Here is a 72,089-nt window from a genome sequence, read left to right on the forward strand (position 1 = left end):
ATACACTGACCGTTGCCTTCTTTTCCCCTTCAATGCCGTCAGCCAAGAACCCTCACTTCAACTGTGCATCCCTTAGCTATGGGAGGGGGACTCCTGGAGCCCAATTTCTGTCCTGATGATGGGCCAGAGCCGTGTCAAAAAACGCACTGGTTGCACCTCCTCTATGCCTTCCAGAGGACAGGCACTCTGGTTCACTGGAGGCCCGAGGGTCTGGGAATGACCACCAGTCAACTATGTCCTGATTCCTCAAAGGTGTTCAGTACTTTCAAACTGCAGATAGAGCCTGGGTGGTCAAATTACTTCTTTCACCACAAAAAGCAAACTCGTGGTCATACGCTGTTTCAAGTGAAAAGCATATTTTGCGTATATGCAGAAAGGAGGCGCAGGGCGGGGTGCCCCACGCCGCCGACCCCCGGCCCAGCTCTCCAGCTGCCAAGGAGCTGGAGCTGCGACTGACCCAGGAATGACTGCAGACGCCAGAAGGAACAGAGGGCTGGGCGGCACACAGGCTGTGCTAGGAGGCGGGACCGCGCATCTATTTGAAAAGCTCCCGGCGCATGCCGGATTGGCTAAGCTCGCTTGCCGTGGGGTGGGCGGAGCCAGTTGTGCGCCGGGCCTCGGGCCCGCCCAGCGGCAGCCGGAAGTGCTTCAGACCCTGCGCTGTTGGCAGCGGCCGGGTGAGTGGTCCGATTGGTACGTGGAGTGAAGCTGCTGGGCTGCTGCTCTTCTTGCCGCTGCCAGGCTCAGGGACGCTGGTCCACCCCCACCCTCCGCGCTCCCCTTGGCCTCGATGTTCTCACCTTACGGGCGGCTCTTTGCAGAAGCACGAGCTCCTCGCCCCGCTCCTCTTAGTTATCCCGCGCCCCCCCTCGTCTTTCTCCCGGTCCGCAGCGGTCTCCAGGGTTCTTGGACGGTCGGAGCTATGGCGTCCCGACATGCGGCGGGCCGTTGTTTCCCTACTCATCAGGACCCGGCCCTTGGAGGGCGACGACCCCCATCCCAGCTGGAAATTCCACTTTGGCTTCTAACCTCTCCCCGCCTGATGTTCCTGACGTCGTTCTGGACTTCTTTGATTGGTAAGCGGGGTCGCCAGGCTGCCATGAGCTGGGAGGGCGGTGGGTGAGTGTGCGACCTCTTAGAAGGAGACGGCTGGAGCAGACGTGGGCATGGGCTTTTGAACGGCTGCCCACGCGCGCTGCCTGCTGGCCAGTCCCAAGAGGAATTGGTGGTGGGGCTGGGCACGTCCAGCTGCGATGGAGCGCCCTTGTTTCAGGCCCTGTGTTGCCGCGGTACCAAATAGCGCTGAAATGGCGGGGGTCGGGGAGCTACCGCCCCAGGGTCCACCCCTCCATCTCCAGGGACTGAGTTCTCCTCAGCCAGGTATACTGACCCCTGGGTGTGAGTGCGCGGGGAGGGGGTGATGGTGCGGTGAGGGCCAAAGTTAGTATTCCGCCGTGCTGAGTTGACGGCTGGTGAAACTGGGAGGGCCTCGAGCGGCCTAATCCCAGATTCCGCTGCCCACTCTGCTCCGCCAGATAGGGTCCTCTAGCAACAGCCCTTGTTATTAAATGCACCGGATGCATTCCTGCTTATTATCCCTGAATAGTGTTTCCTTGTCAGCCAGCAGAACGATTCAAACAAGCCAATCACATCCTTGCTTAGGCACCAGGGTGTACCTCACCCTCTTAGTACTGCAAAGCCCGCTTCCCACAGACCCTTCTGGTTCACGCTGTTCCAGAATGCAACCCCAACATGTCCTGCATGGCCTGCGATGTCCTCCTCTCCTGGGCTCCCCAGGAGGTGGGTCAGTGGGCCTCTGAACCTGTCCCCATAACCACCCAGAAGGTCTGGACCACTCATGATTAGATGGAGATAAAACCCACAGCTGTAAATTTGCACTGCTAGAATTCTAAAATATTCTGACGGAATTTGTACAGAGAGAAAAGACAAAATAATGATAATAATAATTCCATGCAGTGCAAGTGGCAGCACCATAGCAGAAGATGGCTTCAGTCCACCCACCTCTGGCTTGGGGGCCCAGCCATTTTCTGCTGTGCCACTCTATTGCGTATGCCTCTGTTGCAGTAGAAATCCTGATCATCCTAATGATAGGGAAAAGCAACCATGGCACTTTTGTGATGCAGTGATGAAATTAAACGCAACTTAAACCAGAGTCCTTAAAACTTATTAAGCAACCATTGCCATAGGGGAGGCCACTAACCCTAATGAAACTGATCTGATGCTCTCTGAAGGAAGAAATCTATAAATATGAGCAGATTAGAGAGGACACTGCCCTCACACACACACAGACACACACACACACACACACACACACACACACACAAAGTATATCCAGTGACAAACAAACAAGCAAAAAGAATCAGGGAGAAAGAAATCAGAAAACTTGAATACAGAGGGAGGAAACAATTTAAATTGGTACAAAGGTCCACAGTTTAATCCAGTTGGAAATGTAGAATTCGCTAAAAGAATTTATAGCCTGGTGAGACCTTTGTCCTTGGCAGACAGCTGTCTTCTCACTGTGTCTTCATATGGCTTTTTCTTTGTTCAGTGTGGGGAGAGAGAGAGCTCTGTGGCTTCTGTTCCTCTTCTTATAAGGATAACCCCCTATTGGATTAGAGCTCCAAGCTTATGACCTTGCTTAACCTTGAAGGTCATACCTCCAAATATAGTCACATTGAGGGTTAGGGCTTCAACATACCAATTTCAGGGGAACAGAAATCAGTGCATAACATCTTTTTTTTTTTTTTCCTTTTGGCTGTGTTGGGTGTTCGTTGCTGTGCACGGGCTTTCTCTAGTTGCAATGAATGGGGGCTCCTCTTCGTTGAGGTACACGGGCTTCTCACCGCAGTGGCTTCTCTTGTTGTGGGGCACGGGCTCTAGGTGCACGGGCTTCAGTAGTTCTGGCCCGCGGGCTCAGTAGTTGTGGTTCGCGGGCTCTAGAACTCAGGCTCAGTAGTTGTGGCACACAGGCTTTGTTGCTCCACGGCATGTGGCATCTTCCCAGACCAGGGCTCGAATCCGTGTCCCCTGCATTGGCAGACGGGTTTTTAACCACTGCATCACCAGGGAAGCCCCATTCCATAACATTTTTTTTCTTTTTTTAATAACATGTTTATGGGAGTTTAATTGCTTTACACTGGTGTGTTACTTTCTGCTTTATAACAAAGTGAATCAGCTATACATATACATATATCCCCATATCTCTTCCCTCTTGTGTCTCCCTCCCTCCCACCCTCCCTATCCCACCCCTCCAGGTGGTCACAAAGCACCAAGCTGATCTCCCTGTGCTCTGCGGCTCCTTCCCAGTAGCTTTCGGTTTTACATTTGGTAGTGTATATAAGTCCATGCCACTGTCTCATTTTGTCCCAGCTTACCCTTCCCCCTCCCCGTGTCCTCAAGTCCATTCTCTGTTAGGTGTGCATCTTTATTCCCGTCCTGCCCCTAGGTTCTTTATGACCATTTTGGGTTTTTTTTGTTTTTGAGATTCCATATATATGTGTTAGCATTACGGTATTTGTTTTTCTCTTTCTGACTTACTTCACTCTCTGTGACAGACTCTAGGTCCACCCACCTGACTAGAAATAAGTCAATTTGTTTTCTTTTTATGGCTGATAATATTCCATTGTATATATATGCCACATCTTCTTTATCTATTCATCTGTCGATGGACGCTTAGGTTTCTTCCATGTCCTGGCTATTGTAAATAGAGCTGCAGTGAACATTGTGGTACATGACTCTTTTTGAGTTATGGGTTTCTCAGGGTATATGCCCAGTAGTGGCATTGCTGGATCTTTTGGTAGTTCTATTTTTAGCTCCTTAAGGAACCTCCATACTGTTCTCCATAGTGGCTGTATCAATTTACATTCCCACCAACAGTGCAGGAGGCTTCCCTTTTCTCCACACCCTCTCCAGCATTTATTGTTTGTAGATTTTTTGATGATGGCCATTCTGTCAGTCCCTAACATCTTGATCTATGTTTTGGGTATCTGTGAGGCAAGTGATTCCCAGAGTTCTTTACCTCCAAGGGGACAACATTTAGGCAATGACCCAAGAGTTTATAAAAATGTGAAGATGGGCCCATTTGTTAGCCGGGGCATCGAGTACTAAAATGACTGAAGTTTGGTCAATTGTGCTGACTCTTTGGTCCTGTCCTTTATCATAGGCATCTTGGTTAAGGGATCGAAAGCAGTAATATGGATGATGGTGACCATACCATATGTAGTGTACAATGCCCAATATTGCCCACTCAGTTGTTTCCAAGGGGCTCCGCAGGGAGCCAAGAAGTCTGGGAGAGGGGTGTCTCCTTCTACCACTATCTCATCTGGCAAGGGACTAAGGACAGCTGACGCCATGCCCTCTTGCAAGAAAGATATGCCAGAAAGCTATCTGGTATCAAGGAGGCCTCAGTAACCATGCTGAGGTTTTGGGGTGCTGGTTCCATGATCTAAGGCATCCTGGGCACCTGGGTACAGAGGGTCACAGGCCCAGGGTCTGTGAGAACCTCTATTTTGAGGATGGCCCGGTATGTGGCTGACAGTTGACACTCTAATGGTTTATAATACAAGGCCAAGAAGGGCAGTTTCTTGCCTCAGTACCCCGTGGGCAACTTACAGCCATCATGTGTGGTCCAGAGATGCCATGGGGCATGAACAGAGGTTACGAAAGCCTCAACAATGAAGGAGCCTCTGGAGACACTACTGGGAGTGTCCAGTGATTTAGACTTGGACAGATTCTAGAGTTTTTTGTTGGAAGACGCCTTTAGCATTTCGTTAATATACATTCTTTTAGTATATTCTGGATTTCTAATTGGATTAAGTTATAAACAGAAACAGACATAAAACGATTTTATATATTGATTGGTTGATGGAAGTGTTGTAACCAGAGGCTCGCAGGAACCTAACCCTGTATTTCCCCTAGGAGCAGTGGTTTAGTAGTCACTGATTCATTACTTGTGGTGACTTTGTAGGACATATAGTGAACACACACACACATTGCAGGGACTGATGTTCCTTGGTCAACGTGTGAGAGTACATTAGGATGACAGTGATGCTCAGGGCCTGGTTCCCATTCCCATGCCCTCTGGGAGGAAAGAGCCCTGCTGAAGGTCTCAGGTATGTTGGGTGAGCACATCAGAGAGCTTTGGAAAGCCCAGCTGTCTGCAGGGCTCTGGCTGACTACTTGCGTATACTCAGCCAAGACACCTCCAGGCTGGAAATACATGATTAGTGAGAGAAACGCCAGCTCCCAGAATGAATGTCTTTGAGAAGACAGCCTTGAGGCCTAAGAGTGTGAAATGACTTTGTTGGGCGAGGGCCAGAAGGTTCTCTCTCTGTGTCAAGCCATATGCCCAGTCCTAAAAACAGAGGTGTACAAGAGCAAGGTTGACATGGGTATGACAAGAAAATGCCCAGGTGGGGAAACGTGACTTTGTGCAAGAGGCCGTAGACTTGTTAGCTCAGCTCAGGAGGGCACTGAGGGTGGAAGAGTACTTTTCCTGGGGCACTCAGCTGCCCCTGGAAGGACAGCCACCGACCTGGAGAGCTGTGTCCATTGCTGATTACAAACTGGGGCTCTTTAGGGGGTTGAGGTAATGCATTTTTCTGAGGGCTGCCCCCTGCCTGCTTCCTCTCCTCTCCACTTCCCAGAATGCCTGCTCCCGCTCCCGCAGCCCCTCATCCTGCTTGGTAACGTGGACGCAGTCTTTGTGCCCCATCCTCTGGATAAAAGCTGGGGCGGGGGAGGAGGAGTCTGCCTCACTGCGAGCTTCTGGCTGACTCACCGTGGGGAGAGAAGAAGGGGGTGGGGGAGAGAACGTGTAACCATACGACTATACATGTCTGCATGTGTGCAGGAGAAGGGAAAGCCCTGGAAAGGTGACAGCTGTGCTATTCTCTGCTGCTTGTCCTCTGGGAAACACTGTGGCCTTTACTGATGACCAGTGACTTCTCTGTTTCAGCAAAAACTATGCAAATGAAAGTGGTTCAGAAAGTTTTGGACAGGATGCTGATGGGATATGGTATCCATCTGAATCCACATATTGGAGGTAAACCACTTACAGATGTTGAGGGCTTTTTGTTTTTTTTGGTGAAGTATAGTTGATTTACAGTGTTGTGTTAATTTTGGGCACACAGCAAAGTGATTCAGATTTTATATATATATATATATATATATACATGTATGTATATATCTCCTTTTTCAAATTGTTTTCCATGATGGTTTATCACAGGATATTGAATATAGTTCCCTGTTCTATACAGTAGCACCTTGTTGTTTATCCGTTGTATATATAACAGTTTGCATGTGCTAGTCCCCAACTCCCAATCCTTCCCTCCCCTACACCAAGCCCCCCACCACCTTAGCAACCCCAATTCTGTTCTCAATGTGTGTAAGGCTGTTCCTCTTTTGTAGATAAATTCATTTGTAGACACCTGAGGTTTTTCTGTTGAGGAGAGCTGCAACACAGGAAGGCAGCCCACCATGTAAGCTTACCAGTGGCGCTCTCCCAGGCTCTACACTTTTGCCTCTTGAGATCCCACCTTCCTGACTTGCAGAGACCTGCAGTCGGGGTACTCCTGGGCTCCCAACCTCCAGGCCTTTAGCTCTGACCCTGGAATTTCTCCCACTTCTCTGGCTTCACATGCACGAGGCCTTCTGCTTGCTCCACACTGCCTTGAGAAGGTCCCACACGTGAAGTACACTCCCTGGTGTGAGTGGAGGAGCACTACCCCCAGAAATGGGCGTGCAGGCCAGAGGGCGCTATGGTGCTCAAGGTAGAATTTTCTGCTCCATCTGTCAGGCTCTATGGGGAGGGCAGTTGAGCACACCTTCTGTGCACCCTGGGTACTCACCATATAGAGTTTCTTCAAAACTGAGCACATGATCTCTGTCTAGTTTACGTCACCTACCCCGGACCCAGGTGCTTGCCCCTCTGTCCCCCAAGCCTTCAACTCCCAGCAGGTTGTATTTGTTTTACCTCCAGAAAACATCCCAAGTCTCTTCTTATCTCTCTGTTGATCATGAGCCACCCCCAGATCAGGCCTTGGGCATCTTCCTACTGAATTTCTGCAACAACTTCCCAGCCTCTCGTCGCCCTAATATTAGTGTTGCTCCCTCTAGTCCATTCAGCACACTGCAGTCAGCATGGTCTTTATAAATCAAGCCTGATTATGTCAGCAACATCTGATGACTTCAGCTGTCCAATGAAACCCAAACCCTTTAGCCTAGCATTCAGATTTCTAGAGCAGAGGTGAGAACTGGCAAAGAAAGAGAAATAGAAACCACCACGAAGCCAATGAGTCAGTTTCTTTCTGTATTCCCTCCTAGCCTTCCCCTTAGAAAGGGCAGCTAGCCTGGGCCACACAGCTTGAAGTGACAGGAAACCTACCCTAAGCCCACAGGACAGGAGTAGCATTCTTTGGCCCAGGGGACACCCAGGAAGCCTAAGCCAATGACAGAGAAAAGGAAGGGTACATTAATTAGAGGTTCTATGGGAGGTTGAACTAGATACCAACTCTGAGGAGCTAATGAACGCTCATAGTTCATATTTGTGGAAATGAATACAAGTCTTCTGAATATGCGGTGCCTCCACCCTAAAGAGCACACGGCTGTGAGGATTTGGCACTTGGGGGTAGACCAGTGAGGGCACCATTTGCCCTGGGAGCTACCTGGAAATCCAAGGCCATTGCCCTGGGCCCTGAGCTTTGGAGGTGGGTCCCCTGACTGTTGCTTTCCCTTTGCTGCATTGTTCCCTCCAGCGAGTGAGGGGATAAGGTGTAGCGCGCATGTTCCAAGGTGAGTGTGTGTGTACCTAGGGGCTGGGAGGCTGGGGTGGAGAAGGCAGAAAGCAAGCTCCTTCAGTAGCCTTACGTTAGAAGGACAGCAGTGGCTCTAGGTGGGGACCTTAGGGAGGAGAGCGAGGGCTAGAGGGCTGGGTATAGGGGAATTCAGGTGTTAGAGCACAGCCCCTGCCCCCTGTATGATATCGTTTGGGTCAATGGGCCCAAACACTGGTCGGTGTCAGGGAGTAGCTGCCTCCTTTCCTCCTTTCCATGTTCTCCTATATCTCAGCAGAGACTTAACAACCACAATTTAAAAACACCAAGCACATTCTCCCATTGTTTAAGCAAGATAGCATCTCAGCAGGCATCCAGGGCCAGAAGGAGGGAGCAGGGGCGAGGGTCAAGCTCTGGGGATCCTCAGGTGTGGATAATCTGCATTATCTCTGAGGCACCTCATCACCCTCTTTCAGACTCTGATCTATTTACACCTGCTGCCTAAGGTGGGAGGGGCTGGGTTACATTACTTTTTTGGAATGCAAACCTGGGACATATGAGAAAAAGGAGGTCCCTCGATAGATTTGGGCAAATATTCGATGAAGAGGGGAGTGCAAGAACAACTTTAGACTTTCTTTATACAGAAGGGGGCACTGCAGGTGCTAAGTCTGGGGATGTCGTGTTTGTGTGTGTGTGTGTGCGAGTGTGTGCACACGTGCGTGTGAGTGTGTGTACTTGGGGAGCAGGGAGGACAGTAGGTGGGGTAGTTGCTCTCTGAATGGAGTGTGTGGCAGGGCTGGGGGAAGCGGAGAACAAAGCCAAACACGTTGGGGCAAGGTGTGTGTCCTAGGAGGTAACTTCCCTGCCTGGCCTGCAACTGCAGCATGCTCTGGAGAGGAAGGAAGCTCAGCCCAGGGGGGCAGGAGAAGAGGAAGGTGAGCATCTGCCAGGGGCCCATAGGTACCACGGGAGCAAGGTTAAAGTTGCTGGGGGTGTCTCGCTGGGAGGAAAGAGCACCTGGATAGAGATTTGCAATTTGATTCTGGAAGAGAGTGAGACTCTAGCAATCAGGGAGTGAACATACCGGATTACATTTTGAATTGCTTTAATTGAAGGAAGAAAGAGGCAGCAGGAGAATGAGAGCTGACACTGGACAGAGTTGAGTAGAGACGTCAGGACAGAGAGGATGAGGGATGAGGGTAAAGAACAGTGAGGACAGGAAGGAGAACACTGCCTAGAGATAAGTGGTAGTCTCAAGAGCACTCAAAACCCATTCGAACCATTGCCTGCTCCACGGGCAGGTTGAGCCCGAGCCCATCCCCAGGTCTGTAAGGTTATCAGCGGCATGCAGGATCCAGGCGGTGGCACCTACCCTAGGAGAGTCACCTGCCATCACACCTGTTCCTCTTCTCAAGCAGGTCTTCAGGGAGAATGGGCCAAGGGCTTCAGAGTTTAGGGACCCCTAGATCTCCCTGTGAGGCCTCCCACTAGATTGAGTCGAACCTCTCTTTGTGTGTGAGGTGGAGGAGAGCCTCAGGGGTTAACCTGTTCTTCCTCTTCCCCCACAAGTTCGCAAGCAGAAGCCTTGGGAACTTTGTCCTGTTCAGGTTCAAAAAGGAGCTTTATTTTCCCTTAGAAGGAAGGGGCAGTGAGAAGAGGAGGAGGAGGAGCCAGGGAAAGCTAGCAAATCGGCTTCCCTCCGGGCAAGAGAACTGGAAGCCACAGTGTTGTGTAAAGCAGCTGCCTGAGGGCTTCGCCCAGCCCAGCACCTCCTATGACACAGGCACTCCCATGTCGTGGAGTGAAGGAATAAATGAGACATTTTTTATTCTTCCTCCCTTCGCCTTTCCTTTGAACCCTGAACCTGTGATAGACACTAGGGAGACAGACGTTGGAGCAGTGAAGTTCAAAGAGGAAGGGAAGTGGTTACCCGCACAACTTTTCTTGCCTTCCTGAGCTCATCAGAGAGGACAGTGATAGGTTATGGAGCTGAGGTCATCACTGCAAAGATGGGATTTAGTCACCTTATCTGGAGGCTTCTTGTCTTAGTTCTGGCCACTATAGCAAATATCCCATAGACTGAGTGGCAACAACAGACATTTATTTCTTATCCTTCTCGAGGCTGGGAAGTCCAAAACCAAGGTGCTGGGCATTTTGGTTTCCGGTGAGAGCGCTCTTCCTGGCTTGCTGATGACTGCCTTCTGGCTGTGTGCTCACATTGTGGAAAGAGAGAGAGTTCTGGCATCTCTTCCTCTTCTTGTAAGGGCACTAATCCCATCATGGGGAGCCCCATCACACTGTTAGGCTTTCAACATGGATTTTGGAGGGTACACAAACATGCAGTCCATAACACTTGTTTTTTTAAATTTATTTTAGGTTTTTGCTGTGTTGGATCTTCGTTGGCTGCGCGTGGGCTGTCTGCAGTTGCGGCGAACAGGGGATACTCTCCGTTGAGGTGCGCGGGCTTCTCATTGCAGTGGCTTCTCTTGTTGCGGAGCCCGGGCACTAGGTGCATGGGCTTCGGTAGTTGTGGCACACGGATTCAGTTGTTGTGGCTCGTGGGCTCTAGATCACAGGCTCAGTAGTTGTGGCGCACGGGATTAGTTGCTCCACGGCATGTGGGACCTTCCCGGACCAGTGCTCAAACCTGTGTCCCCTGCATTGACAGGTGGATTCTTAACCACTGCACCACCAGGGAAGCCCAGTCCGTAACACTTTGAATTTTCCTTTTAGAAGCGTATGGATACTTTAGCTAAGTTCTCACGCTGATCACTGCTAGCACATAAGGCGGCCCCTCTGGGCAGATAAGTAGAACAAGTTTCCCTTCTTCTGGGCTGCATTTCGGTGCCTGGACCCATGGCTTGATGAGGGGAATGTGGACTGCATTTCAGCTCCCGTTTGCTCTTTTAGCTGGGAGCCCTTGGACAGGGCTCTGTGCTGGCCCTTTAGGGTCCTCAGGATTCCACGAAAAGGGATGGAGTTGCCTGAGTGGCACTGAATGGTCTAGAATGAGAAGTACGACCCTGGGATTGGTGGAGTCCCTGGCTCCCCAGCCCTGCTGGGTTTTGTTAACTGTCTTACACAGCTTCCAATCTCTAAAGGTATGTGAGTGGTGCAAAAGGTTGTAATAAAGGACTGTGTTTATAGGATCCCTTGTCCCTACATAGCACATTGCTGGGCTTGTTCAGAGTAACCCTAAATGCTGGAGTCTGGGATTTGCCCTAACACAGAAACCCATTTACTTCTCAGTTGTCATTCAGACAATTATTCCCAGTAGAACTTTGCTTTCTGAAGCATTAGGCTTGGAGTAACACATTTCTCTCTTTGCAGCTCAGCTTCTGGGCAGTTATTCTTCAAGGAAGCCAGCAGGTTGAATCACAAGAGTCATACATGTTTCTATAGCAGCAGTGTGATGTAATACACAGAGAATAATATGGCCTAGCTGTAGAGTTGGTTAAAGACAGCTTTGAGCCAATAGAAAATAAAAACTTCTTTGTGCACAGTGCCTTACAGTTCACTATATGGACCTGGGGTTCTGAAAAAAAAGAAACACACTCAAACGCATGCTCACACATTCACTCACACTTACACATTAAATCTGTAACGCATATAAGCATTCTCACATATTCACTTACACAAACACTCACGTGCTGACCCATTCACGCACAAATATATTTACACATGCTCTTAACATTTTCCCATCAACATGTTCACACACGTGGACATACAAACACATTTTTCACACAGGAACATGCTGGGGCATTCACACGTAGCCTCATACACTCGCATTCAATCACACGTGAACACGCTCGCACACGGACGTACCTGCATATCTACTGAAACAAATGTGCTAAAACGCATACACACTCACAGATCACTGACATGTGAACAGGTTCACACGTTCACACAAATGAACATGTTCACATGTACGTGCATATTAACTCAGTCACACACAAGAACGTGCTCACACCCTGACAGACACAATATCATCCACTCACAAACTCATAGTCACTCGCACACAGACATGCTCACATACACTCATACTCACACATCCACTCACACACATGAACACACTGATGCTGTCTCACACACATAAAGTCATACATGCATTCACAATTGCACATGAACATACACCTATCGACTCACAGTCATTCCCACATGAACACACTCACGCATTCAGTCACCCATAGGAGCACATTCTCACATTCCTTCACACGAATGAGCACACTCACATTAACATGCGTATATGCGCAGACATGCTCACACATTCACTCACACGTAGATGCACTCATGTCCAATCACAGGACACTCACACAGTCATGCAAACTAAGATGTTAACATTGTCACCAACGTGAACGTGTTCTCACACACAAAACTGCTCCTCCATTTACTCACACACGAACATGTTCATATGTTAATCCTCACATGAATACAGTCACATAGTCACATTCATGAATGTAGACATATTAAAACACATTTCAGTACAATCACACAGATACTAACATGTTCATTCACACCGATACCCATATTCACACATTCACTGAATGAACATATTCACACTTTAACATACTCAAACACAGAAAAACCTTACACACTTATTGACACAAAGGAAAATGTTCACATAAATGCACATCCTTATATTCGATCACACACACAAAGCTGCTCAGACACTCATGAGCACAAGAAGACATTAACATGATCACACAAACATATTGACATATTCACTCACATGAACTTGCTCACAGATTAATTCGCATATACAGACACACCCCACATACACTTACAACTTCACTTAAAATTATACATCGTGCTCACATACATAAACTTGCTTACACATTCAGTTGCACACAGGAAAAATAATTATACATCAATACCTTCACACACACCAGCTTGTTCATACATTAATTAGTACATGTGAACATGCTCCCTTACATGCACATGCTCACACACCTAGATATGAATGAACACACAAATTCATTTAAACACACACAAAAACTTTCACACTTGCACATTAACATGCCCAAAACACAAATGTGTTCAAACTTTCATTTACATATGTTCATGCTCAAACAGACAAGTATACTCAGACATTCACCCACACATGAACATACTTAAACATTAACATTCCCAGACACACAAACGTGCTCACATTATCTCACTAAGAAGTGGACACTCCCACTTTCACTCACGTTCGCACATAAACACACACACACGTTCTCATGGACTTACATACGGACATGACTGCACACTCACACACTCACTCCCTACCTCCACTCACACACATTCACACATGGACATGCTTTCACATTTATTTAAAAAATAACATGCACACACACACACATCACTCATGCATGAACAAGTTCACACACATGAACACGTTCACATATTCACACAGCCTACGTGGTCATAAACACACATGCTCTCACGTTTATTTAAAAAACAGCATTCATGCACACCCCAAAAACACTCATGCACAGACATGGACACGATCACACTTTCACATATAGACAGGATCATATTCACTCACACAATCTCTCACACGCAAACTCACATACACACACACACTCACAGTTGCACATAGACATGCTCACATTATCACTTCCACACAAATGAACTCACTTTTAATCACAAACATAATCGCATTGACTCACAGAAAACACACACATGAACATACCCCTACAGAAAAGTATGTTTACATATTCATTAATGCACACATGTTCCTGTATTCACTTACACTTGCATTTTAATAATATTCACCCGTATATATGTGTGTGTGTATATATATATAAATATATTTATATGCTCCTGCATTTACTGACATAAACATTTTTGCACATTTACTCAGACACAAATGTACAAAAAGACAAATACAAAGCATGCATTCACTCACGTTCATGAACATACCTGATATGCTTCCACATTCATTCAAACACGGGAACATGATCACATGTATATACTTACACAGTCATTTGCACACAAACATGAACATGTTCACATATGCACACAGTGAACCTGCTCATAAACTCACAGGTACCCTCATTAACACAGTCATGTTCATGCATCTGATCAACATTCACACATACACATACACTCATGCATTGACTCAGAAATAGATGCACACATTAACAAGCTCACAAAAATGAATACGGTTACACATTCACTCACAGATGAACATGCTACCGTCACGCACATACCTACAAATTCGCTCATACACGTGAACACACAGAAACACAAACACACATTACCACACTGACGTGTGAACAGGCTCCATTCACTCTTACAGACATGATCACATACATCCACAAGTTACACATTCACTCATATGAACATGCTCACAGACTTACTCCCATTCCTAGATAGACTGACACATGCACACATTCGTTCCAATACAAATATACTCAATTTAACATGGTTATGCACTCATTCACCCACCTGAATATGCCTCACGTATACTGTGTCACTCATACATTTACTTACGTGCGTCAGCCTACTCATCCTTAAGATGTTCACACCCTCACATGCACAAACACTCAGTCGCACACACAAACACGGTTGCAAATTCCTTCACCCACATAGACATCCTTACATATAATCATTTGCACACACACATGAACATGCTCACATATACAAGTGTGATCACTATTCACTCACATCCACAGCATATTCTTCACATGAACAAATTCACTGAGATATAAGAAATGCTCACATACTTGCACACAGCCAAAAATTCTCTAACATTGGAGCATATTCACTGACTCACGAGCATACTCACAAATTTACTCATGTGCATAGACACACTCATATATGATCATACCCACATTCACTCACACAAAATCCTCACATGTCCACTAACCTGTGAACATGTTTACAAATTCATTCACATACAGACATTCATATATGCTGACAAGAGTACACTCAGTTTCACTTATACGTGCACAGGAACATGCTCACAAACAGCAACACTTTGATGCAGTCACTTGAACACAGATTTTCTCCAGTCATCACAAAGCTCACACCTTCACACACAGATACACTCAAACTCACAAGCATATTCTCATGTATTCATGAACATGCACTCACACATTAACAAGCTTACACAAATGAACAGTTACACGTTCACTCACTCATGAAAACGTGCTTACACATGCATTCCCTCAAACTTGCTCCCACATTCACTCACACACACTCATATATGCTCACAGTTGCGTACTCACATTTCCCCACACACAGCACATTGACAAACAGCATCATACTCATACTCTGACAAGTGCATATGCTCACACTTACCATGAAGTTCACACATTTTACTCACACACATAGGGATGCTCAGGTATACCCCCCCCACACACCTGCACATTAACTCACAGAAATCTACTCCACTTTCACATGCTCACAAACACACACTCACACACAGAGACACACACGCACGAGTATGCTAACATCCATGCACATGCTCACGAATTCACTCATACATATGAAAAGTCCCATTTACTTCAACACACAAACTCATATTTTAAAAGGCTCCCACGTTCGCTCTCACACCTGTGCTTATATACATGCGCAAGGTCCCATTCACTTGCACACATGCTCACACACTCCTTTGCTTACAATAACTGCTCACATTTCACTAGAATGTGCTGACACATTGAGTCACAGTCACTTACATACTTACACTCATTCCCTCACATACAGAGCTACATGCTCCCAACTAGGAATGTGCTCACCCTCACCAAGAGCCTCACACATTCACTCACATACACTCACACATTCATTCATTCAAATACACTAATGTAGTTGACCCTTGAACGACACAGGGGTTAGGGGTGCTGACCCTCCACGTGCAGTTGAATACGTATAACGTATAGTCCGCCCTGTGTACATGAGGTTCCTCCGAATCCAGGGTTCTGCATCTGCCGATTCAACTAATCGCATATCGTGTAGTACAGTAGTATTTGCCATTGAAAACATCTGCATATACGTGGATCTGCGCTATTCAATCCCCTGTTGTTTAAGGGTCAGATGTGTTTCTAAAATGTCAAACGGGAATTCCCTGGCGGTGTAGTGGTTAGGACTCAGCACTTTCACTGCCGTGGTCTGGGGTCAGTCCCTGGACGGGGAACTGACATCCTGCAAGCCGTGCAGCATGGCCCCCCCCAAAAGAATATCAGGCAAATAAACATGCTTACATTTTCACTCACACCCACAAACATGCTCATATCCATGCACATGGTCACCTGTTCTCTCATGCATATGAAGATGCACAAACATTTACTTAATCACACAAATAAATTCCTATGAACACACTCATACTGTGCTTGAAAAGGCTCACCCATTCATTCTCCAACACGGACATTGTTGTGTAAAGGAGCCAAAGTTGGCCTCTCTTTCCTTCTGCACAGCAGGCTGGAACCCATTAGCTCAAAAGCCCGGCCACACCAAACTCAATTTTTACACATTCATTTGCTTTGAATATATTCCAAGTAAGTAGATTTTAATCCATTCAGAGCTTGCGTGCTTTGTATGCCATGCGAAACTGCAGCCAACACCTGTTAGCTATAGATAAGATAAAGCCTGTAGTTATAAAAGACCCCACAGCACTGCTGCCCTCTGGTACTCTCCGACCCAGAGGCTTCCCATCATGCTACTGAGTGGTGTCACCTAAACACACTAGTCCTCTCTCTGAACCTGCTCTTCCCTGGCATTTCCCTTGCTTTTCTTTCCTGAGTGGTACTCCCACACAGTAGCCTCTGGAAGTTCTCCTGTTATTAAGACACTTCCCGTGCATGCAAAGCTGTGAAAGCTTCCTCCGGATAAAGGTCATCTTGTGCTACTGCCACTTTCTGGTGATACTTTAGTCTTTGATCAGCCCCTAAATCCCTCGCACTCATTACTCGTGTTGATGAGGAAAGTGGAGGATTTGGGTGACAATCAAGAAATCAATATAGGGTCCACCCAGTCAGGAGGAGTATCCATTGGCAAAACAATCCTGGACAGTCTTAAGTGGTTGGGACTCAAAATGTGGAACTCCCCCATGTCAGTTTGGCATGGCATTGCTCTGTGCTGTATTACACTTTATCTGTATTTATGGTGTCTCCCTGTGTGTCATTAGCCTGGTCAAGCAGCAGCAGCAGTATTTGAGCCAACCCATGCCATTGTAACTGAGTTTTGGGGATCAGAGGCACTGGGCTCCCCAAGAAAGATCCGCCCAGCCACCTGGGTCCCTCACTAGGCAGGTACTAGACGTTGTAAGACCTGTGGGCCCAAATAGGAAAAGGGGAGGAGTGCGGGCCTCTGGACCAAGAGTGGGCTACCTCTGATCCCATAACAGGCTCCCTGTAGCTGGGCTGGTGATCTGGGGTGCTCTGAGGTGAGAGGACATCCTCATGGCCAGGGCGCGGCTATGGCAGGTAAATGAGTCAATAAGGCAGAGGTGTCAGGCCGAGGCTGGTCTCTTAGGACATCTTTGTAAACAGCTAGCCTGTCTCTGCTGCTGTCTCACTCCGACCTGCTGTTGCAGATGGCATCTTTCTAGTCCCTCCCCCAAAGGATGTGGGCTAAAAAAAGCATTACTTAGAATGACTGAGTGCACGGAAGTGAATATTCCTGCTGCTCCCAGGACTTGAAGGAGGTGGCTGTCTTTTTTGTTTTTTGTTCTTTTTGGCTGCACGGCACGTGGGATATCAGTTCCCTGACCAGGGATCGAAGCCGTGCCCACTGCAGTGGAAGCACAGAGTCTTAACCACTGGACCACCAGGGAAGTCCTGGAGGTGGCTGTCTTAATGAACACATGCTCCAAACCACAAGACGTGTCGGGCTCTGTTCACTGTTGTTTTTGCTTGGAGCCTTAACTCCTTTGGAAGTCGAGACAAATTGGAGAACCCTGGGAAAAGAGGTCTGGTGCCCTCTAGAAGAAAAGGCAGTGCAATACCATCCTGACAGTTATTTATCCTCTGTTTTGCTGGTAACCACTCACAAAGTAATAAAGACAGAAGAGACAAAGTAGGAGGGCTAAGGAGGTGAGGTGTGCTCTCAGGTGGAGGAGGAAACATATCCTTTCTCTCACCCATCCGTGAGACCCAGTCTCTCCTTAGGGACGTAGCCGAAGAGCCAAATGAAAAAAGGGCTCTCTGGCTGTATAGAACCTGGGGGACAGTGAGCTCCACCTAGCAGGGAATGTAATTAATCAGTTGACTGCCATACTATGGGATGGGAAAATGGTGTCCCTACTGAAGTATCTCACGCAATTAGTGCAGAAGCTAGGAATGGTCCCAGAGGAGGCCTTGGAGATAGATAGATAGATAGATAGATAGACAGAGAGATAGATAGATAGATAGATAAGTAGGTAGATACGTTGTTGATGTGGATTTTTATTTCTTAGAAGGCTGCCCACCCTACGTTAAGCCTCATAGTGATCCTGGGCAAACTCTTAAAGGAAAACATTAGCCTCCAACAGCTGGGGATGTTGGGATGGGCTTATCAGGCGACAGATGGCATGCAGCCTGGTGATTTGCCAAGTCTCGAGGAGGCTGAATTTTGTCCTGAGTCCACCAAGTTGTTTCTCAGGGGGCGCTCCTGAAAAGTGTAAGTCCTCTTTCCTGACAGTGATGGCTCATCCTGAGACAGTTCAAGAGGACATAGCTGCCCTGGATTTAACAGAAACTCACGAAAGACAAATTCAAAGTCAAGTGCTGCCTGTTAACAATACCCCACCTGGCCTAAATCAAAATTACTCTCCATAGAGCGATTGCCCCCTTCCTCGGCCAAATAAACCACTTAAAACCAGGCCCCCTCTTAAGCGTGAACCCTGAAATGAACTAGAGACGTTGCTTGTATTGGACCCTAAGGGACAAGGAGCCCAGAGATATTAGATGATCTCTGGTAAATCTGTGGAGCAATTAAAATATTTACTAAAGTCAGACTCCAACCTGGCCAGGCTTTTCCTTCAGAGACAACCTTACCTTCCATGTCTGCCCCTGACCTCTGCCAGTGGCAAGGACCTGCTCCCACATCAGGACCCATTGGCCTCAAAGCAGGCCTCTTCTGGCCGACAGTAGCCCTTTTACCACGTGAACTGTAAACTATTAACAACACTGGCTGGCTCTGGTGGACACAGGTGTCCAAAGCTCCCTAATCCCAGGAAGCACTCATACTTTAAAGTGCCGCCCCCCTCCCCCCGCCAGGAGATGCCGGGCTTTGGAGGAGAATTAATTGAAGGGATCATTATCTGCTTAGCTTTTTTTTTTTTTAACTTTCTGTGTGGCGTGCGGGATTTTAGTTCTCCAACCAGTGATCGAACCCACGCCCCCTGCAGTGGACGTGCGGAGTCGACCGCTGGACCGCCAGGGAAGTCCCATCTGCTTAGCTTTTAATATGGGCTTAGTTTTGCTAAAAGATGCTTCTGCGCTGGTTGTTCTCTGAGGCTCTTTGCCCATTACTGGAATGGACTTCCTCAGTCAGCAGGTAACCTCATGAAACAAGCCTAAGGTTTCGATGCCACTGGTGGGCGCTGGCCAGTGGGAACCAGTTCACCTTGCTCTACCCGTGTAAGAGGTACTGAGTAAAAGGAAAGCACTGAAGGATTATGGCCTGTCCTAGCTGACTTAGTTAAAGAAAGGAATGGATTCCCACCTTTCAGTTCTCTGGTATGGCCTGTGCTTAAAGCCACTTCTAATGAGTACAGGCTGTCTGTAGACTAGAGAGAGTTAAACAAGGCTGCTCCCTGTATTAGAGCCCCTCTACCATGAATTGTTCCCTTAATGAATGACATTCAGAATAACACTGGTAAATGGTTCAGAGTCATAGACTGGGCTAACATGTTCTCTTTGTTAAATATCACACTTTGCCTTCCCCTTGGAGGATCAACAGTACACCTTTTTCCCAGTGACCTGTGGGGTACATGAATGCCCCCGTGATTTCCCGTGGGATTTGCATTCGGGACCTAGATGCTTGCTCGGCACCAGCCACCTCCTGCAGAGACTCAGCTCTGGCATTGTATCGATGATATCCTGGTCACTGGACCTGGACAAGACTCTGTGTCACACACCATCACAGCTGTGAGTGAACACCTCCCTGAGAGGGGATGGGCAATTGCCCGCCATAAGGTACAAGGCACCTCCTAGGTTGTTAAATTTCCAGGCTATGTTTGAAACTCAGAAGGGTAAACTAGTCGCAACTGGGTGAAAGAAAAGCTCCTAGTGCTCCAGCCAACCTCCCAGATTGGTAAAGAAAGGCCAACATTTGGTAGGCATGTTTGCATACTGGTGCCAACCTCAAATATTTGCTGGCTCCCATCTACGGAGTCACCCATTGGCCCTCCACTTTTCCGTGGGGACCTGAGCCACAAAAGGCACTAGATAAGACTAAAGAAGGCTATCATTTCAGCTCTCCCACTAGTGCTCTGAGGGCAGGACTTACAATTGGAAGTTTCGGCCACCCTAACGTTCACTTATGGGAGCCGCTGGACCAAATGTCCGTGGGCCTTTGGCATAAGTGACTCCCAGACTCAGTCCAAAGGTATTGGCCAGTGGAGAGGCAGCTTCTGGAGGTGCACTGAGCCCTTATTGAAACTGAAGGCTTTACTGGAGCAGAGCCAGTTGTCCTGTGGTTTGAGATTCCTGTTATGTCCTGGGTAGTGGCAGAAGCTCCCCGTAGAGCAACAAAGGCCTCTGCTCAAATGATAATGGGATCTACTGGATTGAGCTAAAGCTGGCCCTACTAGAGTGCTGCAACTCCATGAGAAAATCACCACATACCCTGCCACTGCAGTTAATTTACCATAACCTCCCGGCCTTCTATACAGGCCTTCCATTAGTGTATCCATGCAAGGCACAGGTGTCTCCTCATATTATTGAGGGCTTGACAAAATAGCTTTTACAGCCCTTGGGGCTGCCGCAGAAGTTATCCCGTCAGACCAAAGTTCCCACATCCCTGTAAAGCAAACCAGCAACGGGCATTACAAGAAAACATTGCTTGGGGTTGTCACCTATCCTATCATCTTCCAGTAGCAGGGATCATGGAAAGACATAATGGACTTTTTTTTTCTTTTTTTGCTGTACACGGGCCTCTCACTGTTTGGCCTCTCCCGTTGTGGAGCACAGGCTCCGGACGCGCAGGCTCAGCGGCCATGGCTCACGGGCCCAGCCGCTCCGCGGCATGTGGGATCTCCCCGGACCGGGTCATGAACCCGTGTCCCCTGCATCGGCAGGCGGACTCTCAACCACTGCGCCACCAGGGAAGCCCCGACATAATGGACTTTTAACTCAAGGGCTGTTGAGAGAACTTGGAGGGCAGTGGCCCTTCAGGTGGTCAAAAATACTGCCCACGGTCCAGATTATATTAAGTTCATGCCCCTGTGGCATAACTACACCATATTTAAATTCACAACAAATGACGAGACCCCCAACAGAGACATTTCTCTCTCTGCTGGTGTACACCTCCACTGCAGACACGACCCGGTTGTCAGTTTTCACAGACATGGGAGCCCAGGCATTGCCATGCACAGAAAAGAAACTTTCACCAGGTACTTTCATCTTTCCTTTCTCCCTCATAGAAAACCCGGAGCTGAGCCACTTCCTTCGTGATCCTGATGAGAACCTGACGTGGACCAGTGATTCTGAAACCATCCTTAGCCTGTGTTCGTTCGTCATCCAGTATAAGCCAAGCAAACTACCCACCACTTTCTGGAGAAAGAGGTGTCCTTATCTGCCATCCCTGTACTTTGCTCCACTAAAGGCACTGTGGAACCCAGGGGGTGGAGCGAAACCTCTCCCAGACCAGGTAACCCCATCTGAACAACACCCAGGGACAATCAGGTCCCCTACTGATGGCTACAGGTGACCTCCAACCTTAATCCCTACCCTGTTAGTATGCCCCTTCTTACCTGAGGAGTTACTGCCCTTGCCATTGTTGACTATCTGTCTATTTGTGGTTCACCCAGCCCTAGTAATCCACACACTTCTGTTGACAGGGTGTGTTGGAAACAGTATACCACATGCACACAACAGGGACTCTTACAACATAGGTCAGGTTGGGGACAATGGGAGCCATGCTGTTGGCTATTCAGGTTGGTCAATCCTACTGACATGACCACAGATACCAACACTGAGGCTAGCGACCTTCTCCTGTCTCTTCTACTACTAGCAACACCCATTCTGGCTAAGCCAGACTCTTCGGATAACACTTAATGACTCATAGATGCCTTCTAAACCCTCAGGGCCAACTTTCACCTCAAATCAGATGAGACCCAGTGTTATAAAGTAGTGCCATTAAGCAAATAGAGCCACTATCTCTTGAGTCTTATTTAAGGCATCCCAGGGAGAGTATGCACCCGGTAGTACAGCCAGCATGCTTGTGATCAGTGTAGTCATATTAAAAATGCTGTAATGAAGAGCCATACCGACAAACTCTATGGGGTTACAATTAGATAAAATTATAGCTCTTACTAATCCCTGGCATAATGATGAATGTAAACGCTGCCAAAAACGTATACCTTAACAACTATTGGTCTCTTTTCTTAGTAGTTATAACGATTTCTCTCTCTCTAGCACAAGTCCCATTTACTGAAGCTTGCACTAAAAAAAATTACACTAATTGACCAAGGGCAACTTATCATGAATTTCCCCCGGGTTGGTAGGTCATATTTTATATATAAATACACACACACACACATACTCACACACACACACACACACACACACACACACACACACACACACAAGGAAAGGAATGTATACAACATAATACCCAGGACAAGGCATGTCTAAAATGTCAGGAGCTTCATCCAGTTTGGGAATTCTTTCCTAACCTAACGTTCTTACAATACCACCTTCAAGATTTACATCACACTCAGTGGGACTGGGTTCTTCAACAGCTGCAGCACTTACTGCCCACAGTAAACAATCACAGCTTTTGGGTGCGACAGCAAAGACAGTTCTCATGAAAACATATTTGATCCCATGGAGAAATCTAACCAGTCTCTGCGTGGGAGTTTTTTGTTGTTGTTGTTGTTGTTGTTTTGCGGTACGCGGGCCTCTCACTGTTGTGGCCTCTCCCGTTGCGGAGCACAGGCTCCGGACGCTAATGATCAGCGGCCATGGCTCACGGGCCTAGCCGCTCCATGGCATGTGGGATCTTCCCAGACCGGGGCACGAACCCGTGTCCCCTGCATTGGCAGGCGGACTCTCAACCACTGCGCCCACAGGGAAGCCCTACGTGGGAGTTTTTCCATCCAAATTGACAGCTACTTGGTTACAACGTTTACAAAATTTGTCAGGCTTACCAAGGCCATCGTTAATAAGCACTTGGGAAAGACTTGAGGGAAATTGCAGCCCAATGTTACTCTTCTGGGGATCTTAAAACATATACATCCCATCTTACGGAACAAAAATGAGAAGCCCAGTGGCAAAGGTAATCTGGGAGGAAATCTATTGGTAGCGTTACGTGACCACCTCCCAAGAGGCCACGTCTGAGGCTGTGAAAGCTATACAAACAGCTGCCCAAGAAAAATTTCCCCTAGAATGGAAGCATTGGAACAGGTAGCCCTGCACTGAAATTCAGCAGCCTTGTGATAAACAGGGACAGAAATGGGACAAATGTACAATCTGTTTTTGAAATCACTTGGCCCACCCAGCTGTTTGTTACTGGTAGTTGGCAGGAAACTCAAGCAACGATCACACCACTCTGAGCAAGAAAGAACATACATACAATTGCCCACCAAAACAAACCTGCATGTTGCCTTAGTCACAGCAATGTATAAGATGGCAAATTTAAGCACATTCTGCTTACACAGTCATTTATTCACACAAACTTGGTCACATATTCACTCAATAAAATGAAGATGCCCACGGATTCACTCACACACACAAACACACACACACTCAAGTATGCTCACATGTAAAACTCACACATTCGCTCACATGCACACATTAACACAGTCACAAACAGGCATGCTCACATATTCACTTACCCACAAACATGCTCACACACCATGAAGTCCACACCTTCACTCATGCATATGGATACACTCAGATAAATTCATACACACTCACATGTTCACTCATTCAAATGTAATCAAACATTAACAAGCTTACACGATCAAACACGCTTAAAGATTCACATGCACATGTTCACACACTCACTCACAGGTTTACTAGCACTTGTAGATACCCTGGTTTAGGAACATGTATCTACATATTCAGACACCCAGATATATTTGAAATACCATGTTCACGTACATGACAGTGCTTACGAATTCATTGCACACATGAATATGATCGCATACGCAAGATCACTCACGTTCCTTCACACACATCAACACACTGACACGTTCACTCCCACACAGTGGCATACTTGGTGTTAATGGGTTCACACAATCAACAATCTCATGCACACAAACATGCTCACAAATTCATACACATACATAGCGACCCTCCCATAAATTCATTTTCACACATATCCATTCTCCCTCTCCCATTAATATGCTCACATATACAAACATGCTCACTATTTACTCACACAATAAGATACTCAAGAATTCATACAAACACAGACTCACATATATGGACACGTTCACACATTCACTCAGTCACATGAGTTTGCTCACAAATTCACTTACACACGGGCACACTTGTGTTTGCTTACATGGACACAGCCACGTATTCACTTATGCACATGCATTAGCCTGCTCACAAACTAAAATACTCACATATTCAGTCACACACAGATATACTCTCACTGTATCATGCTCCTTGCACAGTCACTCACCTGTGAGTATCTTTACACGTTTATTCACCTACAAACACACTCAGTCCCTCACACACATGAACATGCTCACACAGTCACCCACAGATGAACACCCTCAAATAAGGACATGCGTATATATTTATTCACTGTTAACATCAAACAAAGTTACTCTCGCACAGAGACAAACTCACGTATACTCACAAACACGTGCTGATGCTCATCAACAGTCACACGTATGAACTTGATCACACATGCAGTCATACTCAATATGTAAATATACTTACATGTTAAGTCCCCAGAGTGCCTGCTCCACATATGAACATGCTCCCACATTCCCGAAAGAAATTATTATCCCACATATTACACACTCACGTGTTTACTTGCATACAAATTCACTCACGTAGTCAAATACACCCACACGTTAACTCTCTGACAGACAAATAACATTCATATATTCATTCACTGGCATGAACACACTTATATGTATGCTCAGTGACACTCATAAAATATGTTGACACATTTATTCACTCAAACTGGCTCACACAGTCACTTAAATGAACATGGTTACAGTATCACTCATGCACAAGGCATTCATATGTGTCACATGTACATACACATTCCCTCACAGGTTGTGCACGTAAGCACAAACAGGGACATCCTTACACAGTCACTTGCAAATGAACATGCTTCCAAACACACACTCACACTTTCACTCCCAGAAATAGATTCTTCCATTAAGAAGCTCACATACATAAACACACTTGCAACATTCACTCACACACCCAAAAATGCCCAAACATCCATTCCCTCATACAACCATGATCACAAATTTATTCCAACCTAAAGACATACTAATTTAGGCTCATGTGCACGGATCCTGCACATACGTACACTCTCAAACCCTTTGCATGTGCAAATGAACACAAATAGCACACTTACCCATTCAATTGTAAATAAACATTTTGACACTCATCATGAAATTCACATGTTCAGACATCCCAGATGTACATATACCCTCACAAGTAGATGCTCACATATTCACGCATAAGTTTACTCATCCATTAGCAACCCCATGCAAACTAATATGCTTACAGATTAACTCGCACACATGAGTAAGCTAACCTCCATGAACAAATTCACATATTTACTGATACACGTGAATAGGTACAAATATGTGTTAAATACACAAATATACTCACACCGACACACTTATGCCTGAATAGGCTCACACATCAATCTCATACATGCACACACATTTATTCCCTGACATGATCTCGCTCAGACGTTTACTCACACTGGTGGAGACGCTTATGTACTCACAGATACATGCTCATTCACTCACTCAGACGAGCAACCATTACTCAAACCAACATGGCTACACACATGAAATGCTCACACCTTCACTCACTCGTGAAAATATGGTCATATAACCATATATTCATTCACTCATGTATCAACACTCATATATTTACTGACGTGTGTACTTTAATTTAGGCTCACACGCATTGACATGTTCACTTACAAATACAAACATGGTTTAAAATTGGCTTGCACACGTAGAGATTCACAAATAATCACTTGCACATATTCTCACACCCAGTCACAGATGCATATCAACATATTAAGTATAAAACTTGATTACCATTCACTCATATGTGTGTTCAAACACACAAATAAACTTGTGAATTTACTCAGACACAAAAATTGATACTATACATGCACACATACACATTGTTACTTATAATAACATGCTCACAATTCACTCCAAAGGGCACAGTGACAGATTAACTCACAGTCACACTCCTGTACTCACGAACAGTCTTACACATTCTGTCACTTGCACAAACATGTGTGAACATTCAGTCACATGAGCATGATAATACATGTATTCACTCACGTGAACACACTCACAAAATCATTCACACACTAGACAGACTCATTTGCACTTATATGTACATACACTGTTTTCTAAAGATTTTTTTTTGATGTGGACCTTTTTTTAAATAGTCTTTATTGAATTTGTTACCATATTGCTTCTGTTTTCTGTTTTGATTTTCTGGCCGTGTGGGATCTCAGCTCCCCGACCAGGGATTGAACCTGCATCCCGTGCATTGGAAGGCAAAGTCTTAGCCACTGGACTGCCAGGGAAGTCCCTGTATATACACTTTAACTTCCATAAAATAACATGATCACAAAAGGAGCATGCTCATGTCTTCATTTGTCCATGAACATGCTCATACTTAGAAACGCTCACACAATCGCACACAAATACCCCCACACATTAACATGCTTAAAGGTGAACACCTGTTCACTCACAACATGCTTACAAATTACTAACACACATAGACGCACTTACATCTACATTGTCACACATTCAATCCCACAGACTTGGTCACACATTTATTTGTTCACAAGAACATGCCCACGAATTCATTCACACGCAAGACACACTCATACATGCTTACGTTCACTCGCTCACACCTTCTCTCGTTAATATATATAAACACACAAACAAGGACATACTCATACATTCAGTCACACATGGGCATCCCCATCTTAACATGATCACACGCTCAAATGCTAACACATTCAATCAAACACACACGTGTTAAAAAGTCATTTGCATATATACTCTTAGATATGATGATTTATACAAATCACGTGTCCAGTCTTACTCCCGTATTTACTCATTCACATGCACAAACATCTCAGTGTTCACTCACATACACCTACCTGTTCTCACCCATGACCATACAAATTCACTAAAACAAATTCATGCTCTTATACAGACGTATTCACTAACACAGACGTCCTCAGTTCTCACACACATGTAGACACACTCACATATGCTACCACCAGTGCACATATTCCCTCATTCACCTGAACATGTTCACAAATGTATTCACAAAGAAGACACACTCACAGATCTCACATGAGCACATTCCCTCATTTACACTCATTAGCACACTCAAAAACAGGGCCATGCTCACACATTAACTGGCACATGCATTCTCACAAACTCATACTTACAGAGACATAGTCATATAGACTGTGTTCACACTGAAGCCATTCACTTACACAGGCACATTAACACACTCACAAACAGAAATATGCGTACCTATTCACTCTCACACAAACATGCTCACACTCAGCATCAACTCAAACATTCACTTACACACAAAGATTCACTCGCAGATTTAACATACAATACACTCTCACCGTAACAAGCTCATGAAAACAAATATTCACTCACACAAACATGAAAATATATATGCACATGCTCACAAGTTCCACACACTTGAACACCCCCATTTATTCAACACTCAAATATTCTCACATAACACACTGTAAGACGTGAAAAAGTTCACAAATTCACTCTCACAAATGTCCATGCCTACATATATGCACATGCTCACACATTCACTTATATTAACATGTTTCCTCCTTGCTCACACAAATGAACATGCTGAAACCTTATTCACGCATATAGACACATTCATGTACTTTCCCACCCACATGCTCAGACATTCACTCACTACAAATGTGCTCATACCTCATACCCTCACGTGAACATGCTCACAAATGTGCTCAAATACATAGACATAACCCAGTCACCCACACTCTAAACAATTCACTCCATACAAACCTGCTCAAACATTCACTCAATCACATGAGCATTCCTACAAATTCACTCACACAAGGACACGAATATAGGGCTTCCCTGGTGGTGCAGTGGCTGAGATTCCGCCTGCCAATGCAGGGGACACGGGTTCGTGCCCCGGTCCGGGAAGATCCCACGTGCCGCGGAGCGGCTGGGCCCGTGAGCCGTGGCCGCTGAGCCTGCGCGTCCGGAGCCTGTCCTCCGCAACGGGAGAGGCCACAACAGTGAGAAGCCCGTGTACTGCAAAAAAAAAAAAATCAGTATGAGATCAAGAAGATTTCATTTAGGATTTGAATTTGGAAAGGCCAAATATCACACGTTGTTAGAAATGGCAAAAGATTTGTACACTTGGCTAAGTAGAATCATGGGTCACTAAGAAACTATTTGGCCACCTATTTTACCAGAGTAGTAATAAAAGATTTCAAAAGTAAATATTGGAAGTAATGTGATTCAAAACAGCCTTCTGTCTTTTAGAAGTAAGAAGACTCATTTATCTTACAAATAAAGGACATGATAAATCAACAAGAAGCACAGGAAATTATTCTGATAAGACACAGAATCTCTGCTTTCTACGGAGATTACTTAGGAGGTAAGGAAAAACCTATTATAATCTCTTATTAAGAGCAAACCTAAGAGGGTTTTGTCTTAGCAGCTTTCAAAGATAAAATCTAGTGTTATTAACTATAGTCATCATGCTGTACATTACATCCCCATGCCTTATTTATTTTATAACTAAGAGTTTGTACCTTTTTTATGGCTTCATAACTGTGTTTCAGTTTTTAATATATTTTTATTGAAGTGTCGTTGATTTATAGTATTATGTTAGCTTCTGGTGTACAGCAAAGGGATTCACTTATATATATAAATATATATATATAAATGTAAATATATACATACATATATACACACACACACATTCTTTTTCATATTCTTTTCCATTATGTTTAACAACAGGATATTGAATATAGCTTCCTGTGCTATGCAGTAGGACCTTGCTGTTTACCTATTTTATATATAGTAGTTTATATCTGCTAATCCCAAACTCCTAATTTATCCCTTCCCCACCCCCTTTCCCCTTTGGTAACCATAAGTTTGTTTTCTATGTCTGTGAGTCTGTTTCTGTTTTGTAAATATCAATAAGTTCATTTGTATCATTTTGTATTAGATTCCACATGTAAGTGATATCATATGATACTTGTCTTTCTCTGTCTGACGTACCTCACTTAGTATAATAATCTCTAGGTCCATGCATGTTGCTGCAAGTGGCATTATTTCATTATTCTTTATGGCTGAGTGGTATTCCATTGTATATATGTACCACGTTTTCTTTATCCATTCATCTGTCGATAGACATTTAGGTTTCTTCCATGTCTTGGCTATCGTAAATAGTGCTGCTGTGAACATTGGGGTGCATGTATCTTTTTGAATTAGCGTTTTCTCTGGATATATGCCCAGGAGTGGAATTTCCGGATCATATGGCAACTCTATGTTTAGGTTTTGGAGGAACCTCCACACTGTTTTCCATAGTGGCTGCACCAATTTAATTTCCCACCAACAGAGTAGGAGGGTTCCTTTTGCTCCATACTTTCACCAGCATTTAGTGTTTGTAAACTTTTTTTAAAATTTTATTTTATTTTATTTATTTACTTGGCTGTGCTGGTTCTTATTTGGGACACGTGGGATCTTTGTTGCCACGTGCAGGATCTTTATTGCACGTGGGATCTTTTAGGTGTTGAATGCAGGATCTTTAGTCGTGGCATGTGGGATCTTTGTGACTTGTGGGATCTTTTAGTTGCGGCGTGTGGGATCTTTTAGTTGTGGCATGTGGGCTCTTACTTGCAGCATGCGGGGTCTTTTACTTGTGGCATGTGGGCTCTTGCGGCATGCGGGGTCTTTTAGTTGTGGCATGTGGGCTCTTACTTGCGGCATACGGGATCTAGTTCCTCGACGAGGGTTTGAACCCGGGCTCCCTGCATAGGGAGTGTGGAGTCTTAACCATTGGACCACCAAGGGAAGTCCCTGTTTGTAAACTTTTTGTTGATGGCCATTCTGACCGGTGTGAGGTGATACCTCATTGTAGTTTGGATTTGCATTTCTCTAATAATTAGCGATGTTGAGCATTGAAGAAGATATCTTCTAATCCTAGTTTTTTGAGAGTTTTTATCATGGAAGGGTATTGAGTTATGCTAAAGGCTTTGTAAACGTCTCTTAAGATGATCATGAGGATTTGTCTGGTATTCTGTTAGATGTATTACACTGTGATTTCTTTCTTTTATATAAATTTATTTATTTTTAATTTTGTCTACGTTGCGTCTTCGTTGCTGCGCACGGGCTTTCTCTAGTTGCGGAGAGCGGGGCCTACTCTTCGTTGCAGTTCGCGGGCTTCTCGTTGCAGTGGCTTCTCTTGTTGCGGAGCACAGGCTCTAGGAGTGCCGGCTTCAGTAGTTGTGGCACGTGGGCTCAGTAGTTGTGGCTCACGGGCTCTAGAACACAGGCTCAGTAGTTGTGGCACACAGGCTTAGTTGCTCCGCGGCATGTGGCATCTTCCCGGACCAAGGGTCGAACCCGTGTCCCCTGCATTGTTGGGTGGATTCTTAACCACTGCTCCACCAGGGAAGTCCCTACACTGTGACTGATTGATTGATTGATTGATTGATTTTTGGATGCTGTTGGGTCTTCGTTGCGGCATGCGGTCTTTCTGTAGTTGCGGTGACTGTGGGCTACTCTTCGTTGAGGTGTGCAAGGTTCTCATTGCGGTGGCCTCTCTTGTTGTGGAGCACGGGCTCTAGGCGCGTGAGCTTCAGTACTTGTGGCACGTGGGCTCTAGAGTGCAGGCTCAGTATTTGTGGCGCACGGACTTAGTTGGTCCGCGGCATGCGGGATCTTCCCGGACCAGGGCTCGAACCTGTGTCCCCTGCATTGTCGTGTGGATTCTTAACCACTGCTCCACCAGGGAAGGCCCTACCCTGTGATTTCTTAATGTTAAATCAACATTACATTCCTGGGATAAAAATCCTTTGGTCATGGCATACAATCTTTGTGTATGTTATTGGACTGGTACAGGCATTATGCCCAAGGAGTCTTGGTCTTTTTCAGGGAGAGTCCAGAACAGGTTCAGTCAGGCAAGAAACTCATACAACATGGAAGACTCTCTTCTATCGTTATACACAATCATGCATGAAGTGAATCTTTTTTTAGAATGAGAAGAAAGTTCATAATGGAAAAAGATAACAACTACCATGAACAAAAATTAGAAAATATCACACTCACACACACAAACACACAATGCCACATATGGCATGATTCCATTTCTATGAAATGTCCAGATTAGGCAAATCTATAGTGGCAGAAAGGAGATTAGTGGTTGCCAGTGTTTGAGGATAGGAGGGAATGGTGTATGACGGCTTCCTGGGTATAGGATTTCTTTTTTTTTTTTTTTTTGCGGTACGCGGGCCTCTCACTATTGTGGCCTCTCCCATTGCGGAGCACAGGCTCCGGATGTGCAGGCCCAGCGGCCATGGCTCACGGGCCCAACCGCTCCGCGGCATGTGGGATCTTCCCGGACCGGGTCACGAACCCATGTCCCCTGCATCGGCAGGCTGACTCTCAACCACTGCGCCACCAGTGAAGTCCCAGAGTTTGTTTCTGAGTTGATGAAAATGCTCTGAAACTAGATAGGGGTGATGGTTGCACAGCATCGTGAATGTACTAAAAGAACTGATTTGTACATTCTATTTTTAAAACGTTTTATTTGATTTGTCCATTTTAAATGGACTAAAATCATTAATTTCTTGTTATTTTATTTTCACTTTAGTTTAAAAAATAACAAAGAAAGAAACGTGCAACCCGGTCTTAAGAGAGAAGAGGCTTCTTGTAAAAAAAAAAGGCTGAGTTGGGACGGAAAGGATGAATAGGGCTTAGAAAGTCAGTGGGGGCTAAAGCTATGCATAAGGTCTAGTTAGGGGAATGAAGATGGGCAAAGATCCATTAGAAGAAAGAGAACATAGCATATTTGAAGGATTAAAAGATGATCTGTGCAGCTACAGCAGTGAGCATGGAATGTGTTCAGTTTGTGATGTGCCCAGACATTAATTTGCACTTACTTTGTGCCAAGCTCTACATCAAGTAGGCCCTTGTAAAGTATTAGCTCATTAAATCTGTACAGCAATCCGATGAGGTTGGGACTATTTTTCACCTCGTTTACTGATGGAGAAATTGAGAATTATAATATAAGACAGGATTTGAGATATTAAGTCCTGAGCCCAAGATCTCACAGCCTGTAAGTGCGCTGGAACTTTTATCCAGGCAGTCTGGTTTGAGAGCTCACACTCTTTAACTGCCACAGCTGCCCAAAGATACCAGGTCCTGCCTCTGCAGGGCAGCTCATCTCATGAGTTTAAAGACACAGGGGATTGGAAAGTGTTTCTGTGTAGAGTTTATGTTTACAGTTTGCCTAAAGTTCAACCGAAATAATCTTTACCCATACACTCACACACACCCGCTCAGCCCTCCAGATACGTTTCTGAGTCATAGAAGGTTTTTGCCTCTACGTAGTGTTTGCACAGATTTTACCTTTAGATCTCCCAATTCTTCCAAACTCTTAAGGGTATTTTGAAATCCTTCAGGTAGAAAAACTGCCTCACCTGAGAGTGGTGTTCCATCAGGGGCTCAGGCAGAGGTGTTGAGTGTACCTGAGGCTGGAATATTAAAGAAACATATGGGGAAGGAAGCTTTTTTCCTAATCTCTGAGTTTCCTAGGTGGCTGTGGGAGAAAGAAGAGAAGTCACTATGCACATGAACTTTTTTTCTACATCAAAATTAATGACATATGTAAATTTCATTAAAATCTGTCAATGGTTCCCTATTTACTATATAAACATAAGTACACTTCCTAACAAAGGTCTTAAATTTTGTTCTTGTGATTTTGGAAGTGGGTGTTGCTGATGTTATAGTCACTTCTGTGTTTATTTTGTCTCAGAAGGCATACTGTTTGCATTCTTTGTCAGGATATATAAGAGGAAGTAGATGCGAGGTAAGTAAAAGTTGTTTAATATCTGAGCTCAAAATTCTATAACCTGTTCTAAGTTTCTGGGTCTCTGCCATCCCTATTTTGCCTTTCCAGCTGGCTCACTATTAAGCTGTGCCTGTAGAGATTTCCTGAGAGAGACAAGAAGTCTGAAGGAAGGAGAATCTACTATGTCTTGTCTCTGTTCCTGTTCCTCTCTGGATCACCCCCCTAAAGGTAAGAATAGTCTTTCAAATAAATTTTTTTTATTTATTTATTTTGCTTTTATTTATTTATTATTTTTGGCTGTGTTGGGTCTCCGTTGCTGCGCACGGACTTCCTGTAGTTGCGGCGAGCGGGGACTACTCTTCGTTGCAGTGCGCGGGCTTCTCATTGCGGTGGCTTCTCTTGTTGTGCAGCACGGCCTCTAGACGTGCGGGCTTCAGTAGTTGTAGCATGCGGGCTCAGTAGTTGCAGCTCACAGGCTCTAGAGCGCAGGCTCAGTAGTTGTGGCTCACGGGCTTAGTTGCTCCGCAGCATGTGGGATCTTCCCGGACCACGGCTCGAACCCACGTCCCCTGCGTTGGCAGGTGGATTCTTAACCACTGCGCCATCAGGGAAGCCCTCAGATGATTTTTAAGAAGAATTCTTTTATATGTCTTTTATATGTATATGATATGTTCTTTATCCTTTCATCTGCTCAAAACACTTAGGTTGTCTCCATTCTTTGGCTATTGTCAATAATGCTGCAATGAGCATAAGAGAGCAGAACAGAAATCACCTCCTTTGGATCTGTTTTCAGGAGTGGGATTGCTGGCTGATCTGATAGCTCTACTTTCAATCTTTTGAGGAACCTCCATACAGTTGTCCACAGTGGGTGCACCATTTTACTTTCCCACCAGCAGGGCACGAGGGTTCCCATTTTACCACACCCTTGCCAACACTTGCTATCTCTTGTCCTTTTGATAATAGCCATCCTAATAGGTGTGATGTCTTAATTGCAGCTTTGATTTGCATTTCCCTGATGGTTAGTGATGTTGAACACCTTTTCATATACCTATTCGCCAGTTGTATGTCTTCTTTGGAAAAACGTATATTTGGACCGTGTGCCCTTTTATTAATTATTTGTTGGTTTTGGTTTTTCTTTTTTTGTTTGCTGTTGAGGTGATTGAATTCCTTATATATTTTACATATTACCCCCTCAACAGATAACATGATTTGCAAATATTTTCTTCTGGTTCACAGGTCAGTTGCCTTTTCATTTTGTTGATTATTTCCTTTGCTGTGCAGAAGCTTTTTAGTTTGATGTAGTCCACTTGTTTATTTTTGTTGCCTTTGTTTTGGTGTCATTTCAAAAAAAAATCATTGCCATAACCTATGTCAAGGAGCTTACCCCTGTGTTTTCCTCTAGGAGTTTTACAGATTCAGGCTTTACGTTTAAGTCTTTAATCCATTTTGAGTTCATTTTGGGGTATGGTGTATGATAAGGGTCCAACATAGTATCTTTGCCCGTGGATATCTAGTTTTCCCAGCACCATTTATTGAAGAGACTATCCTGTCCTCATTGTGTGTTCTTGGAGCTCTTGTCAAATAGTTGAGCATGTATGTTACAGCTAACACCCAGTCTTGCTTCTGTGCCCAGCGACAGTAGTAAATGGGATTAGCATAAAATAGTTGTCGATTTCTTCCTCGTTTTCAGCATTCATTACCCTTGACCACTCGGCTAAGTGGGGCTGAGTACAACAAAAAGTCTCGGACTGGGCTTCCCTGGTGGCGCAGTGATTGAGAGTCTGCCTGCCGATGCAGGGGACACGGGTTCGTGCCCCGGTCTGGGAGGATCACACATGCCGCGGAGCGGCTGGGCCCGTGAGCCATGGCCGCTGAGCCTGCACGTCCAGAGCCTGTGCTCCGCGGTGGGAGAGGCCACAACAGTGAGAGGCCCGCGTACCGCAAAAAAAAAAAAAAAGTCTCGGACTGTTGAGCCAGAAATGATTCTAGGTAGCCTGTCCTGTTAACGTCTGCCATGCTGTATTAGTCTGCTCAGGCTGCCCTAATAAAATGCCATAGGCTGGGCGGCTTAAACAGGACATTTATTTATTTCCTACAGTTCTGGAGGCTAGGAAGCCCAAGGTCAGGGTGCCAGCATGGTGGAGTTCTTGGTGAGGGCCCTCGTTTTGGCTTGAAAATAGACGCCTTCTTCCTGTGGCTTCCCGTTGGGGTGGTGGGCAGAGAGCACCATCTATGGTCTCTTCCTGTAAGGGCAGTAATCCCAATGTGTGGACCCCAGCCTCCTGACCTTACCAAAACTGAATGACCTACCAAAGACCCAGTCTCCAAATACCATCTCCTGGGGGCGGGGTGGGGTGGGGGATGAGCTTCATCGTATGAATTTGGGAGGCAGGGGGTGTACACAATCCAGTGCAGAGCAGGTGCTCAGTCTTTAAAACAAGTATCTCTCTCTGTGTGTGTGTCTCTGTCTCTGTGTGTCTCTGTCTCTCTTCCCTCTCTCTCTCTGTCTTCATTTCTTGGAGGCTGCAAGTGAATTGGGGAGCCCTGATGAAACACTGTCTAGCTCCTGTCTTTACTGCTTCTTCCACTCTCCATTCTCACTGCATCCATATCGACTTTGTATGTCCTTTTCTAAGTAGCCTTAACAGCATTAAAACCTCCAAATTCTCTTGCTCTCTCTTGTGGGAGGTTTTAAGCGTTGCTGAGATTTGATCTATACACCTTCTCTCTCTCGTTTTTGAACTAAGTGTGTCTCTATCAGCGTGAGCTGCCCCAGGGTGGCAGTTGTGGAACACATGCAGGTTCCCATACCCCAGGGCACCGCCCTTTAGGGACATTGTAGTTTTGCGCTTGCAGTGGTGGAATGAAAAGGAAGGGATTCCTGTGCGCTCACAGAGGCTCAGGGTGAGCTGGGCCTTTAAGGCCTCCAGGGAAGCTGAAGACCTTGATCACTCATTGTACGGTGGTGCTGTCAATCCTTGGCTGCTGGCAAATGAGCTTAGAGCCGGCGGTGGAGGAAGTGGCCCTTCGTTGACCCTTCTAAAGTCCGCCTCCCATCGCCAGCCAGTCAGGCTCTTTCCCGCCCTGTGGCCCTGGGCGCAGGGTCCTTGTCCCAGTCTCGCTGGGGCGCACCGCGGGCAGGCCGTCTGCCCTTCCCGTGGCGTGGCCGCCAGAGGCATCTTCGCCGAATACTGTCCCCTGTGCAGCCGGCTTCTCTGCAGCCCCCACCCCGTCCCGGAGGCCCCGCTGCCCACAGCGTCCCCTCCCTCAGCGACATTCATCCCGGCAGTCGCCATCATCCCCGCGGTCGTCACTGCAGCCCCATCCGTGTCTGGCGCGTCCCTCCTGCCATGTCTGCCACAGAGGAGCACGGGCTAATCCCAGGTGGCCAGGACGGAGCTGGTGGCGGGGCGGGTGGCGACCCCAGTCCCCTCGGGGTCCTTGCATCCCCTTCGGGAGGGATGGATGGAGTTGAGCGGGCCGCGGCCCTGCTGGCCTCCCTGAGGCTCTCCAGAGCGTTTGACGAGGAGGATGGTGGGCAGAAGGCCGCCCAGGCCGCAGTGGAAGAAGACTGGGATGTAGAGATGGTGGAGGAGGAGGACGAGGACGAGGGAGAGTTTGAATTAGACATCGAGGACCAGGAGGAGGATGAGTACCAGTCAGAAGAGGGGGACGAAACTGCGGAGGAGGTCGAGGAGGACGAAGAGACAGAAGAGGAGGACGAGAATGGGCAGGAGGGCGCGGGAGTGGTCGCGGGCCATGGGGCCCCTGCGGCGCTGTTTAAGTCCCTGCTCCGGGATGTGGTCCATTGCCTTCTGCAGCCCAGGCACTACAACTACCGTGTCCTGGTCGGGCCCCGCGCCGGCCGTGTGATGAGGAGGTGCCACTGCCGACGGCCCTCGGACCCTTTAGAGGATGCCGCACCTCCTCAGGGGCAGGAAGACCTGGGAGAGGCAGGTGAGGTCTGGCGGAGCAAATATCAGGCTGAGGGTGGCATCGGCCTCAAAGTCAGGCCGCGCTCAGCGCTGGCCTCTGGCGGTTAGGCAGCGGGTCAAAGCTCTAAAAAACCTTCAGGCACGATATGCACAAGTAGAAGCCCAGTTCTCTAAAGACCTTTAGGATCTTGAGAAAAAGTATGCTGCCTTCTACCACCCGAGGGGCAAACAAATGGCATACCTCACTTTTGGCTGATGGGCTTCTAAAAATGCAAAGATTCTCAGTAGGATGACCTGAGAAAATGATGAAACGGCACAGGGGCACTTTTCAGTGGTTGAGGAATCAATGAGCTTTGCGGTAGAATTTGTCTTTAAATGGGGTGAACATTTTCCAGTGAGGTTCTGGCAGAAACATACAAACATGCTCTCAGGATCAGACGATTTCGATCCCTTCTCCAAAGGGCCAGAAATAATCAGCAGCAGTGTGTGAGATCTGCTGGAAAGAGGGGGAACGTGTTGTGAAAACTGTCAAGCAGCAGAAGTGCGAGGGCCGTGGAAGTGTTGTATCAACCAGTAGGAGCATGGCCAGCTGTTCTTTTTATTTCTTTATTTATTTTCTGACATATTTCTCTTCTCCAGATCCTCCCGAGGGCAGAGAGCTAGATTCTGCTGCTGATTTTAAATCGGGAAATGTTGTCCACCACCTTGTGGTGCCAAAGTCCGTATCATTCGACCCTAAAGAAGAGAGTGAACATCAGTATGAAAACGCTGATGAAGAGAAAGAGGATGGAAATGGGAAACCAGAAGAAGGACCTAAGCTGGATATGGTCTCAGCAGAGGGCAGCTCTGGAGAATACAGGTATTATTGTATAGTGCAAGCATTCCTGACATATACCTGTTACAAACAGCTTTATGTTTTGTTTTGTTTACATCCTTAATCTACTTTTTATCTTTTTAACATCTTTATTGGAGTATAATTGCTTTACAGTGGTGTGTTAGTTTCTGCTTTATAACAAAGTGAACCAGCTATACAAATACCTGTAACCCCATATCACTTCCCTCTTGCGTCTCCCTGCCACCCACCCTATCCCACCCCTCTACGTGGTCACAGAGCTCCGAGCTGATCACGCTGCGCTATGCAGCTGCTTCCCACTAGCTATCTATCATGTTTTTAATTTTTTGTGTGAAGTAAATAAGAAAAAATTGTTGAAATTTACTTTTGGGAAAACAATGTTAATAATGTACTTGTATTCCAGATGGTATAGAACGAAGTCTGTTTTGGAATGTATTTCATTTATAGCCACAAGTCCTTTGTGCTGTAGCTTTAAGTGTACTACAGATGGGAAATTTATCAGACCTGGAAATAGAGACCTATATTTTTTTAGAGGTCTAAAATATAGAGACCTATATTTTTAGAGAGTGGCCATGAGGAGAAGCAGCTAAAGCGACCAAGCTGTTCACTAGCTGTACCTTCATCACTTGGCCACAGAAATGGAGTCTCTTGGCATAACAATGCCTTTGAGAAGGTGACTCCTTACAAAGTAGTAAAAAGTTAAAGATTTCAAATAAGACTGCATTTCATGAGTAATTCACAAATATTACTTCAATTTAGATTTTTTATTCAAAAGAAAAGAAAATTAGCCATAGTAAGATTATTGGCTATCACTGAGTTGGTAATTCAATCTTAGTTTCTCTTTCCTCTACCCATTCATCTTTTCCTTTCTCTCTCTCATCTCTCTCTCGCGCGCGCGCAGTATCACACTCTTTCTTTCTCCCTTTCTTAATTTTTACACCTGCGGATGTTTGATAACAGCCTCTTTCTCATTTTACAGATACGGAAACCGGAGGTCTGGGAATATAAGGGATTTATGATTTGTGTAAGGAGCATAGGCTCTTAAGGTGGAAAGACATTTAAATCACAGAGTGTTCTTTCAATAACAAAAACTAGCATTTATAGTGGTGGGCAAGAGATAGATGAGGTTGGTGTGATGAAATGATGTGCACCCTGACAACCAAGGTTCTGGGTTACACGAAGAAAACGTTTTGTTTTCTCCTTGGAGAGCCAACAGATGTTCATAGTATTGACTCCTATTTAGAAAGTCCCTGGTGCATGTTATTGGTGTACAATTGTTAATTGACTCTTATCCCACCCTACAGTTGGAAGGCATAAAAAGAAGTGGACAGCGAAAGAAAAGAAGAATTTGTTCTTCACGGATTTTCTAGTTTTCATTAGCCCACAATACAAATGTTGTTTCAAAGTTCAACATCCCAAAATGATATTAACTGACATCTGACTTTATTCTTACCTTTGACAGATAAATTTGACAGTATTGTTCACATTGAAAATAAAAGCTTGTTTGACATGAATAAGCTGCAGAGTTCGGTTTTTTTTTACATAAATAGCACTGACTCCAATGTATCTTGGTTCTATTTATTTCGGCCCACCTTACTGTCATTGAAAGGGATTTCTTTCAACTATTTGGTAAGCCTGTTTGACATCCTTTTATAGCAGCCTCAAATAAATTGAAATATTAGATTATAAACAACTTGTGTGGCAATAGAGATGGTGGCCCAGCCTCTAGTATATGTTACTGAAAGAAACTGATGGATGACCTAGCTTGCCTGGAGTCCAGGTGGTGCTAGGCACCTGCCATGGAGCAGCAACAGCAGCATCAGCTGGGAACGTGTTTGAAATGCAAATTCTCAGACCCTGCTCCAGACCTACTGAATTGGATATTCTGAACGTAGGCTGCTAGCGATCAGGTTTTAACAAGTCCTCCAAGTGCTACTGAAGCACACTAAAGTTTCAGAACCACTGCTTTAGAGCAATGGGGGAAACGTTTAACTACACCCAAGGTAGGACCAGCCTTAATTCACTGACTTGGTACTATTGCAGGTAAACAACAGGATGGTAAGATCTGGACTGAGGAAGACACTAGAATTCTCAGGGGCCTGAGACACAAAGACCTCCCGGAGGGATATGTTAGTTTCCTAGGGTTACCGTAAGAAATTACCACAAAGCAGGTGGCTTAAAACAACCGAAATTTATTCTCTCACAGTTCTGGAGGCCAGAAGTCTGATGTCAAGGTGAGAAAATCGAAGCCAAGGGGAGCGCGGAGGGTGGGGGTCGACCAGCGGCCCTGAGCCTGGCAGCGGCAAGAGGAGCAGCAACCCAGCAGCTTCACTCCATGTACCAACCCGACCACTCACCAGGCCGCTGCCAACAGCGCGCGGTCTGAAACATTTCCGGCTGCCGCTGGGCGGACCCGAGGCCCAGCACACAACTGGCTCCGCCCACTCTGATGGCAAGCGAGCTTAGCCAATCCCGCAGGCGCCGGTAGCCTTTAAAATAGATGCCCGGTCCCGCCTCCTAGCACAGCCTGTGTGCCGCCCAGTCCTCTGCTCCTTCTGGCATCTGCAGTCATTCCTCGGTCAGCTGCAGCTCCAGCTCCCTGGAAGCTGGAGAGCTGGGCCGGGGGTCTGCAACATGCGGCACCCCGCCCTGCTCCTCCCCTCTGTAAGAACGCAAAATGTGCTTTTCACTTGAAACAGCGTATGTCCAAGAGTTTTCTTTTTGTGGTGAAAGAAGTAATTTGACCACCCAGGCTCAATCTGCAGTTTGAAAGTACTGAACACCTTTGAGGAATCAGGACATATTTGACTGGTGGTCATTCCCAGACCCTCGGGCCTCCAGTGAACCAGAATGCCTGTCCTCTGGAAGGCATAGAGGAGGTGCAACCAGTGCGTTTTGTGACACGGCTCTGGCCCATCATCAGGACAGAAATTGGGCTCCAGGAGCCCCCCCTCCCATAGCTAAGGGATGCACAGTTGAAGTGAGGGTTCTTGGCTGACGGCATTGAAGGGGAAAAGAAGGCAACGGTCAGTGTATCGGATCTTCAAGGCAGTGAGTCCCTGGAGAGCAGGTCACTGTAACGCTCCAGCATTCTGCCCCAGCATGGGTGGGGGGGAAAGCCTTACATTTTTGCTAGAGGTTTTCTATTCTTTCCGCTACCCTGAACATTGCCACGTAGAATAGAAATATCTCAGAGAAAGAGGAAATGCTTCCACTCATTCACTACCCTTCGTCCTTCCCATCTCAGGTAACTTGATGAAGCAAGGTCAGAAAGAGGCTTCTTCAGAGCACATAAGCCAGATGGGCAATGAGCAGATCAACCTCAGTCATATTCACCAGCGCTGGACCTCGTGAGGCATGCCATGTAAAAGTGTTGAAATCAAAATGGATTTCAGGTTCACTCTTGGTCAACTAGAATATTCAAACAAACATTCTCCCCCTTCGCCTTTCCTTCAGTATTTGGTGAAAAGAGTTGGGACTGCTTGTGCCCAGCATGTTGCAAAGCATTAGTTGCATGGAACTTCCTGGGGTGGCTGAGTGTTTTGTACAGCTAAAAATTTAACTCTTTACCCCACTTGACCCCTTCTCCAGCACCCCCTTTCTTTTTCTTTTGTTTTATTTATTTTTTACCATTTTAGAATCACACATTTTTAAAATGTCTCTCATTTTCCTTCCTTCTCTTCACCAGCAGAGCATCTTCACAACCTCGTTTCCCCTCTCCTTTCCCCCTCTTTTTCCTTCTATTGCAGTAAGTGCTTTCTTCTCACTTAAGTGGCGGATCCGCATGGAACTAACCCACTTACTTACGTGGGGGAACCCTCTATAACTAACCATCACAACAGCAGTGGGTCAGGTGAGCTCAGCCCTACTGCTCTTAATCCTGCACCCCTTGTCTCTAGTCACTAAGGCATCCTCGTAGAGACAATACTTGCTTGTCAAAAATGAAAAGGCCATTTCAGGTCCGTTTGTCCAAGCATCTGAATTGTATATGGGCGGGGAGGGGTGGGGACTGAAGCCTAGAGGAGGGCGGATGGGCCCAAGGTTACACAGTGGCAAAATGCAAATCTAGAATCCTATTTCCAGGTTGGCCTACTTCCAGAAAAGTGTGTTTTTCCAGTGAAAGTCAGCTTTGACTGTTATTTCAGGCAGCCACCGGCATGTGGGAATGGTTTTGTTTGGAAGCAGGTTATTCCTATTCCTGGAATCAAATTCTTCAATCAGTGTCTCAACTGACAGGAAAAGCAAGCCTCAAGATTTTATTTTTTCCCTAGGCGTCCTTGTGACTATGGAGTTGGCCAAAAACTTGATGGCAAAAATGAATTTATTTCCAACGCTTACGTCCCACACTCACATGACAGCCCCAAAGGCAGCAAGGAATATGAAAAGGCCAGTATAATTTGTAGTTGTTGAGTTTTTGTCTAGCTCATTTATTAGAATGTACATAAATATCCACATTGAATGGAATTAAACATGAATATGGGATCAGGGTGTAGAGGACAGGTCACTGACCTAGGTGTTAGCCCATCTGTGTTCTGACCCAGCTCTGACACATGACTGCGAATATTCCCGTTTGTCTAGAGTATGAGGTGGATTGGGAGGTAAGGCAAGAAGCCAAATAGGTAAGAAGCAAAAGAATAGATGGCACTTGGCCTAATGACGGTCACACATTCAGTGCACATAAAATACCTCCTCGGTGAATAATTGAAGCTAAGAAGGAGAGTTTTACTGTATTTTTTTACTTATAAACAGCAAACATTTATTTTTCACAGTCCTAGACGCTGGTTAGTCCAAGATCAAGGCACCAGCAGATTTGGTGTCTGGTGAAGGCCACTTCCTGGATCATAGATGGCAACTTTTCACGATATCCTCACTTGGCGGAAGGGGAAAAGTATCTCTCTGGACCCTCTTAAATAAGGCACTAATCTCATTCATGAGGGTTCCACCCTTATGACCTTGGCACCTCCCAGACACCCCACCATCTTATACCGTTATCTTGGGGATTAGGATTTCAACACATAGATTTGGGGGGAATGCAAACATTCTCTTTAGGACACCTACCCAATTTCCATACTGCCCACAAAGTGCCATGTGTAAACCCAAATAAAATCACATCATTTTCTTCCTTTAAAAAGTTCAAAGTCTTCTGATTGACTGGCAGAGAACTTTTCATCTTCAACCTTTCTCTCCATAACCTATTCCACATACTCCATTTTTCATTTCCATCTCTTCTTGTTTTGAAGTTAATTTTTATTGAAGTATAGTTGCTTTACAATGTTGTCTTAGTTTCCGCTTTACAGCAACATGAATCGGTTATATGTATACACATATCCCATCTTTTTTAGATTTCCTTTGCATTTAGGTCACCACAGAGTACTGGGTAGAGTTCCCTGTGCTATACAGTAGTTTCTCAGAAAGAGAGTTTTAGATCTGATTGTCCAAACTAAGGAATTTGATTTCTATCTTACATTCAACAGTAAGCTTTTGGAGGCTTTGTGCAGGAAAATGACACCATCAGGAAGAAACTTTCAGTTACTTTCTGGAGGAGGAACTGGAAGAAAGAGAGACTGGGGACAAGGAGAGAAGTTAGGAGGGTGGTGCGCACTTCTGCTCTGAGTAAAGGCAGGCTAAGTCATTTGCACTCACCATCGCAATGAGGACAACTAAAAAATACTGGGTGAAATGTGAAAAGAAATTATCTTCATTAAGCGGTAAGAAACTCTGAGGCTAAAATCTAGAAGAAAGCAAAAACCCAAATAGGAAAGCCCAGCACTCAAAGCCACTTTTGCCTGAGGGCATTAGGTGAATCCAGAAGAAAGACCTGTGACACTGAGCTGTGGTTTTGGCGGCCTGATGGGAAAAGAGACCAAAAGTTGAAGTCCTCACTCCCATTGAGTAGATCTGATAAGCCCTCCAGCCACTCTAAGCTGAAAAGAAGTGGCTACCCCTTTGGGATAATGGTGAACCAGAAGCAACAAGCCCTGGCATGGACTTTCAGTCTAGGTATCCATCACCGGAGTGATCTGAGGAACTTCAAGCCCTGAACTTGGATTAAAGTGGTCTTGGACAGGTAGTGACCCCAGGCATATAGCAGAAGCAGGTGAAAATGCTCTCTGCAGGAAGGTTCTGTCTTCCCATGCCTGAAATCAGTCTGATAAATAATTTTTCAACAATATATTGGCACACAGTCAAAGATAAGTGGACACATAAGCAAAAAAAATACATTGTAAGTGACAGCCCAAAGAAAAAATAGACAATGAAAACAAATTCATAAATATTTCAGATATCAGAATTATGAGACCCAGACTATAATCACTATGGCCTACTATAGTTCAAAAAATTAAGAAATAAGCTTTAAAATATTCTCAGGGAACAGAAAATCCTAAAATGTGGCATAGCCAATTTGGAAAAGAATCAAATAGGACATCTAGGACTAAAAAAATATAACGATTGAGGGTTCAATGGATGCGTTCAACACAAGGCTAAACATAATCATTAGATGATGATAAATGCGATGAAGAGAAATAAACCTAAGAGAGAATTATTGAATTAGAAGATAGATCAAAAGAAATCATCCAGAATTCTGCCTGGAGAAGTGAATTTTATGAAGAGAAATGTAGGATAAGAGACACAATGAATAGAGTGAAGAAGTCTAATATACATTTAATTTAAATCCTAGAAGGACAGGAGTGAGAAATGGGAAAGAAGATGATGGCCAAACGTTTTCCCGAGCAGATGAAATGCACCAATCCATGGGTACTAGAAGCCCATTGAATTCTCATCAGGAGAGAAAACAGAAATTCACTCCTAGACGCATCATAATGAGAGTGCAGGACATCAGAAAGAATGAAGTCTATGTTAAGGATCCAAGTTAGAGATAATGAATCTTGACCTTGGGCAGGAGCAGAAGAAATAAAGACAGGGGGATGGGCCTCTGGACGCTGGTCTTTAGAATACCTTTTTCTCAGACTTACCATGAAAGACTATTTTATAAACGTTATCCATTTCATCCTTCATTAATAAAATATATTTGCTACCAAATCTATTTCTTAGAGCACCCTGACACCTAGGAGCTGTTCAAATTGTCTTAGTCATACATGGAAGGTTGTCACCCTATAATTATGTCATCTCACGGGCTATGACAGGGGTGAGTATTCTCCATAGGAATTATGAAGGTTAAGTTTATGTGTCACCTTGACTGGGCTAAGGAAGAATTTCAAGTGCATGAACCTATTCCAGGAGCTATTAGGTCTGGAAAAGCTTCTCTGTGGACCTGCAGATCCTATTTAGGAGTCAGCTATGGAAATGAAGTCAGAGTGACCCTTCTTGTTTTCCATTTAATGCAAACATATGAAGAGAGCTTCTTTCCACTGAAATGCATTGTTATGGCACCTTGCTTATACACAACTTCACTTTGAATTTATTAAAAATAAATGGAATTGCTTATTTCACCTTGAGGATTATGTGTGGATCTTAATTGACAAAATGTACTCTCTACCCCATCCCACTGATCAGAAAATGGCCAACCTCCTCCAGAGGACTAATAATAATAATTTAATCCTCACTTCAGCTCTGTAAGGTAGGTATTATTCTTCCCATTTTCCAGCCAGGAGGGGAGATGATATAGTAGAAGTCAGAGCTTAGACTCTGAAGCCAGACTGCCTGGGTTTGAATTTCACCTGTGTCACTCACTAGCCGTGGAATCTTAAGCAACTTACATAGCTTTTCTGTGCCTCACTTTCTTCTTCTCTAGAGTAAGATAATAATAGCACCTCTTTAGAGGCTACAATGAGTTAATTCATGGAAAGCACCTAAATTATTATGGCCAATCATACAGTCAGTGCTCAAAACATGGAAACTCTTCTTCTAGAGTTACGTGGCCATTTATTTTCTGGCCACTTAATACGACGAACGAGAAGGAAAAATATGGATCACTGAAGCCGACTAGAAGAAGAAACATGGGTCATGGGAGCAGCCTGGCCTTATTATCCATAGCTGCTGAGATGAGCTGTGTGACCCTGACCAGGGGCAGGGGGAGGTGTCTACAAGCGTTCTCCAACCCTTGCACTCCAGGGGGAGCCAGTGCCTAAGATATGTCCCAAATGTGTCTGCCCCACCTAGAAGCTCCTGGAATCCTGGAGATGAGAAAAGGCCCTTTCCCACACAGGCTCCAGGAAGCCTTTAGAACCCCAAGGAATATACAAATTACTAAGCTCAATGAATTACAATAAATTCACTTTAAAAGTACTACTTTACCCTCTTAATTTACAAGTGGCAAGGTATGAAGCAACAGTTTGTTCATCATAGTTTTTCTTTGGGAAACCTGAAGCAGTTTCTGGCTCACCCAGTAGGGGTGTCAAACCCGTGAGTGACATGGAACCACCTTATCACCTTACCTTATCACTTCTAATGGCTGGACTTTGTGTTCCGTTGTCATCACAGAATGTAAGTGGTTTCAACTATAACTTTGTTCAAAGCTCTTAGTCCATGTCAAACTAACTAATGTTTCCCCTTTACTTTTCAGTTAAGACTCTCAAGTACCTCCTAGAGCAGCTTCAGCATTTATACCTTTCTGTCAGCAGCTTTGTCTCAGATATTCATGTGGATACAGCCTTGTTCACAATGGAGCACAGGGCAAAATGCAGAATGTCTTTGTGTTTCTGATTTACTATGAGGGATAAGTGTGCTTAGGGCAATCACTCCCATGGAGAGCAAAGGGGAAATTTAGCGGAACATAATGCGTGTTGACTTGAGTAAGCCTCACTCCCGTGCCCCTCCCTTTGGGTTGGATTCCAGTTTCTGACTACCCAAATGTGTTCACAATGCACACTGGAAGATGTAGCCCCATCTGGCAACACTGGAAATGAGCAAGGAGTTATAGGGCCCCTTAATACAGAAAAATTCCCCTGGTCACTGAGCTGGTGAACTCAAGGTGATGCGGTATTCCTCCATTCCTCATGATAACAGTATTTATTGAGAAAGCACCATATGCCAGGTCCTGTGCCATGCAGAGCCACACACACGGTCTGCCCCTAGGGAAACGACTCTTTAGTAGAAATATAGATGATGAGCCAAGGAATTCCAAAACACATGGTGCAGTGATATACATAAGAGGGGCTCCTGAACCAGGCTTGAGGGTTTGCAAAGAAAACTGGATGTCTGGGGCACGAGTGAAAGGAAGTATTAATCTTCACACTTTTATGTCTTTCCCTCAACCCTGCCATAATTTATAGACAAGTCCTATATTCTGAGTAAAATATAAATCCAACCACTTTCTAACACCTTTGCTTTTGTCACTCTGGTCCAGGTCCCCATCATCTCTCAGGTGGACCACTCCAGTAGCCTCCTAATTGGCTTCCCCACTTCCAGTTTTATATCCTGTGGCAAATATCGTAGATTAGCTCACTTGACTCCATTACAATCCCAATCACAGCAGGTAAGGCTTGATCGACGTTGCAAACCAAGTCTACTTTTCCTGAACTCCCGCCCTTATGGCCTGGATTGCACACATAACTTAGCCTCTGCCAAGCAGATAATAAACCCCCATGAGAGTTGGTAGGAGCAGGAAGGTGGAGTCTATGCTGCTTCTTCTGTGGTTTCTGGTTTCTCTTAGTGAGCATGGGCTCAGAAACTTTCGCATCTCCTGCCACAGTAACAGTAGAGGTCCCAGGGTACAGTTCCTCGTTTTGTGGGTATCAAAAGGCAAGGCATGGGACATCAACTTTGTATAGATGGAGGAAGGAGGCAATGTGGCCTCAAAGCCAAAATTTGTGATGCTCTCAGCAGAAACAGAGTGGTCCAATGGCTTCCTCACGTTCCACCCTCCTGATTGTACCAGTTCTGTGGTATTATTCAAGAAAACAGTTTTGGAAATTATAACTACTACTGGAGTTAAACCCAACATGACCACCCCCCACATGCAAAAGTCTCTCGTCCTTTTCCCTCATACACCCAGGTATTTTGTAGGCTCTTGTAATTTATTTATGCATGCCTGTTTTTGTGCTTTGTAAAAATGGCCTCCTATAGAATATATTCTTGTGTGTGTCTGTTCTTTTCTATTTTTTTTTCTGGCTTGCTATCTTGATTCATAAGATTCATCCAACTTGTATGTAGCCAAGTTTGTTCATTTCCTTTGCTGTATGACATTCCACTGATGGACATATCACTTCATATACCTACCCAACTAGTTTCTGAACTTGGGTTGTGTCCACTTTTGGACTATTACAAACAATGCAGCTCTGGGCATCCTTGGCCTTGTCATCTGGTTTGCATGGGCATGGGGTTCTCTAGGCGAAGCGCCTAGTGGTAGTATTACTGGGTCTAGGGTAAATATATCTTAAACTTTGAGGGATACTGAATATTCCCGTTATTCAGTTCTAAATATTTCTTGATTTCCTTCAATCCAAGGATTAGTTGGTAGTATGCTATTTTGTTTCCAAACATTTGGGTGTTTTAAAGCTATCTCTGTGTTATTAACCTCTGCGTTAAGCATTAGGATCAGAGAGCCTAGATTTCACACTAGTGATCCTTTGCAGTTTATTGAGGCTTCCTTTTTCTTCTTAAGGTCTATTTCTGTAAACGGTCAATATGCTCAAAAGAATTTATGTTCTCTGTTTGTTGGGTATAAAGTTTTATATTATCTAATAGCTCAAATTTATTATTGTGTTTAGGCCTTTGATATCACTGCTTATTTCTGTTTGCTTGGACTTTCACGTTCTGAGAGTGGTGGGTGAAATTCTCCAGCTCTCATTGTTAACGTATCTATCAGTCCCTACAGTCATAACATTTATCCTTGAGGTTTAAGCTATCCTGCTACGCCACCTTCTGTAACTCCCTCAGTCCAGATGACTCCAACTTCCACATCAATCACTCAACAATTGGACATTCTCAATTCCAGTGAACATCTGTACAACATACTAGCCAAACTCTCTCACAGACACACTCTGGTTTATTCTTCACCCTAAACTACTCTACCTCTCACATCTAAAATGAAAATATCCTAGTGTTGGACCGCAAGCCCCTAGACATGCTGCTCTCTCATTCTTCTACTCTCTCTACATGTACTCTTTTATCTCACTGAGCCCTCCGATTCCTTGGCCTCTCTATTTTCTGCACATCTGCACTCTCCCTCTTCTGTCTCTCCCTCCTGTCACCATTGATTTGGTATGGGGTTTCTCCCTATTATTATTTTTTTTATGGCTGTGCCACGCAGCTTGCTGGGATCTTAGTTCCCAGACCCGGGATGGAACCCGGGCCCCCGGCCACGGCCAAGTCCTAACCACTGGACCGCCAGGGAATTCCCTGGGGTTTCTCATGTTTTCCTTCTTCTCCTACTCACACTCAGGCATACTAAGTGGTCAATACATCTACCACCGCTTATTCTTCTACGCTAATAACACCTTCTGTATCTCCACATCGAGTTATCACCCATAACCAATGAACTGTTGACTTTCAGTTCTATACACTTCTTCATGTATTTCCAGTACCCCTACCTTAGTCTAGGACTTCAGCATCTCTCACATAAATCACTGCTATAATGAGCACTCCATTCTTGCTCCTCTCTGATCCTTTCTTCACATTGCTTTCAGAGTGACATGTCAAAAACACAAATTACTTCCCAAATTAGAGCCCCTTGATGGCTTCTTGTAGCCTTAAGATTGAAGTCTCCACTGCAGTCTCTGGGGAAATGCAAGTGGCCAATAGACACATGCAAACATGTTCAACATCACTAATCATCAGGGAAATGCAAATCAAAATCACAATGAGACATCACCTCACAAAAGGACACACGTAACAAATTTTGGTGAGGATGTGTAGAAAAGGGAACCATCCCACACAGTTTTGCAGGAGTGTAAAGAGTTGCAGCCACTGTGGAAAACAGTATGGATATTTCTCAGGAAGCTAAAAATAGTTTTAGTTTGTAGTTTTCAGAACTACCATACGACCCCACAATTCCATCCCTGGGCATCTATCTGTAAAAAACAAAAACACGAATTCAAAAAGATGCATGCACCCCAATGTTCATAGCTGTGTCATTTACAGTTGCCAGTGTATGGAAGCAATCTGTGTCCATCAACAGATGAATGGAGAAAGAAGATGTGATGTATATATAGAATACTAATCAGCCATAAAAAAAGAATTTTGCCATTGGCAGCAACATGGATAGACTTGGAGGGTATTATGTTAAGGGAACTAAGTGAGACAGAGAGAGACAAATAGTACATTAAAAAGAATTAATAACTGGCTGAATTAATGGACATAGAAATGAATGTAGAAGAGACTTAAGAAAGGGTAAGTCTTCAACAACAGACATCCTGCAGAGAGCAGAGAAAGGGCAGGGCTTATTTGAATACCACCTAATAAGTTGGTATTACTTGGTCTACAGAGCTAGTGGGCCCTTTTGTGTGCGTCTTAAATGCCAAGTTTATTGTGTATGCAGTACAGTCATCAAAATTTTCTTACAGGAATCTGGCATGGCCAGAGTTGGGTTTTAGGAAGGTTGACTTAGCAAGTACATGAAGCATGTATCTGTGGGGAAAAATATGGAGGTAGGAGGAGGTTAGGAGACTAGGGCAAAGTTCAGGCAAGAAGTAATGAAGGTAATGATACTAAGAGTTGGCAAGAATGTGGAACAAATAGAAATCTCATCCTCTGCTGAGGGGAATATGAACTAGTACAACCGTTTTGAAAGATAATTGGTGTTACCTAGTAAGGTTGAACGTGGGCAGACCCTACGACCCAGGAATTTCATGTTTAGGCCTATACTGTAGATCCGGGTTCCTCAACTGTTGACATTTTGGAAAAGATAATTCTGGGTTGTAGAGAACTGTCCTGTGCATTGTAGGATGTTTAGCAGTATCCTTGTCCTCCACCCACTATATGCCAGTAGCACACCCTCAGTTACGACAACCAAAAGGTTTGAGACGTTATCAAATGTCTCCCAGGTTGGGGCGGAGGGGTAGTGTGTAAAATTGCCCTCAACTGAGAAACTAGAGAAACTCTTGTATGTGGGCATAGGGGGATATAATGAGAAAGTTCATCGCAAAATAATTTGCAAAAGCATAAAACTGGAAACAAGCCACATGTCCATCAACAGGAAAGAGACACACTGTGGAATTTTCATATGGTGGATAAGTATACAGCAATGAAAAGTGATTACTACAGTTGCACACATCAACATGGATAAAGATCACAAACACAAAATTGGGGGGATAGAGAAAGAGCAAGATAAGTAATACGCCTAGTATAATTAGATCTACATGACGTCCAAAATGGACAAGAAATAACGTTATTTAAAGGAACATTCCTCTGCAGTGAATGTATAAAAAAGTGAATTATTAACAAAGTTCAGGATCGTGGTTACCAATGGGAAGGAATGAGGGGAGGAATCTGGAAGGGCACAGGTGGACTTCCAAGGGATTAGCCGTGTTCTAGTTCGCAAGCTTGGTGGTGAGTACACAGGTTTTTATATTATTAAGATACACCTTACATATATGCTATATTATCTTCTGTATACATGAAACAGTTCATAATTTGTCAGGAAGTGATGCGGTGTAAAATAAGGCAGGAAAACGGAGAGAAAGGCAGCAGAGTAAATAACTGGATGAGAGAAAGAGACAGACAGGGAGAGAGAGGGAAGAGCCAACTTTCAGGTACCTCTTCGAAACGTTTTAAACTCATTTTCTTCATAGATTTGGGGATGAAATCAATTCCTTATCTATAAACACACATAATTCATTGCTCAGACTTCTAAGAAATGTACATTTTATGCCTCAAAACCGATCCTACTATATGATGTGATTCACAGGACTGGATAATACCACATTTCACAAAACACCATTGTCTGAGAATCCCGCCCTGTTAGACTTGTAAACGTGTACTCATTTATATTCCTTGGAGTTATAAGCATCTGAAACTAGGCAGCTTAGAGTAAAAGTGATTCTTCATCACTAACTTTAGTGTCATTAGCATATCCCTAACTGGGACAGAACACTGTTTCCAACTCCGGCACCCACCCTGCCCCTCTGTTTTTCTCCCAGTGGTCACCTCTCGGGTAGTGGAATAAAAGGAGAGTTTTTGGATCAAATCCTTTCAGAAGATGGGGCCATAACCAAGGAAAATATCAGAATACCCTAACCTTTCCTGGACGAGGCAGAGAGGGACAAGACAGGTCTTTTCCTAGAAGAAGCACAAAGTTTTCAAGGCTGAAGGACTCACTGAAAACATATTTTATACATGTGGATACAGAAACACCCACAAACACCCAGAGAAGCAGGAAATGCAGGATTTGTCCCTGACCTGATTTAGGGACCGTCTCTGAGAGACTCAGAGAAGCCTGATATGCTAGAGCTAAAGCAAACCCTCAGAGCAGCAAGCCTGAGCTTCCTCCCTCAACATGAGAGGCTTCAGGTGCATCCATGTGGATAACGTAGCCCACTTGTCCTGTTACCTGGATACGCAGCCTTCACCTCGTAGATACCTCTCAGCCCTGAGAGTATAACACTGACAGTGCCACTCAGCCCTCAGAAGCACAGACGCAGTGAAGAGGAACACACATGCCTCTTGGGGCTTGGGACATGGGGCCACCTGGGGAGTAAATTCAGGGCCCTAGGTAACTGGAGCTCGGTAAGGGCCAGGGACATGGACTCCGAGCATGCACCAAAAAAGGCTTATCTCAAAAAGAGTGTGCATGGGTTTGTCTAAAGTGAACCTCCCGGGACTTCCCTGGCAGGCCAGTGGTTAACAGTCTGCTCCCAATGCAGGGGACACGGGTTCGCGGATCTAATATCCTGCATGCCACACGACGTGGCCAAAAAAAAAAAATAATAAAGTGAGCCTCCGAAAATTCTTCAGCCCAGGTAAAGGCCTTTAATATTAACTATTAACTGTAGTTAATACGCTAACTATATTAACACAGAAATACACACACACGCTCCCTGCTGGCATGGCATGAAGCATACGGAACCAAACCAATTTGAGGACTTTCCAGGGACCCTACATGGATAAATTTCTACTTGGACTGTTCTTTCATTAAACAATGGTGATAAAAGGCCTTGTGCCTTTTGTTGTTGTTGTTCTCGCCATGAGGAATACTCTGTGTTACTACATGATAATGCATTTTTAAATATCAACACCTGTGACAGGGGAAAGGGCTGTGGACACCTTACACTCACTTCACTTTAACAGACCTTTATCAAGCATCTACAGAGAAGAAAACACAGTGCTTTAGGAGAGAGAAATCAATAAAAGCCTTTACGTTCCGAACAAGTCAGAAGCTCACACTTTAGGGAGCTGGGGAGATACACACATAAATAAATAATGTTAATATACACTGCATACGTGAGGAACTAGCATAGAAAATAGAAAACGGTATTGATACTAACTAGCAAGCTCTCAAGCAGCCTTAACTAAATATAGAAATAAGGCCTTCTACCCTCAAACTCCTGGTCTTCCCCTTCTCTGATCCTCTGCTCTGCTCAAGTACCACTTCACTTTTTTCCCTTAAAGAGGTTCCAGATACTAGGCCCATTTCCTCTTTTAATTTTCTTTAAATTAGGACATATTTCAGACCTCGACAAAGGCCCAGAAAATGCTACACCCATGCAACCATCAGCCGTCTTAAGAAACATAAGCTTACAAATAAAATTGAAACCCAGTGTACCTCTCCCCAACTAAATTCTCCATCTTTTTCCATAGATTAAACCAGTCTTAAATAGGTTTATTGTTCTCATACACACCTTTCTGCATACTTCATATGTATGCATTACTCCTATGTATGCCTTTTACTACAAATAGATGTATCTATAATCAACTTAGGAATTTTGCATGTCTTTAAACTTCATATGTGCATGGTATCATAATGCTTATATCGTTTTGGAACTAGGTTTCTTCTTTATATATTCATCCCTTCCACTACTGAATCTTTGCCCCTTGTTATAAGCTGAATTGTGTCCCCACAAAAGACATGTTGAGGTCTTGACCCCCGGAACCTGTAAATGTGACCTTATTTGGAAAGAGGGTATTTGCAGGTGTAATAAAGATCAGATGAGGTCATACTGGATTAGGGTGGGCCCTTGATCCAATATGACTGGTGTCCTTATAAGAAGAGAAAGAACACAGAAACAGAGACACAGGGGAAAACACTATGTAAAGATGAAGAGAGAGATTGGAATCGTGCATATACAAGCCGAATGATGCCAAGGACTGACAACAACCACCAGCAACTAGGAGAGAGGCATAGAACAGATCCTTCCTCCGAGCCTCCAGAAGGAACCAACCCTGCCGACACCTTGACCTCAGACTTCTGGCCTCCAGAACGGTGAGAGAATAAATTTCGGTTGTCTTTATCCACCTGCGTTGTGGTAATTTGTCAGGGTAAGCCTAGGAAACTAACACATCCCTCCGGGAGGTCTTTGTGTCTCAGGCCCCTGAGAATTCTAGTGTCTTCCTCAGTCCAGATCTCACCATCCTGTTGTTTACCTGTAATAGTACCAAGTCAGTGAATTAAGGCTGGTCCTACTGTGGGTGTAGTTAAATGTTTCCCCCATTGCTCTAAAGCAGTGGTTCTGAAACTTTAGTGTGCTTCAGTAGCACTTGGAGGACTTGTTAAAACCTGAGGGCTAGCAGCCTACGTTCAGAATATCCAATTCAGCAGGTCTGGAGCAGGGTCTGAGAATTTGCATTTCAAACACGTTCCCAGCTGATGCTGCTGCTGCTGCTCCATGGCAGGCCACTAGCACCATCTGGTCTCCAGGCAAGCTAGGTCATCCATCAGTTTCTTTCAATAACATATACTGGAGGCTGGGCCACCATCTCTATTGCCACACAAGTTGTTTATAATCTAATATTTCAATTTATTTGAGGCTGCTATAAAAGGATGTCAAACAGGCTTACCAAATAGTTGAAAGAAATCCCTTTCAATGACAGTAAGGTGGGCCGAAATAAATAGAACCAAGATACATTGGAGTCAGTGCTATTTATGTAAAAAAAACCGAACTCTGCAGCTTATTCATGTCAAACAAGCTTTTATTTTCAATGTGAACAATACTGTCAAATTTATCTCTCAAAGGTAAGAATAAAGTCAGATGTCAGTTAATATCATTTTGGGATGTTGAATTTTGAAACAACATTTGTATTGTGGGCTAATGAAAACTAGAAAATCCGTGAAGAACAAATTCGTCTTTTCTTTCGCTGTCCACTTCTTTTTATGCCTTCCAACTGTAGGATGAGATAGGAGTCAATTAACAATTGTACACCAATAACATGCACCAGGGACTTTCTAAATAGGAGTCAATACTATGAATATCTGTTGGCTCTCCAAGGAGAAAACAAAACGTTTTCTTCGTGTAACCCAGAACCTTGGTTGTCAGGGTGCACATCATTTCATCACACCAACCTCATCTATCTCTTGCCCACCACTATAAATGCTAGTTTTTGTTCTTGAAAGGCCACTCTGTGATTTAAATGTCTTTCCACCTTAAGAGCCTATGCTCCTTACACAAATCATAAATCCCTTATATTCCCAGACCTCCGGTTTCCGTATCTGTAAAATGAGAAAGAGGCTGTTATCAAACATCCGCAGGTGCAAAAATTGAGAAAGGGAGAAAGAAAGAGTGTGATACTGCGAGAGAGAGAGAGAGATGAGAGAGAAAGGAAAAGATGAATGGGTAGAAGAAAGAGAAACTAAGATTGAATTACCAACTCAGTGATAGCCAATAATCTTACTATGGCTAATTTTCTTTTCTTTTGAATAAAAAATCTAAATTGAAGTAATATTTATGAATTACTCATGAAATGCAGTCTTATTTGAAATCCTTAACTTTTTACTACTTTGTAAGCAGTCACCTTCTCAAAGGCATTGTTATGCCAAGAGACTCCATTTCTGTGGCCAGGTGATGAAGGTTCAGCCAGTGCACAGCTTGGTCGCTTTAGCTGCTTCTCCTCGTGGCCACTCTCTAAATATATAGGTCTCTATATTTTAGACCTCTAAAAAAATATAGGTCTCTATTTCCAGGTCTGATAAATTTCCCATCTGTAGTAGTCTTAAGGCTACAGGACAAAGGACTTGTGGCTGTAAATGAAATACATTTCAGAACACACTTCCTTCTGTACCATCTAGAATACAAGTACATTGTTAACATTGAACTGTTTTTCCAAAATTAAACTTCATCAATTTTTTCTTATTTACTTTACAAAAACTATGAAAAACATGATAGATAGCTAGTGGGAAGCAGATGCATAGCACAGGGAGATCAGCTCGGACCTCTGTGACCACCTAGAGTGGTGGGATAGGGAGGGTGGGAGGGAGATGCAAGAGGGAAGAGAAATGGGGATATAGGTATACTAGAGCTGATTCACTTTGTTATAAAGCAGAAACTAACACACCACTGTAAAGCAATTATACTCCAATAAAGATGTTAAAAAGATAAAAAGTAGATTAAGGATGTAAACAAAACAAAACATAAAGCTGTTAGTAACAGGTATATGTCAGGAATGCTTGCACTATACAATAATACCTGTATTCTCCAGAGCTGCCCTCTGCTGAGACCATATCCAGTTTGGGTCCTTCTTCTGGTTCCTCATTTCCATCCTCTTTCTCTTCATCAGCACTTTCATACTGATGTTCACTCTCTTCTTTAGTGTCGAATGATACGGACTTTGGCATCACAAGGTGGTGGACAACATTTCCCGATTTAAAATCAGCAGCAGAATCTAGTTCTCTGCCCTCGGGAGGATCTGGAGAAGAGAAATATGTCAGAAAATAAATAAATAAGTAAAAAGAATAGCTGGCCATGCTCCTACTGGTTGATACAACACTTCCACGGCCCTCGCACTTCTGCTGCTTGACAGTTTTCACAACACGTTCCCCCTCTTTCCAGCAGATCTCACACACTGCTGCTGATTATTTCTGGCCCTTTGGAGAAGGGATTGAAATCGTCTGATCCTGAGAGCATGTTTGTATGTTTCTGCCAGAACGTCACTGGAAAATGTTCACCCCATTTAAAGACAAATTCTACCGCGAAGCTCATTGATTCCTCAACCACTGAAAAGTGCCCCTGTGCCGTTTCATCATTTTCTCAGGTCATCCTACTGAGAATCTTTACATTTTTAGAAGCCCGTCAGCCAAAAGTGAGGTATGCCATTTGTTTGCCCCTCGGGTGGTTGAAGGCAGCATACTTTTTCTCAAGATCCTAAAGGTCTTTAGAGAATTGGGCTTCTACTTGTGCATATCGTGCCTGAAGGTTTTTGAAAGCTTTGACCCGCTGCCTAACTGCCAGAGGCCAGCGCTGAGCGCAGCCTGCCTTTGCGGCCGATGCCCCAGCAGGGGCTGCAAGGGCCTGAGGCCTGGGCCGCCCCTCGCCAGCTTCGGCCCCGTCACCGGGTCCACACGCCCCAGCCTCCCAGGACTCGGAGGCATCAGCCAGGACCTCGCCCGCCCAGAACACGGCCTCCGCTGCCGGCTCCTCTGCCTTCTGGGATGCCGCCCCCTCTGCAGGTTCCCACAGCTCCCAGGGCAGGGTGCCCTCTGCCTGGTACTCGCTTCGCCAGATCTCACCTGCTTCTCCCAGGTCTTCCTGCCCCTGAGGAGGCGCGGCATCCGCTGCAGGGTCCGAGGGCCATCGGCAGCGGCGCCTGACCATCACGCAGCCAGTGTTGGGGTCGACCAGGACACGGTAGTTGTAGTGCCTGGGCTTCGGATGGCAATGGACCACATCCCGGAGCAGGGACTTAGAACACGCCGCAGAGGCCCCGTGGCCCGCGACCGCTCCCGCGCCCTCCTGCACAATCTCGTCCTCCTCTTCTGTCTCTTTGTCCTCCTCGACCTCCTCCGCAGTTTTGTCCCCCTCTTCTGACTGGTACACATCCTCCTCCTGGTCCTCGATGTCTAATTTAAACTCTTCCTCCTTCTGCTCCTCCGTCCTCTCCATCCCCTCCATCTCTTGTTCCGTGTCTTCCTCCATCTGCATCTCCTCCTCTTCCTCTTCCGTCTCTTCCTCCTCCTTCTCTGTCTCTTCCTCCTCCTCCTCCTCAGTTTCGTCCCCTTCTTCTGACTGGTACTCATCCTCCTCTTGGTCCTCGATGTCTAATTCAAACTCTTCCTCCTCCTCCTCCTCCTCCTCCGTCTCCTCCATCCCCTCCATCTCTTTCTCCATGTCTTCCTCCATCTTCATTTCCTCCTCCTCCTCCTCCTCCGTCTCTTCCTCTTCCTCCTCCTCCTCCTCCACCAGCTCTATATCCCAGTCTTCTTCCACTGTGGCCTGCGTGGCCTCCTGCCCACCATCCTCCCCGCCAAGGGCTCTGGAGGGCCTCAGGGAGGCCAGAAGGGCCGCAGCCCCCTCGACTTCATCCATCCCTCCCGAAGGGGATGCAAGGACCCCGAGGGGACTGGGGTCACCACCCGCCCCGCCACCAGCTCCGTCCTGGCCACCTGGGATTAGCCCGTGCTCCTCTGTGGCAGACATGGCAGGAGGGATGCGACAGACACGGATCGGGCTGCAGTGACCACCGTGGGGAAAATGGCGGAAGCCGGGATGAGTATCGCTGAGGGAGAGGACGCTGTTGGCGGCGGGACCTCTGGGACGGGGTGGGGGCTGCAGAGAAGCCGGCTACATAGGGGACAGGATTCAGTGAAGATACCTCTGGGGGCCCTGCTACAGGAAGGGCAGACGGCCTGCCCACGGAGCGCCCCAGCGAGACTGGGACGAGGAGGCTGCGCAGGGCCACAGGGCGGGAAAGAGCCTGACTGGCTGGTGACGGCAGGCGGACTTTAGAAGGGTCAACGAAGGACCACTTCCTCCACCGCCGGCTCGAAGCTCATTTGCCAGCAGCCAAGGATTGACAGCCCCACCGTCCAATGAGTGATCAAGGTCTTCAGCTTCCCTGGAGGCCTTAAAGGCCCAGCTCACCCTGAGCCTCTGTGAGTGCACAGGAATCCCTTCCTTTTCATTCCACCACTGCAAGCGCAAAACTACAATGTCCCTAAAGGGCGGCGCCCTGGGGTATGGGAACCTGCATGTGTTCCACAACTGCCACCCTGGGGCAGCTCACGCTGATAGAGACACACTTAGTTCAAAAACGAGAGAGAGAGAGGTGTATAGATCAAATCCCAGCAACGCTTAAAACCTCCCACAAGAGAGAGCAAGAGAATTTGGAGGTTTTAATGCTGTTAAGGCTACTTAGAAAAGGACATTCAAAGTCGATATGGATGCAGTGAGAATGGAAAGTGGAAGAAGCAGTAAAGACAGGAGCTGGACAGTGTTTCATCAGGGCTCCCCAATTCACTTGCAGCCTCCAAGAAATGAAGACAGAGAGAGAGAGGGAAGAGAGAGAGAGACAGAGACACACAGAGACAGAGACACACACACAGCGAGAGATACTTGTTTTAAAGACTGAGCACCTGCTCTGCACTGGATTGTGTACACCCCCTGCCTCCCAAATTCATACGATGAAGCCCATCCCCCACCCCACCCCGCCCCCAGGAGATGGTATTTGGAGACTGGGTCTTTGGTAGGTCATTCAGTTGTGAAGGTCAGGAGGCTGGGGTCCACACATTGGGATTACTGCCCTTACAGGAAGAGACCATAGATGGTGCTCTCCGCCCACCACCCCAACGTGAAGCCACAGGAAGAAGGCGGCTATTTTCAAGCCAAAACGAGGGCCCTCACCAAGAACTCCACCATGCTGGCACCCTGACCTTGGGCTTCCTAGCCTCCAGAACTGTAGGAAATAAATAAATGTCCTGTTTAAGCTGCCCAGCCTATGGCATTTTATTAGGGCAGCCTTAGCAGACTAATACAGCATGGCAGACGTTAACAGGACAGGCTTCCTAGAATCATTTCTCGCTCAACAGTCCAAGACTTTTTTTTTCTTTTGCGGTACACGGGCCTCTCACTATTGTGGCCTCTCCCGCCACGGAGCACAGGCTCTGGACGTGCAGGCTCAGCGGCCATGGCTCACGGGCCCAGCCGCTCCGCGGCATGTGGGATCCTCCCAGACCGGGGCACGAACCCGTGTCCCCTGCATCGGCAGGCGGACTCTCAACCACTGCACCACCAGGGAAGCCCAGTCCGAGACTTTTTGTTGTACTCAGCCCCACTTAGCCGAGTGGTCAAGGGTAACGAATGCTGAAAACGAGGAAGCAATCGACAACTATTTTATGCTAATCCCATTTACTACTGTCGCTGGGCACAGAAGCAAGACTGGGTGTTAGCTGTAACATACATGCTCAACTATTTGACAAGAGCTCCAAGAACACACAATGAGGACAGGATAGTCTCTTCAATAAATGGTGCTGGGAAAACTGGATATCCACGGGCAAAGATACTATGTTGGACCCTTATCTTACACCATACCCCAAAATGAACTCAAAATGGATTAAAGACTTAAACGTAAGGCCTGAATCTGTAAAACTCCTAGAGGAAAACACAGGGGTAAGCTCCTTGACATAGGTTATGGCAATGATTTTTTTTTGAAATGACACCAAAACAAAGGCAACAAAAACAAAACTAAACAAGTGGACTACATCAAACTAAAAAGCTTCTGCACAGCAAAGGAAATAATTAACAAAATGATAAGGCAACTGACCTGTGAAGCAGAAGAAAATATTTGCAAATCATGTTATCTGTTGAGGGGATAATATGTAAAATATATAAGGAATTCAATCACCTCAACAGCAAACAAAAAGAGAAAAACCAAAACCAACAAATAATTAATAAAAGGGCACACGGTCCAAATATACGTTTTTCCAAAGAAGACATACAACTGGCGAATAGGTATATGAAAAGGTGTTCAACATCACTAACCATCAGGGAAATGCAAATCAAAGCTGCAATTAAGACATCACACCTATTAGGATGGCTATTATCAAAAGGACAAGAGATAGCAAGTGTTGGCAAGAGTGTGGTAAAATGGGAACCCTCGTGCCCTGCTGGTGGGAAAGTAAAATGGTGCACCCACTGTGGACAACTGTATGGAGGTTCCTCAAAAGACTAAAAGTAGAGCTATCAGATCAGCCAGCAATCCCACTCCTGAAAACAGATCCAAAGGAGGTGATTTCTGTTCTGCTCTCTTATGCTCATTGCAGCATTATTGACAATAGCCAAAGAATGGAGACAACCTAAGTGTTTCGAGCAGATGAAAGGATAAAGAACATATCATATACATATAAAAGACATATAAAAGAATTCTTCTTAAAAATTCATCTGAGGGCTTCCCTGATGGCGCAGTGGTTAAGAATCCACCTGCCAATGCAGGGGACGTGGGTTCCAGCCCTGGCCCAGGAAGATCCCACACGCTGCGGAGCAACTAAGCCCGTGAGCCACAACTACTGAGCCTGCGCTCTAGAGCCTGTGAGCTGCAACTACTGAGCCCGCATGCTACAACTACTGAAGCCCGCACGTCTAGAGGCCGTGCTGCACAACAAGAGAAGCCACCGCAATGAGTAGCCCGTGCACCGCAACAAAGAGTAGTCCCCGCTTGCCGCCACTACAGGAAGTCCGTGCGCAGCAACGGAGACCCAATGCAGCCAAAAATAATAAAAAAATAAAAGCAAAATAAATCAATTAAAAAAATTTATTTGAAAGACTATTCTTACCTTTAGGGGGGTGATCCAGAGAGGAACAGGAACAGAGACAAGACATAGTAGATTCTCCTTCCTTCAGACTTCTTGTCTCTCTCAGGAAATCTCTACAGGCACAGCTTAATAGTGAGCCAGCTGGAAAGGCAAAATAGGGATGGCAGAGACCCAGAAACTTAGAACAGGTTATAGAATTTTGAGCTCAGATATTAAACAACTTGTACTTACCTCGCATCTACTTCCTCTTATATATCCTGACAAAGAATGCAAACAGTATGCCTTCTGAGACAAAATAAACACAGAAGTGACTATAACATCAGCAACACCCACTTCCAAAATCACAAGAACAAAATTTAAGACCTTTGTTAGGAAGTGTACTTATGTTTATATAGTAAATAGGGAACCATTGACAGATTTTAATGAAATTTACATATGTCATTAATTTTGATGTAGAGAAAAAGTTCATGTGCATAGTGACTTCTCTTCTTTCTCCCACGGACACCTAGGAAACTCAGACATTAGGAAAAAAGCTTCCTTCCCCATATGTTTGTTTAATATCCCAGCCTCAGGTACACTCAACACCTCTGCCTGAGCCCCTGATGGAACACCACTCCCAGGTGAGGCAGTTTTTCTACCTGAAGGATTTCAAAATACCCTTAAGAGTTTGGAAGAATTGGGAGATCTAAAGGTAAAATCTGTGCAAACACTACGTAGAGGCAAAAACCTTCTATGACTCAGAAACGTATCTGGAGGGCTGAGCGGGTGTGTGTGAGTGTATGGGTAAAGATTATTTCGGTTGAACTTTAGGCAAACTGTAAACATAAACTCTACACAGAAACACTTTCCAATCCCCTGTGTCTTTAAACTCATGAGATGAGCTGCCCTGCAGAGGCAGGACCTGGTATCTTTGGGCAGCTGTGGCAGTTAAAGAGTGTGAGCTCTCAAACCAGACTGCCTGGATAAAAGTTCCAGCGCACTTACAGGCTGTGAGATCTTGGGCTCAGGACTTAATATCTCAAATCCTGTCTTATATTATAATTCTCAATTTCTCCATCAGTAAACGAGGTGAAAAATAGTCCCAACCTCATCGGATTGCTGTACAGATTTAATGAGCTAATACTTTACAAGGGCCTACTTGATGTAGAGCTTGGCACGGAGTAAGTGCAAATTAATGTCTGGGCACATCACAAAATGAACACATTCCATGCTCACTGCTGTAGCTGCACAGATCATCTTTTAATCCTTCAAATATGCTATGTTCTCTTTCTTCTAATGGATCTTTGCCCATCTTCATTCCCCTAACTAGACCTTATGCATAGCTTTGGCCCCCACTGACTTTCTAAGCCTTAATCATCCTTTCTGTCCCAACTCAGCCTTTTTTTTTTTTTTTACAAGAAGCCTCTTCTCTGTTAAGACCGGGATGCACGTTTCTTTCTTTGTTATTTTTTAACTAAAGTGAAAATAAAATAACATGAAATTAATGATTTTAGTCCATTTAAAATGGACAAATCAAATAAAACGTTTTAAAAATAAAATTTACAAATCAGTTCTTTTAGTACATTCACGATGCTGTGCAACTATCACTCCTATCTAGTTTCAGAGCATTTTCATCAACTCAAAAAGAAACACTGGGGTTTTGCTGGTGGCGCAGTGGTTGAGAGTCAGCCTGCCGATGCAGGGGACATGGGTTCGTGCCCCGGTCCGGGAAGATCCCACATGCCGCGGAGCGGTTGGGCCCGTGAGCCATGGCCGCTGGGCCTGCACATCCGGAGCCTGTGCTCCGCAATGGGAGATGCCTACAATAGTGAGAGGCCCGTGTACCGCAAAAAAAAAAAAAAAAAAAAAAAAGAAATCCTATACCCAGGAAGCCGTCATACACCATTCCCTCCTATCCTCAAACACTGGCAACCACTAATCTCCTTTCTGCCACTATAGATTTGCCTAATCTGGACATTTCATAGAAATGGAATCATGCCATATGTGGCATTGTGTGTTTGTGTGTGTGTGTGTGATATTTTCTAATTTTTGTTCATGGTAGTTGTTATCTTTTTCCATTATGAACTTTCTTCTCATTCTAAAAAAAGATTCACTTCATGCATGATTTTGTATATTGATAGAAGAGAGTCTTCCATGTTGTATGAGTTTCTTGCCTGACTGAACCTGTTCTGGACTCTCCCTGAAAAAGACCAAGACTCCTTGGGCATAATGCCTGTACCAGTCCAACAACATACACAAAGATTGTATGCCATGACCAAAGGACTTTTATCCCAGGAATGTAATTTTGATTTAACATTAAGAAATCACAGGGCCTTCCCTGGTGGAGCAGTGGTTAAGAATCCACACGACAATGCAGGGGACACAGGTTCGAGCCCTGGTCCGGGAAGATCCCACATGCCGCGGACCAACTAAGTCCGTGCGCCACAAATACTGAGCCTGCGCTCTAGAGCCCATGTGCCACAAGTACTGAAGCTCACGCGCCTAGAGCCCGTGCTCCACAACAAGAGAGGCCACCGCAATGAGAACCTTGCACACCTCAACGAAGAGTAGCCCACAGTCACCGCAACTACAGAAAGACCGCATGCCGCAACGAAGACCCAACAGCAGCCAAAAATCAATCAATCAATCAATCAATCAATCAGTCACAGTGTAGGGACTTCCCTGGTGGAGCAGTGGTTAAGAATCCACCCAACAATTCAGGGGACACGGGTTTGACCCTTGGTCCGGGAAGATGCCACACGCCGCGGAGCAACTAAGCCCGTGTGCCACAACTACTGAGCCTGTGTTCTAGAGCCCGTGAGCCACAACTACTGAGCCCACGTGCCACAACTACTGAAGCCGGCACTCCTAGAGCCTGTGCTCCGCAACAAGAGAAGCCACTGCAACGAGAAGCCCGCGAACTGCAACGAAGAGTAGGCCCCGCTCTCCGCAACTAGAGAAAGCCCGTGCGCAGCAACGAAGACGCAACGTAGACAAAATTAAAAATAAATAAATTTATATAAAAGAAAGAAATCACAGTGTAATACATCTAACAGAATACCAGACAAATCCTCATGATCATCTTAAGAGACATTTACAAAGCCTTTAGCATAACTCAACACCCTTCTATGATAAAAACTCTCAAAAAACTAGGATTAGAAGATATCTTCTTCAATGCTCAACATCGCTAATTATTAGAGAAATGCAAATCAAAACTACAATAAGGTATCACCTCACACCGGTCAGAATGGCCATCATCAAAATGTTTACAAACAGGGACTTCCCTTGGTGGTCCAATGGTTAAGACTCCACACTCCCAATGCAGGGAGCCCGGGTTCAAACCCTCGTCAAGGAACTAGATCCCGCATGCCGCAAGTAAGAGCCCACGTGCCACAACTAAAAGACCCCGCATGCCGCAAGTAAGAGCCCACATGCCACAACTAAAAGTACCCGCACGCCGCAACTAAAAGATCCCACAAGTCACAAAGATCCCACATGCCACGACTAAAGATCCTGCATTCACACCTAAAACATCCCACGTGCAATGAAGATCCTGCACGTGGCAACAAAGATCCCACGTGTCCCAAATAAGAACCAGCACAGCCAAGTAAATAAATAAAATAAAATAAAATTAAAAAAAAAGTTTACAAACACTAGATGCTGGTGAAAGTATGGAGCAAAAGGAACCCTCCTACTCTGTTGGTGGGAAATTAAATTGGTGCAGCCACTATGGAAAACAGTGTGGAGGTTCCTCCAAAACCTAAACATAGAGTTGCCATATGATCCGGCAATTCCACTCCTTGGCATATATCCAGAGAAAACGCTAATTCAAAAAGATACATGCACCCCAATGTTCACAGCAGCACTATTTACGATAGCCAAGACATGGAAGAAACCTAAATGTCTATCGACAGATGAATGGATAAAGAAAACGTGGTACATATATACAATGGAATACCACTCAGCCATAAAGAATAATGAAATAATGCCACTTGCAGCAACATGCATGGACCTAGAGATTATTATACTAAGTGAGGTACGTCAGACAGAGAAAGACAAGTATCATATGATATCACTTACATGTGGAATCTAATACAAAATGATACAAATGAACTTATTGATATTTACAAAACAGAAACAGACTCACAGACATAGAAAACAAACTTATGGTTACCAAAGGGGAAAGGGGGTGGGGAAGGGATAAATTAGGAGTTTGGGATTAGCAGATATAAACTACTATATATAAAATAGGTAAACAGCAAGGTCCTACTGCATAGCACAGGAAGCTATATTCAATATCCTGTTGTTAACCATAATGGAAAAGAATATGAAAAAGAATGTGTGTGTGTGTGTATATATGTATGTATATATTTACATTTATATATATATATTTATATATATAAGTGAATCCCTTTGCTGTACACCAGAAGCTAACATAATACTGTAAATCAATGACACTTCAATAAAAATATATTAAAAAATGAAACACAGTTATGAAGCCATAAAAAAGGTACAAACTCTTAGTTATAAAATAAATAAGGCATGGGGATGTAATGTACAGCATGATGACTATAGTTAATAACACTAGATTGTATATTTGAAAGCTGCTAAGACAAAACCCTCTTAGGTTTGCTCTTAATAAGAGATTATAATAGGTTTTTCCTTACCTCCTAAGTAATCTCCATAGAAAGCAGAGATTCTGTGTCTTATCAGAAAAATTTCCTGTGCTTCTTGTTGATTTATCATGTCCTTTATTTGTAAGATAAATGAGTCTTCTTACTTCTAAAAGACAGAAGGCTGTTTTGAATCACATTACTTCCAATATTTACTTTTGAAATCTTTTATTACTACTCTGGTAAAATAGGTGGCCAAATAGTTTCTTAGTGACCCATGATTCTATTTAGCCAAGTGTACAAATCTTTTGCCATTTCTAACAACTTGTGATATTTGGCCTTTCCAAATTCAAATCCTAAATGAAATCTTCTTGATCTCATACTGATTTTTTTTTTTTTTTGCAGTACGCGGGCTTCTCACTGTTGTGGCCTCTCCTGTTGCGGAGCACAGGCTCCGGACGCGCAGGCTCAGCGGCCACAGCTCACGGGCCCAGCCGCTCCGCGGCACGTGGGATCTTCCCGGACCGGGGCACGAACCCGTGTCCCCTGCATTGGCAGGCGGAATCTCAGCCACTGCACCACCAGGGAAGCCCTATATTCGTGTCCTTGTGTGAGTGAATTTGTAGGAATGCTCATGTGATTGAGTGAATGTTTGAGCAGGTTTGTATGGAGTGAATTGTTTAGAGTGTGGGTGACTGGGTTATGTCTATGTATTTGAGCACATTTGTGAGCATGTTCACGTGAGGGTATGAGGTATGAGCACATTTGTAGTGAGTGAATGTCTGAGCATGTGGGTGGGAAAGTACATGAATGTGTCTATATGCGTGAATAAGGTTTCAGCATGTTCATTTGTGTGAGCAAGGAGGAAACATGTTAATATAAGTGAATGTGTGAGCATGTGCATATATGTAGGCATGGACATTTGTGAGAGTGAATTTGTGAACTTTTTCACGTCTTACAGTGTGTTATGTGAGAATATTTGAGTGTTGAATAAATGGGGGTGTTCAAGTGTGTGGAACTTGTGAGCATGTGCATATATATTTTCATGTTTGTGTGAGTGAATATTTGTTTTCATGAGCTTGTTACGGTGAGAGTGTATTGTATGTTAAATCTGCGAGTGAATCTTTGTGTGTAAGTGAATGTTTGAGTTGATGCTGAGTGTGAGCATGTTTGTGTGAGAGTGAATAGGTACGCATATTTCTGTTTGTGAGTGTGTTAATGTGCCTGTGTAAGTGAATGGCTTCAGTGTGAACACAGTCTATATGACTATGTCTCTGTAAGTATGAGTTTGTGAGAATGCATGTGCCAGTTAATGTGTGAGCATGGCCCTGTTTTTGAGTGTGCTAATGAGTGTAAATGAGGGAATGTGCTCATGTGAGATCTGTGAGTGTGTCTTCTTTGTGAATACATTTGTGAACATGTTCAGGTGAATGAGGGAATATGTGCACTGGTGGTAGCATATGTGAGTGTGTCTACATGTGTGTGAGAACTGAGGAGGTTTGTGTTAGTGAATACGTGAATACGTCTGTATAAGAGCATGAATTTGTTTTAGTGAATTTGTATGGTCATGGGTGAGAACAGGTAGGTGTGTGTGAGTGAACACTGAGATGTTTGTGCATGTGAATGAGTAAATACGGGAGTAAGACTGGACACGTGACTTGTATAATCATCATATCTAAGAGTATATATGCAAATGACTTTTTAACACGTGTGTGTCTGATTGAATGTGTTAGCATTTGAGCGTGTGATCATGTTAAGATGGGGATGCCCATGTGTGACTGAATGTATGAGTATGTCCTTGTTTGTGTGTTTATATATATTAACGAGAGAAGGTGTGAGCGAGTGAACGTAAGCATGTATGAGTGTGTCTTGCGTGTGAATGAATTCGTGGGCATGTTCTTGTGAACAAATAAATGTGTGACCAAGTCTGTGGGATTGAATGTGTGACAATGTAGATGTAAGTGCGTCTATGTGTGTTAGTAATTTGTAAGCATGTTGTGAGTGAACAGGTGTTCACCTTTAAGCATGTTAATGTGTGTGGGTATTTGTGTGCGACTGTGTGAGCGTTTGTAAGTATGAGCATGTTCATGGACAAATGAAGACATGAGCATGCTCCTTTTGTGATCATGTTATTTTATGGAAGTTAAAGTGTATATACAGGGACTTCCCTGGCAGTCCAGTGGCTAAGACTTTGCCTTCCAATGCACGGGATGCAGGTTCAATCCCTGGTCGGGGAGCTGAGATCCCACACGGCCAGAAAATCAAAACAGAAAACAGAAGCAATATGGTAACAAATTCAATAGACTATTAAAAAAAAGGTCCACATCAAAAAAAAAATCTTTAGAAAACAGTGTATGTACATATAAGTGCAAATGAGTCTGTCTAGTGTGTGAATGATTTTGTGAGCGTGTTCACATGAGTGAATACATGTATTATCATGCTCATGTGACTGAATGTTCACACATGTTTGTGCAAGTGACAGAATGTGTAAGACTGTTCGTGAGTACAGGAGTTAATCTGTCACTGTGCCCTTTGGAGTGAATTGTGAGCATGTTATTATAAGTAACAATGTGTATGTGTGCATGTATAGTATCAATTTTTGTGTCTGAGTAAATTCACAAGTTTATTTGTGTGTTTGAACACACATATGAGTGAATGGTAATCAAGTTTTATATTTAATATGTTGATATGCATCTGTGACTGGGTGTGAGAATATGTGCAAGTGATTATTTGTGAATCTCTACGTGTGCAAGCCAATTTTAAACCATGTTTGTATTTGTAAGTGAACATGTCAATGCGTGTGAGCCTAAATTAAAGTACACACATCAGTAAATATATGAGTGTTGATACATGAGTGAATGAATATATGGTTATATGACCATATTTTCACGAGTGAGTGAAGGTGTGAGCATTTCATGTGTGTAGCCATGTTGGTTTGAGTAATGGTTGCTCGTCTGAGTGAGTGAATGAGCATGTATCTGTGAGTACATAAGCGTCTCCACCAGTGTGAGTAAACGTCTGAGCGAGATCATGTCAGGGAATAAATGTGTGTGCATGTATGAGATTGATGTGTGAGCCTATTCAGGCATAAGTGTGTCGGTGTGAGTATATTTGTGTATTTAACACATATTTGTACCTATTCACGTGTATCAGTAAATATGTGAATTTGTTCATGGAGGTTAGCTTACTCATGTGTGCGAGTTAATCTGTAAGCATATTAGTTTGCATGGGGTTGCTAATGGATGAGTAAACTTATGCGTGAATATGTGAGCATCTACTTGTGAGTGTATATGTACATCTGTGCGTGTCTGAACATGTGAGTTTCATGATGAGCGTGAAAATGTTTATTTGCAATTGAATGGGTAAGTGTGCTATTTGTGTTCATTTGCACATGCAAAGGGTTTGAGAGTGTACGTATGTGCAGGATCCGTGCACATGAGCCTAAATTAGTATGTCTTTAGGTTGGAATAAATTTGTGATCATGGTTGTATGAGGGAATGGATGTTTGGGCATTTTTGGGTGTGTGAGTGAATGTTGCAAGTGTGTTTATGTATGTGAGCTTCTTAATGGAAGAATATATTTCTGGGAGTGAAAATGTGAGTGTGTGTTTGGAAGCATGTTCATTTGCAAGTGACTGTGTAAGGATGTCCCTGTTTGTGCTTACGTGCACAACCTGTGAGGGAATGTGTATGTACATGTGACACATATGAATGCCTTGTGCATGAGTGATACTGTAACCATGTTCATTTAAGTGACTGGGTGAGCCAGTTTGAGTGAATAAATGTGTCAACATATTTTATGAGTGTCACTGAGCATACATATAAGTGTGTTCATGCCAGTGAATGAATATATGAATGTTATTTGTCTGTCAGAGAGTTAACGTGTGGGTGTATTTGACTACGTGAGTGAATGTGTATGCAAGTAAACACGTGAGTGTGTAATATGTGGGATAATAATTTCTGTCGGGAATGCGGGAGCATGTTCATATGTGGAGCAGGCACTCTGGGGACTTAACATGTAAGTATATTTACATATTGAGTATGACTGCATGTGTGATCAAGTTCATACGTGTGACTGTTGATGAGCATCAGCACGTGTTTGTGAGTATACGTGAGTTTGTCTCTGTGCGAGAGTAACTTTGTTTGATGTTAACAGTGAATAAATATATACGCATGTCCTTATTTGAGGGTGTTCATCTGTGGGTGACTGTGTGAGCATGTTCATGTGTGTGAGGGACTGAGTGTGTTTGTAGGTGAATAAACGTGTAAAGATACTCACAGGTGAGTGACCGTGCAAGGAGCATGATAGAGTGAGAGTATATCTGTGTGTGACTGAATATGTATTTTAGTTTGTGAGCAGGCTAATGCATGTGCATAAGTGAATACGTGGCTGTGTCCATGTAAGCAAACACAAGTGTGCCCGTGTGTAAGTGAATTTGTGAGCAAACTCATGTGACTGAGTGAATGTGTGAACGTGTCCATATATGTGAGTCTGTGTTTGTATGAATTCTTGAGTATCTTATTGTGTGAGTAAATAGTGAGCATGTTTGTATATGTGAGCATATTAATGGGAGAGGGAGAATGGATATGTGTGAAAATGAATTTATGGGAGGGTCGCTATGTATGTGAATGAATTTGTGAGCATGTTTGTGTGCATGAGATTGTTGATTGTGTGAACCCATTAACACCAAGTATGCCACTGTGTGGGAGTGAACGTGTCAGTGTGTTGATGTGTGTGAAGGAACGTGAGTGATCTTGCGTATGCGATCATATTCATGTGTGCAATGAATTCGTAAGCACTGTCATGTACGTGAACATGGTATTTCAAATATATCTGGGTGTCTGAATATGTAGATACATGTTCCTAAACCAGGGTATCTACAAGTGCTAGTAAACCTGTGAGTGAGTGTGTGAACATGTGCATGTGAATCTTTAAGCGTGTTTGATCGTGTAAGCTTGTTAATGTTTGATTACATTTGAATGAGTGAACATGTGAGTGTGTATGAATTTATCTGAGTGTATCCATATGCATGAGTGAAGGTGTGGACTTCATGGTGTGTGAGCATGTTTGTGGGTAAGTGAATATGTGAGCATGCCTGTTTGTGACTGTGTTAATGTGTGCATGTGAGCGAATGTGTGAGTTTTACATGTGAGCATACTTGAGTGTGTGTGTGTTTGTGTGTGTGAGTGAATCCGTGGGCATCTTCATTTTATTGAGTGAATATGTGACCAAGTTTGTGTGAATAAATGACTGTGTAAGCAGAATGTGCTTAAATTTGCCATCTTATACATTGCTGTGACTAAGGCAACATGCAGGTTTGTTTTGGTGGGCAATTGTATGTATGTTCTTTCTTGCTCAGAGTGGTGTGATCGTTGCTTGAGTTTCCTGCCAACTACCAGTAACAAACAGCTGGGTGGGCCAAGTGATTTCAAAAACAGATTGTACATTTGTCCCATTTCTGTCCCTGTTTATCACAAGGCTGCTGAATTTCAGTGCAGGGCTACCTGTTCCAATGCTTCCATTCTAGGGGAAATTTTTCTTGGGCAGCTGTTTGTATAGCTTTCACAGCCTCAGACGTGGCCTCTTGGGAGGTGGTCACGTAACGCTACCAATAGATTTCCTCCCAGATTACCTTTGCCACTGGGCTTCTCATTTTTGTTCCGTAAGATGGGATGTATATGTTTTAAGATCCCCAGAAGAGTAACATTGGGCTGCAATTTCCCTCAAGTCTTTCCCAAGTGCTTATTAACGATGGCCTTGGTAAGCCTGACAAATTTTGTAAACGTTGTAACCAAGTAGCTGTCAATTTGGATGGAAAAACTCCCACGTAGGGCTTCCCTGTGGGCGCAGTGGTTGAGAGTCCGCCTGCCAATGCAGGGGACACGGGTTCGTGCCCCGGTCTGGGAAGATCCCACATGCCATGGAGCGGCTA

At 44.7% G+C, this 72,089-nt stretch overlaps 2 protein-coding genes and 2 long non-coding RNA genes across 6 annotated transcripts in view; 2 read left to right on the forward strand and 2 right to left on the reverse strand.

Moving 5' to 3' along the window:
- The first annotated feature begins 626 nt into the window (after nt 1-626).
- On the forward strand, nt 627-40,229 carry LOC111171058 (uncharacterized). Of its 3 annotated transcripts, XR_016391306.1 has the most exons (8): nt 627-1,076; nt 5,978-6,064; nt 10,170-10,248; nt 21,343-21,569; nt 28,669-28,783; nt 33,317-33,436; nt 37,783-38,002; nt 39,301-40,229. It is a non-coding gene; the product is annotated as an uncharacterized LOC111171058 (long non-coding RNA). The 3 variants fall into 3 exon arrangements; XR_016391307.1 differs by lacking the exon at nt 5,978-6,064 and having other exon boundaries at nt 628-1,076; XR_016391305.1 differs by lacking the exons at nt 627-1,076; nt 5,978-6,064; nt 10,170-10,248 and adding an exon at nt 10,255-19,846 and having other exon boundaries at nt 39,301-40,227.
- On the forward strand, nt 35,977-37,776 carry LOC149744217 (uncharacterized). The gene has a single exon (XM_089904238.1). It carries the CDS (start codon nt 36,559-36,561, stop codon nt 37,249-37,251), a length of 693 nt encoding a protein of 230 aa, XP_089760364.1. The 5' UTR covers nt 35,977-36,558; the 3' UTR covers nt 37,252-37,776.
- Nucleotides 40,230-55,003: 14,774 nt separating the features above from the next.
- LOC149744218 (uncharacterized) lies at nt 55,004-58,495 on the reverse strand. The gene is made up of 3 exons (XM_089904904.1): nt 57,354-58,495; nt 56,509-56,728; nt 55,004-55,210 (listed from the first exon to the last, which is right to left on the reverse strand). The coding sequence occupies exons 1-3, from the start codon at nt 58,453-58,455 to the stop codon at nt 55,198-55,200; spliced, it is 1,335 nt and encodes a 444-aa protein (XP_089761030.1). The 5' UTR covers nt 58,456-58,495; the 3' UTR covers nt 55,004-55,197.
- A 7,719-nt stretch (nt 58,496-66,214) lies between these two features.
- The window catches only part of LOC149744219 (uncharacterized), a 10,210-nt gene continuing 4,335 nt past the window's right edge, over nt 66,215-72,089 (reverse strand). The window contains exon 3 of the long non-coding RNA XR_016391308.1: nt 66,215-66,326. This is a non-coding gene — a long non-coding RNA (uncharacterized LOC149744219). The remainder of the gene's footprint in view (nt 66,327-72,089) is intronic.

The sequence above is a fragment of the Delphinapterus leucas genome, chromosome X (genome assembly GCF_059928025.1).
Source record: "Delphinapterus leucas isolate spDelLeu-1000000601 "Yukka" chromosome X, BTC_Dleu_Yukka2, whole genome shotgun sequence".
In the NCBI taxonomy this organism is placed as follows: domain Eukaryota; kingdom Metazoa; phylum Chordata; class Mammalia; order Artiodactyla; family Monodontidae; genus Delphinapterus; species Delphinapterus leucas.

Excerpts from the sequence above, each read along its gene's own strand:
- LOC149744217 (XM_089904238.1), top strand. The coding sequence starts at position 36,559 with ATGTCTGCCACAGAGGAGCACGGGCTAATCCCAGGTGGCCAGGACGGA.
- LOC149744218 (XM_089904904.1), bottom strand. The coding sequence starts at position 58,455 with ATGTCTGCCACAGAGGAGCACGGGCTAATCCCAGGTGGCCAGGACGGA. Across the intron at positions 56,729-57,353 it reads CGGTGACGGGGCCGAAGCTG|ATCCTCCCGAGGGCAGAGAA; the intron begins GCGAGGGGCGGC and ends TCTCTTCTCCAG.